The sequence below is a fragment of the Onychomys torridus genome, chromosome 22 (assembly GCF_903995425.1).
Source record: "Onychomys torridus chromosome 22, mOncTor1.1, whole genome shotgun sequence".
Lineage (NCBI taxonomy): Eukaryota > Metazoa > Chordata > Mammalia > Rodentia > Cricetidae > Onychomys > Onychomys torridus.
Window position 1 is genome coordinate 11,097,087 of NC_050464.1, and position 62,795 is coordinate 11,159,881.

Consider the following 62,795-nt stretch of genomic DNA (forward strand, 5'->3'; position numbering starts at 1 on the left):
GTCTCTGCCTCCTGAGTGCTGGGATTAAAGGTGTGAATCAAGACACTTTTCATATACGCCAGAAGAAACGTCAGGCAGGCAGGCAGTCATAGCAAATCAAAGAGATCTCTGCTGGTTAGGGAAGCTAGGTGTCTTTGTACATTCCAGAGGATTTACCTAATAGTTAGGAGGATGTCAGGCCCAACAGCTGAAGACTGCTCAAGATAAACTGTAATTAGGCTCTGGACCTACAACATCCCAACTTTCCTACAATCACTAACACACACTCACACACATACAAAAGACACAAGAGACATGGTTATTCTGAGTGTGTGTGTAAAGGTGAATAAGACGAACATTTGAATGGAGAAACTAAGGCTGCAGCTGGGATTGGTGCTACACGCCTGTCACCCCAGCAGTCAGGATGCTGAGGCAGGAGGATCACAAGTTAGTGAAACCCTGTCTCAAAAAAAAAAAAAAAAAAAAAATGCATATTGCCCTGAACCAATGCACTGGACCTCCTCCATCCAGTCCAGGCCAGAATACAACATTAACTTCAACCAAAAAAATTTAAAAAGGCCCAACAGGTTTTTGAAGAAATTGACGTATTTTTAAAAATTTACTCTGAAATGCAAACAATGATGTTACAAAGGTCAAAGCAAGACAGCCTGCTCTCCAAGTGTCTGTCTCCAAGCCGGGGCACAGTTGAGCCTGCACTTCTTGGCCTTTATAATCACGTGACTCAATCCTAATACCAACTTTAATCTCATCCTAGCCCAGCTCTCGCATTCTCTGTCTCCTTATCTCTTTCCCCCAGTTCCCTTGTAGGGCTGGGGATAGAACCCAGAGCTTTGCGATGCTAGAAAAAGCACACTACCACTTAGCCACACCCAGCCCCTCACTGGGGGATTCTAGGCAGGGGCTCTACCACTGAGCCATACCCAGCCCCTCACTGGGGGATTTTAGGCAGGGGCTCTACCACTGAGGCACACCCCAGCCCCTCACTGGGGGATTCTAGGCAGGGGCCCTACCACTGAGCCACACCCCAGCCCCTCATTGGAGGATTCTAGGCAGGGGCTCTACCACTGAGCCACACCCCAGCCCTCACTGGGGGATTCTAGGCCAGGGCCCTACCACTGAGGCACACCCCAGCCCCTCACTGGGGGATTCTAGGCAGGGGCTCTACCACTGAGCACACCCCAGCTCCTCACTGGGGGATTCTAGGCAGGGGCCCTACCACTGAGGCACACCCCAGCCCCTCACTGGGGGATTCTAGGCAGGGGCTCTACCGCTGAGCCACACCCCAGCCCCTCACTGGGGGATTCTAGGCAGGGGCTCTACCGCTGAGCCATACCCAGCCCCTCACTGGGGGATTCTAGGCAGGGGCCCTACCACTGAGCCACACCCCAGCCCCTCACTGGGGGATTCTAGGCAGGGGCTCTACCACTGAGCCACACCCAGCCCCTCACTGGGGGATTCTAGGCAGTGATCTACCACTGAGCCACACCCAGCCCCTCACTGGGGGATTCTAGGCAGTGATCTACCACTGAGCCACACCCTAGCCCCTCACTGGGGGATTCTAGGCAGGGGCTCTACCACTGAGCCACACCCCAGCTCCTCACTGGGGGATTCTAGGCAGGGGCCCTACCACTGAGCCACACCCCAGCCCCTCACTGGGGGATTCTAGGCAGGGGCTCTACCACTGAGCCACACCCCAGCTCCTCACTGGGGGATTCTAGGCAGGGGCTCTACCACTGAGCCACACCCCAGCTCCTCACTGGGGGATTCTAGGCAAGGGCCCTACCACTGAGGCACACCCCAGCCCCTCACTGGGGGATTCTAGGCAGGGGCTCTACCACTGAGCCACACCCCAGCTCCTCACTGGGGGATTCTAGGCAGTGATCTACCACTGAGCCACATCCCAGCCCCTCACGGAGGATTCTAGGCAGGGGCTCTACCACTGAGCCACACCCCAGCTCCTCACTGGGGGATTCTAGGCAGGGGCCCTACCACTGAGCCACACCCCAGCCCCTCACTGGGGGATTCTAGGCAGGGACCCTACCACTGAGCCACACCCCAGCCCCTCACTGGGGGATTCTAGGCAGGGACCCTACCACTGAGCCACACCCCAGCCCCTCACTGGGGGATTCTAGGCAGGGGCTCTACCACTGAGCCACACCCCAGCCCCTCACTGGGGGATTCTAGGCAGTGATCTACCACTGAGCCACACCCCAGCCCCTCACTGGGGGATTCTAGGCAGGGGCTCTACCACTGAGCCACACCCCAGTTCCTCACTGGGGGATTCTAGGCAGAGGCTCTACCACTGAGCCACACCTCCAGCCCCTGAGATCTCCCCCTCTTTTTCCTTTCCATTTTGATACAAGGTCTCATAAATTGCCAGGACTGGCTCTGGACTCACTATGTAGCCAGGCAGTGTGGAATTTGCCATCCTCTTGCTTCAACCTCTCAACTACCTGAGATCACCTGCATGAGTCACCAGGCTGGGCTTATACTAGCCAATGTCTTCACACTCAGTCTCCTTGTGCACACACTGCGGCACTGCTGTCCCTCTGCAGAACCTGCCTACTACCACTGTTTCCTCTGTCCCCTAGACTGCGCATTATTTCTCTGTGTCATCATACAATCTGAATCCTGTCAGTGAGACATGCACAGGAAGTGTGAGTGGCGGAAAGCAATGCACTTGGCTGGGAGGGAGGGAAGCAGAGGCCAGCTACTCTCTGACACAGGTATGTCAGGGGACAGCCCAATTCCAGAATCCCAGGGGCGCCAGATCCTCCGCAGGGAAGGCATTCCTTCCCAGCTGAGTCACTCTGGACTGAGCTTTCTTGAACAGGCTTATTGAGGAATGACTGACATGGACTAAAACTCCCTCTTCTTGTTTAATGTGTAGTTTAATATTCCACTGACTGAATTTTGGCATATGTATACTACAATTAATATTTCCAGCCAAGTGTGGTGCTACACACCCGTCATCCAGCGCTCTGGAGGTGGGGGCGGGAGGAAGGAGTCCAAGGACAGCATGCATTACACGAGACCCTGTCTTTAAAAATAAATAAGATTTGCCCAGTGGTGGTGGTGCACGCCTTTAATCCCAGCACGTGGGAGGCAGAGGCAGGTGGATCTCTGTGAGTTCGAGGTCAGCCTGGTCTACAGAGCAAGATACAGGACAGGTACCAAAACTACACAGAGAAACCCTGTCTCGAAAAATCAATCAATCAATCAATCAAATGCACCAGGTGGTGGCGGTGCATGCCTTTCTTTAATCCCAGCACTCAGGAGGCAGAGGCAGGTAGATCTCTGAGTTCTAGACCAACCTGGTCTACAGAGTGAGTTCTAGGACAGCCAGGGCTACAGAGAGAAACCCTGTCTTGAAAAACAAAAAACAAACAAATTTAAAAAAGCAAATAAATAAAATGAAAATAAATAAATCAGTAAAATTAAAATAAATAAGACGCTGCCCACACTGACCCTCTACACTCATCCACAACAATCTCCACTGGTGTTTAGAAGGTGAAAAGAACCACACAAACAGAGGTTTTCCTCAGCATAATGCTCCTGAGGTTCACCCAGACCATCACTTAGGCCAGGAGAATGTTCCTTTTGTTACTGCTGGGTAGAATTTCACAGCACTGGGCCAGTGAGAGGGCTCAGTAGGTAAAGGCACTTGCCTCCAAGCCAGACAACCTGAGTTTGAGCCCTGGTACCCACACAGTGGAAGGACAGAACTAAATCCCATAGGCTCTCCTCTGACTAAGACATACATGTGTATGCACACACATGCACAAATAAGTGTAATAATTTATTGGAATATAGGTCCATGATAAAGTACTTGTCTATAGTCCCCCAGTGAGGGGCTGGAGTGTGGCTCAGTGGTAGAGCCCTACCTAGAATCCCCCAGTGAGGGGCTGGTATGTGGCTCAGTGGTAGAGCACCTGCCTAGAATCCCCCAGTGAAGGACTGGGGTGTGGCTCAGTGGTAGAGCCCCTGCCTAGAATCCCCCAGTGAGGGGCTGGGGTGTGGCTCAGTGGTAGAGCCCTTGCCTAGTATCCCCCAGTGAGGGGCTGGGGTGTGGCTCAGTGGTAGGGTCCCTGCCTAGAATCCCCCAGTGAGGGGCTGGGGTGTGGCTCAGTGGTAGAGCACCTGCCTAGAATCCCCCAGTGAGATAGCTCAACAGTAAATACATTTGCTATACAAGCCTGGTGGCCTGAGTTTGATCCTCAGAACACACATAAAGGTGACAGGAAAGAACTGACCCCACAAAGTTGTTCTCTGACCCCCACATACATCATGGCAAACACACCCATACACAATACGAATAAATGGAAATTTTAAATTAAAAAATGAAATAGGGGCTGGAGAGATGTCTTAGTGGTTCAGAGCACCAGCTGCTCTTACAGAGGACCCAGGTTCAAATCCCACATGGTCTCAGTAACCCCAGTCCTAGGATATCTAATGTCCTCTTCTGACTTCTGATGGTACTGCACACATGTGGTGCTCACGATCATGCAGACAAAACATTCGTACACATGAAATAAAAATAAAGGAAAAAAATGAATATAATTGAGTAAAAATAAAGGCTGCAATGCAGCTTTACCACGGAGCCATGCCCAGCGAGTCATGCCGAATATTTGGGTGACAAGCGCTGGTGAGACACCCCGTGAAATAGCATACAAGCACTTTCTTTTCTCTTGGCCTTTGAAAGAGACTTATTTATTTAGTGTGCATGTGTGTGCCTGCATGTGTACCACATGCATGCAGGAACCTTTGGAAGCCAGAAGAGGACACTAGATCCCCTGGAACTGGAGTTACAGATGGTTGTGAGCCACCATGTGGGTACTGGGAACTGAACCCGAGTCCCCAGCAAGAGCAGCAAGTGCTCTTAACCACGGAGCCACCTCTCCAGCCGCTTGGGGAGTTTTTATTAATGGCATTGGCATTGACTCTCTGCAGGCAGCAAGCAGTTCATTCCTGCTATTAACACTGTGGCTGTACTGAAAGCCCCGCCATGCGATGAGTCCCCCAGAACCAGCAGGACTTGGGGCCATCGTTTCATCAAAGTCCCTTATTTAGGGAAATGGCTCAACGGCTCAGCGGGTCTAGTATTTGCCACACAAACACGAGGACCTGAGTAGAACCCATACAGAGCCAGACACGGTAGCGCAGGTCTCCAATCCCAGCACTCCTAGAGGTGAACAGGAGGTAAACAAGTCACCAGAAGGTCAAAGCCACCTGCTACGGGGAATGCAATGATGAGACCCTATTAAAACAGGTGGAAGGTTGGGGCTGGAGAGAGCTCAGTGGATGCTCTTGCTAGAGGACCCAGGTTCAGCTCCCAGAACCCACATGGCATCTCACAACCATCTGTAAAGTTTCTCTGGTCCCACCCGGCCCCGAGATCCCATAGCCACTTATAAAATAATCACTCAGAGGCTTATATTAATTATCAACTGTATGGCCTATGGCAGGCTTTTTGCTGGCTAGCTCTTTCATTTTAAATTAATCCATTTCTATTCATCTATGTATTGCCACGTGCTCCGTGGCTTTCCCTGCGTCCCATTACATGTTGCTCCTTGGATGGCGGTTTGGCGTCTCCTCCTTCTCTCCTTTCTCCTCTCATTGGCTCTCTTGGATTTTCCCGCCTGGCTCCATCCTGCGCTGCCATAGGTCAATGCAGCTTTATTTACTAACCAATGGGCACGGCATATATTCACAGCGTACAGAAAGACATCCCACAGCAGAGTAAAGCACCCTCTTCTGGTCTCCATGGGAACTGCATGCATGTGGTGCACAGACATGCATACAGGCAAGACATCCATTCACACACAAAAATATTTTTTTTGTAATGTCTTTAAGGTGAAAGGAAAGGAATGATATCCAAAGTTGTCTTCTAATCTTCACATGAGTGCTGTGGTACGCACACTGTACTCACATGAATTCATATGAACACACAGACACACACAGACACACACAGACACACACACACACACACCCTTCATTGATTTTCAGTTAACTCCATACACCACGACAGCATGTGCAAATAAAATTACACAACGAACAGTCACACTGATATTAATTTTGCCAAATGAAAATTGAGAGCTAATTGGGCCTGGTGGTGATACCCGTACTCCCAGCACTCAGAGGGCTGAGGCAGGAGCATCAGGAGTTCAAAGACAGGCTAGGCTGCGGAGTGAGACTCTGCCTCAAAAGAGGGGGGACTGTGGAAAAGCCTCTGTCCGTGAAGTCCCTGTGCAAGCACGGAGACTCCAGTTTGAACATCTCTGTAAAAGCTGGGTGTGGTGGTGAAGTGCTGTAACCCCAGCCCTGGTGAGCGGACACCGAGGACTTGCAGCTCTTCGGCAGCCTGCCTATCTGAGCCCACACACCCCCAGGCCAGTGAGAAAGAAATGACCTGGTGGACAGCTCCTGAGGCCTGACACCTGAGGTTGTCATTTGGATGTTACACACACACACACACACACACACACACACACACACACACACACTTGTGCATGTGTGCACATGCATGTATGCACACATGGGGTAGCATGTAAATCAAGATCGAATTTGGTCTTTGACCTCCAATGACTTCTGTAGAGCTGGGCCTCAGGCACAGAGGCTATCAGATCATGTTATCTCTCTCTCTCTCTCTCTCTCTCTCTCTCTCTCTCTCTCTCTCTCTCGTTATCTTTCCCCTCCCCCCCCCCCCACCCTCATTAGTCTCTGAGTCCTCAGACTGCAGCTTTCAAGCCCACAGGACATCAGTACAGCCTACCAGGCCAACAGCTCCAAAGCAGGTTGGGAGTTCTCCAAAGATAAGGATCATAGCTAATAGATCTTCACCATTCCACATAATACTCATTTGCATTGCCTGATCTGAAAGGTAACTCATTTACAAGAGCTAAATCAACTCAAACACACGTCAACAGTATTTCCAGCACCACTGGACGAGTCACCAGGATCGGTTTAAGACATGTCTGGGTCCAGTCCTGACACCAGCTGCCATCCCAGCTACTCAGGAGGCTGAGGCAAAAGAATTTCAAGTACAAAGGCAGCCTGGTCTACATAACAAGTTCCAGGACAGCCAAGGTCACATAGTAAGACCATGTCTCGGGGAAAAAAAAAAGAGGGCAGGAGATGTAGCTTAGTAGAGCCTCTGTCTAGAATTCCCCAGTGAGGGGCTGGGGTGTGGCTCAGTGGTAGAGCCCCTGCCTAGAATCCCCAGTGAGGGGCTGGGGTGTGGCTCAGTGGTAGAGCCCCTGCCTAGAATCCCCCAGTGAGGGGCTGGGGTGTGGCTCAGTGGTAGAGCCCCTGCCTAGAATCCCCCAGTAAGGGGCTGGGGTGTGGCTCAGTGGTAGAGCACCTGCCTAGAATCCCCCAGTGAGGGGCTGGGGTGTGGCTCAGTGGTAGAGCCCCTGCCTAGAATCCTCCAGTAAGGGGCTGGGGTGTGGCTCAGTGGTAGGGCACCTGCCTAGAATCCCCCAATGAGGGGCTGGGGTGTGGCTCAGTGGTAGAGCACCTGCCTAGAATCCTCCAGTAAGGGGCTGGGGTGTGGTTCAGTGGTAGAGCACCTGCCTAGAATCCTCCAGTAAGGGGCTGGGGTGTGGCTCAGTGGTAGGGCACCTGCCTAGAATCCCCCAATGAGGGGCTGGGGTGTGGCTCAGTGGTAGAGCCCCTGCCTAGAATCCCCAGTGAGGGGCTGGGGTGTGGCTCAGTGGTAGAGCACCTGCCTAGAATCCCCAGTGAGGGGCTGGGGTGTGGCTCAGTGGTAGAGCACCTGCCTAGAATCCCCCAGTGAGGGGCTGGGGTGTGGCTTAGTGGTAGAGCCCCTGCCTAGAATCCCCCAGTGAGGGGCTGGGGTGTGGCTCAGTGGTAGAGCCCCTGCCTAGAATTCCCCAGTGAGGGGCTGGGGTGTGGCTCAGTGGTAGAACACCTGTCTAGAATCCCCCAGTGAGGGGCTGGGGTGTGGCTCAGTGGTAGAGCCCCTGCCTAGAATCCCCCAGTGAGGGGCTGGGGTGTGGCTTAGTGGTAGAGCCCCTGCCTAGAATCCCCCAGTGAGGGGCTGGGGTGTGGCTCAGTGGTAGAGCACCTGCCTAGAATTCTCCAGTAAGGGGGTGCCATCGTGGCTCCATGGTAGAGTAAGTGTGAGAGCCAAGGTTCTGTCCCCAGAACAGTAAACATTAGACCATGCTTGACTTGACTTGTGAAGTCTATTCATATCCCCTCCCTGTCTAGGCTCTTGACCCACCCAAGCCTCTCACGGCTCTCACTTACATGCTCCAGTGCCCCGCCCCTCTCCCTGCTTCCAACCTACCTTCCTGCCACACTGCCATGGTGAAAGCCCATTAGGACACATCTCTGTCCCCAGCCCCCCAGCCTCCGATCCTGGTGTCCCTGGGTTCTCACTTCCAGCCCTCTCCACAGTGGTGACCAGGTCCATTCACCTTCCTTCTTGGTCACTCCGGTATAGCCACAGAGGCTCCTTGTCATCCATCAGTGGCCTGGTAGGACAGGCTCTTGCTACACCCATGTCCCTCTGCTGGGCCCATCATGCCTTGGGGCACTTCAAAGCTCACCCTGTTCCAAGGCCTTCCTGGCCATGCCTCAGAAAGTAGGTCCCAGGCCCCACAGCACCACAGCTGCGGGCCCCCAACTCCGTCACCACCTACCATGGAGCCACTGGCCATGTCCCATCTCTTTCCCACAGCACCCGTCACACCTCAGTTCTATCACTGTGTGGAGACTGTCGCCACTTCCACCAAGCAGCTCTTGGAGGGAGGACCCATCTTATTTGCCAAGCACATCCTCATGCTCAGGGCACTGGGGCTCACGTGAGATGAGCGTCAGGAGGACTGGCATTCTCTGCCAGCCTAATTCTGAAAGTGGGCGGCAAGTGAGGAAGAGACACCAGCATTCTCCCCGCTTGTAAATACGTTTAAAAATTCCAATACAGGAGCCGAGATGGTTCAGTGAGTAAGAGTGCTTGCTGCATAAGAATGAGGTCATGAACTTGAATCCTCACACCCATGTAAAAGGCTGGACACGTCCCCACATGCACCTGTAATCCCAGCACTGTGGGTGGGTGGCAGGCAGGAGGGTCCTTAGGCCTCGCTGGCTCGCCAAGTCCAAACAGCAAGCTCCGGGTTCAGGGAGAGCTGGCTCAGCATTCACATCAAACAGGTCACAACTGCCTGTAGCTCCAGGCTCAGGAGATCCAACACCCTCTTCTGGCTTCTGTGAGCACTTGGACACAAGTGGGTACGCAGACATGCACGCACGAATAAAAATACATCTTAATAGAAACGAAAAGGGACGGAGATGGCTAAGGGCAGCATAGTGTCTTTGACAAACGACCAGAGCGGAGACAGGGCACAGAGAACAATGCGAATAATGAGGGGGAAATGCATACAGGAAAGCCCCACCAGCGAGTAAGGGAAGTCTCTTGCTCCAAGACAGCTGTGTCTGGCTGAAACTGTTGCAGTGTGTTGTGATGGAGCCCAGCAAGTTCCTTAGCAACCAGTATCCCTTCCCTCTTTCCCTACCTTCACAGCCGCTTCTCTGATTCTCCTTTCTCTCTCTCTAAGGTCTCATGATACAGCCTAGGCTGGCTTCGAACTCAGAAACCCACCCAGTTCTGCCTCCCGAGTGCTGGCATGTGTGCCCAGCACTGATTGCCGGTCCCTGGCTTTAGGTCTGACTTTCTTGATCACAGCAGGTGACATCCCAGTGTGTCCCCTCCTCTACAGCTCCCCCCAGGCATGTCCTGACTCCAATTAGAGCAGCAGCCCGTGTTTACACACACTGCCACAGCTATGGGGAGACTGTTCACAGCTGGGACTGTCGGGACACCGTAATTATTTTTTTTTTCCCTCCCGCACGACAGTTTATTTTTCTGGGAACTAATAACAGTCTTGTGTTTTCGTTTGCTTTGTTTTCTGTGTTCTTAGGACTAATCCAGACTCAACGCTGCCAACTGTGTCAGTACCCTGCAGCTGTTCCAGGGTAGAGTCTGAGGAGTCTGTCTCCAAACCCGTCCCCTCCCATCGCCCCGTGAGCTGCTGGGGTCGGAGCATCTGTGCCCATGGCCCCCTGCTGCCCCCCCCATCAGCTCTTCTCACCCTTCTCCAGGGAACACACTGTACCTCCAACTGTCTTTTTCTGTCTAGGCTCAATACCTTATACAGGGAGAGACACAAGTGGCCAGTCACCCTCACGTTCAGGAGAGACAAGTTTGGACAGTATATAGACTATGCTCTCTTGCCTGAGGATGGAGATGAAGCAGGACAAAGTTTTCCCTCAGGAGTTTTCTATTTCCTGACTTATTTTTGTTAGTCATGTATATGTGCACATGCATGGGGAGGCTGGGTGGGGTTGATATTTGGGTGTTTTCCTCAATCACTCTCCACTTTATTTTTTTGAGACAGAATTTCTCACTGAACCTGGAATCCATGGATTCTGACAGACTGACTGACCAGTGAGCCCCAGGGACCCTCCTGTCTCCACGCCCCTTCTCTGCCAGCACCGAGCCTGTGGGTATACATGGGCACACTTGGCTTTTATGTGGGTACATGTGATCCAAACTCAAGTCCTCATGCTTGCACTGAGATAGTGCCTACTAAAATCTTTTGTAAGGTTTTTTTTGTTTGTTTGTTTTTTGTTTTTTGTTTTTGTTTTTTTTTTTGAGACAGATTCTCATGCAGTTCAGGCTACTCCCAAACTGCTTGATCTGATATGCAGGGGATGACCCTGAACTTCTTTTTTTTTTTTTCGAGACAGGATTTCCCTGTGTAGCTTTGCGCCTTTCCTGGAACTCACTTGGTAGCCCAGGCTGGCCTCGAACTCACAGAGATCCACCTGCCTCTGCCTCCTGAGTGCTGGGATTACAGGCATGCGCCACCACTGCCCGGCTGACCCTGAACTTCTGATCCCGCTATGTTCATATGCTCACCCCTTCTCCACTTACCCCCAATCAGCCTCCCAAGTGCTGGGATTGTATGTGTGAGCATGTGTGAGCCACCAGGCCCATTCTAATTTGGGCTTTTTGAGACAGGATCTCATATGTAACACAGGCTGGTTCCTCGCCTCCTGCCTCAGCCTCCCAAGCCCTAGGAAGTCAGCATGTGCCACCAGGCCTCCACCTCATCCTGTAAAGTGTTATTAATTATTTATGAGTTTTTCTTCCCCCCTTTTTTGTTTCAAGACAGGGTTTTACTATGTAGCCCTGGCTATCCAGGAACTCACTCTGTAGCCCAGGCTGGCCTTGAACTCACAGAGATCCACCTGCTTCTGCCTCCCGAGTGCTGGGATCAAAGGTGTGCACCACTACCGCCCAGCCCATTTATGAGTTTCTTTAGAAACCAAAGGAGTGTTTGAACCGGGGACTGGCCATTGGTCTTTTCTCTGGCTACTCCATCCATCCTCCGGCTAAAGGGAAAGGCTGGTGGTCTGGGCAGGTGGGCTGGTCCAGCCTGGGAGCTAACTGCTCTCGGCTGCTGCTCCCGCTGTGCTCTGAGGGTAGCCCTTCCCCCACTTGCCACCGGGTCTGCTGTTTCCCATTTGGAAAGTTTCAGAGTTTCTAAATAGTTTTAGAAACCTCACTGGCTAACAGCAGGAAGTATTATGTGAGAGGGCAGGCTATTTCCAGCCACATCTGTGGGCCAGCGACAACCATCAGCTGGGGTTGCATACACTAAAGGGGTGTGAAACTCACAGCTACCTCCTCCAGCTCTGGCCCCTCCTCAGCTCCTCCACTCTACCCCATTCTCCTCTATCTCCTCCACCTCTCCAATGCAGGGATTACAGGCTTTCTTGCTACTTGAAAGACAAACTTTTTTTTTTTTTTTTTTGGAGAGGGAAAGGGTAGTGTTCCAAGGCAGGGTTTCTTTGTACAGCCTTGGATGTCCTGGAACTAGCTCTGTGGATCAGGCTAGACTCGAACTCAGAGATCTACCTGCCTCTGCCTCCCTAGTTCTGGGATTAATGGTGTTTGCCACCACCACCTGGCTGAGATACAAACTTTTCAAAACTGGACAGTGAGGATGTAAGCTGTTTTAAAATGATAGTCCAGGGCTGGGGTTTGGCTCGGTTGGTAGAGTGCTCACGAGCATGCACAGAGCCCTGGGTTCTACCTCTAGCTCTGCAGAAACCAGGTGTAGTGGCTCATGCCAGTAACCCCAGCACTGGGAGGTGAAGGAGTAAGATTAGGAGTTCTGGAGCTGGTGGTGGCACTTGCCTTTAATCCCAGCATCGGGAGGCAGAGCCAGGCGGTTCTCTGTGTTCAAGGCCAGCCTGGTCTCCAAAGCGAGTTCTAGGACAGCCTGAACTTCAGAGAGAAACCCTGTCTTGAAAAACAATAAACGGAAAGAATGGTACACGTACACACACACACACACACACACACACACACACACACATACACACACACTCCCCCCTCCCCACGCCCCGATTGATTTCAGTATTGAGTAGCCAGGCTATTTTCACCCATGGCACCTTCTGACCTGGCCTTCCTAGAAGAGAGTCATCGCCCCATCCAGTCCTGGTAATGACCATAAACCACTAAGTGTACAGCCACTCCAAGCATGCTCTCCTCTTCTGCCTGCAGCTCTTTCCTCAGGTTCTCCCTGAGATTCCAAGCACCTCATGTGGAGGCCCGAAATGCCGCACCTTCTTAGGATCTAAAGATCACACACTGTCTCATGCCTCCTCCAGCACCCAGCCTGGTGGAGTGGCTGCCCATTCTAGAACTTGCAACACTTCTGTCCTCTGCCCAGTTCCTACCACATCTGACGCAGAGCCTCACTGCCCAGAGAAGCCCTTGGAGACTTCAGGCTCCTCACCCTCTCCCTAGTCACTGTAGCCACTATACCCACGACCCATGACGACACCCACTGCATGTCCCTAGACCCCAAATTCACCTGCCCTTCTCTCTAGGATCATCTGCCTCTAACAGACTTGGTCCTAACTCATGCCGAACCCCAACTGCAATGTCCAGCAACAGAACTTGGGCTCCAGCACGACAGCCAGGCCCTTCTCAGACAAAAACAGGTCCTTTCGAGGCCAGGAGGATGGCGGAGTTAGTAGAGTGCTTCCCATGCAAGCACAAGGACCTCCGTTCAGATCCCTAGAACCCACAGAGTAAAAATGCCTGGCATGGTGCTGCGTGCCTATAACTCCAGCACTGGGGAGGCAGAGACAGGAGGGCATCCCTGGGGCTCACTGGCCGGCCAGCCGTGCCAAAGTGGTGAATTCCAGACCAGTCTGTCTCAGATGGATGGCATTCCTGAGCATGACACCATAAGTTGTCCTCTGGCTTCAAAAATGCACAAAACACCCTCCCTCCAAGAAACTGGTCTTCCTCACCCAAGTCCTACCCTCTAGGAGCCCAGCAGCTCTATGGCTCCTGTGATTAGCTGTCTCTTCACATTTAGGATTCCTTTGGTTTGATTACTTTCTTAGAGACAGGGTTTCACATAGCCCAGGCTAGCCTTCAGCTGCAGACCCCCCTGCCTCCACTTCTTGAGCCCCAGGGTTTATATTACAAATGTCCTTCATACAGTGGCACTTGAACTGGATCACCGAATCAGGCGGACCTGAGCCAGGCGGGCCTGAGCTACCCAGGGCCCATGGTTTCCAGTTGGGTGGCTTGCCCATAAAACAGGAAACTGAGGATGCAGGCCCACATACACAAAATGACAGTAAATAGTTACTGCCGGCCTGAAAACTAGCCTCAAATCCTAGCAACTCATCTGTAAGGAAATTAAACATGAGGATTCCAGGCAGACGCTTCTGTGTTTTTTGAGACAGTCTCATCCTGTAGCTGGTCTGGACCTCACCATGCAGGCCAGGTTGTCCTCAAAACTCAAGGCAATCCCCTTGCCTCAGCTCAAAAGTGCTGGCACAACACTCTGCACTATCATACCCTGCACGCAGCAGTTACCCAACAATCTTTTTCCTCTCCTTCACAAGCAGACACGGGGGCCCTAACTCATGTTACCGAGCCTGGAGCCGCACTGTAGATCCCCAGCAACCCAAGGCTCAGGGCACCCCTCCACCCCAAGGTTCATATTCTCATTCAACCTGGGGCTCCCATCGCAAAGTGTGGGATTATAAAATAAATAATTTAAGAAGGGTGCAAACATTACAGCTCTCTGTGCAACAGCCAGGCGGATGTGCAGAGCCTGGGGTCTGCCAGCGATGTCTTCAGATGTCTTCGTGGCCAGAAGCCCAAAGAGAAGATAGGTCCTACTGTTAGCCACTAATGTTCAGCTTCCTGTGGCCCACCAGGCATGAGGCTGCTGCTGGGGGCAACCGCAGCAATGCTCAGCCCCATCTGTGAGCTGGGGTCTGCAGGCTGTCTGTGGCCAGCCAAGTTCAGGGGCAGGAGGATGCTCAACTGACTGGGGTAAGATGTGAGGCCAGTGCTTGCTCTGAGCAAAAACTGGCTTCACAGACAGCCTCCTCCTACAAGGTCCTCCCGGGACACTGCATCACGACAGTCTCTAAACAACTGCTTTCTTGCCTGGCCACCCAAATAGCCAAAGACAAAACTGATAAGGTGTCCACTTCCCCGCCCCACCCCCCCGCCCACCCACCCCCGCCCCTCGGAGAGCCGAGCGCTTCTACTGCAAAGGAGATCGGCCAAGCGACCACACCCTCTTCCACGCATTCTGCAGGGCTTCACAAGAAGATGGCTCAGAGAAGGTGCGCGCTGGGCCAAGGTCACAAAGCCAGCTGGCCAGAGCTGGGATTCGAACCCGGGACCACGAGGGAGCTGCCAAAGCCGGGCAGAATGGGGTACGGATCTGCGTCGCCCACCCGTGGACCCTCGCCCCACCCCGGACCCGGGAGTCCCTCGCACACCTCACTCCACTCGAGCCTGGGCTCCTCACCCAGTGCCCGCTATTGCCGCCGGCGCCGCCGCCGCTGCTGCTGCTGCCGCCGCTTCTGCAGGCGAAGTCGCCTCCTCCCGCTAGCCGCCCCTCCCGAGGCGCGGCCCCGCCCCCCCAGCCCGCCCCCTCCTCCATCTTCTCGCGAGAACTACCTAGCGGGACTACGCCCGTCCTTGATGCGCCTGCGCACTCCTCCCCGCCCCCGCCCCCTCCAGCCAGTGCCATGTGGCGCCTTATTTACGGCCAGAGATTGGTCCCACCCACCATCCATTGGGAGTCCCGCCCCTTCCACAGCAACCAATCCGAGGTGGGGGCGTGGCTGGCCCCACGGGGCGGGGCCTGTCTCGCAGTTCGAACTTGCTGCGTGGGCAAAACTGGCTGACAATCCTGTCAAAGAGTTTATGGGGCTTAAGAGAGAGCGTGCGGGTAAAGCTCTTAGCGAGAGCCAGGCATGGTGGTTCAGGCCTGTCTCCCCAGCTACTTGCGGGGGATGAGGTGGTAGGAAGTTCCAGGCTAGCCTTACTTAATGGGATCCTTTCTCAAAAACCAAGCAAGGTCTGGAGAGAGAGGGCTCAATGGGTAGCTTGCCTCACCAGTGGGAGAGCCTGTGTTCGGTCGGATCCCTTTAGCCCACGCTCCGCGGTGCCTGCCTGTATTGCCCCCAATGCCAAGATGGGCAGACACAGAGCGATCCCTGGAGTTTCCTGGCTGCTTGGCCCACTCTATATGGTGAAGGTTTCAGACCAATGAGAGGCTCTGTCTCAAACAAAAGTTGGAAGGTGCCTGAGGTTGTCCTGTGCCCTCCACACACCCCATGGGACGTGCACACATGCACCCGCACTCCCAAACCTCCACAAAGTGAAGCAAGCATGGTGATGCACTCTTGGAATCCTAGCACTGAGCAGCCTTCTCAAAGCAGGGCACGCTTTCCATGCCAACAGACTCTCCTGGACCCCAGGATAGAGGCCTCTTTCTGTAGCGATCTGACACAGGATGGCAGAGGGCAGAACCTAGCAGGATTAATTATATTTCAGTGGTGGATGATCCCAACTTACTACCAGGATTCAAACTGACAGCTCACTCCTGTGTTGCCCAGTGTGCACATGACCACCCAGGCATCTGTGACTATAACATAGACGCAGCCTTGACTGCAGACAGCTCTTGTTCCCGGAGTTCTGGAGGCCAGGCACAGGAATTGAGGTAACAGGCAGGCTGGTTCTCACAGAGAGCTTGCAGCGAGGATCTTCCAGCCCTTCCGTGTGCCTCTGCAGACAGGATTAGGACCACCCCATGACCTCATTTCATTACCATAAATAAACTGACCCAGTCTCCAAATAAGGTCACTTTGGAGGCACTGGGAGCTGGAGATCAACATCTCTTTCTTTTAGGGGGTGGAAGACAGGACACAGTAAGTTTTAGGACTTGGGTGTGGCTCAGTGGGTGGAGTGCTTGCCCAGCCCTGGATTCCATCCCTATTAATGCATACACGAGGCATGGTGGTACACATCTGCAACTCCAGCACATTCAGGAGTTGGAGGTAGGAGGATCAAGATCATCTTTGGATACACAGTGAGCTTGAAGGTAGCCTGGGCTACATGAGACAGTGTTTCCAAAACAAAGTATAAGAAGTTCCTTTTTTGTTTGTTTTTGAGACAGGGTTGCTCTATGTAGCTCTACCTGTCCTTGAACCAGGCTGGCCTAGAATACACAGAGGTCCACCTGCCTCCCGAGTCCTAGGATTAAAGGCATGCATCACTATGCCTGGCCCATAAGCCCTATTGCATTTTATTTAGGCAGGTGGTGTGGCACTCACCTGTAATCCCAACGCTTGGGTGATGGAGGCCAGATTGCAAGTCTGAGGTCAGCCTGGGTTATGTAAATGCTATTTTCTACTATGTATCAGCTGGAATGGCTTATGCCAATGTAAATACTGACAACTCCAAATCCATGCGAGGCTGCAAAGCGACTGGGTGGCTCCCATTGCAGGTGGAAGTGCAGCATTGTGCTGCGTCTTTGAGAAACTGTCTGGCAGTGCCATAAAAAAAGCATGACCTTTTCCGGGGCTGGGCAGATGGCCCAGTGGAGAAGAGTAGCGCTTGCTGAGAAAGCATTCAGGATCTGGGTTTGAACCCCAGCAACCATGTAAAAGGCTAGGCCTGGCCCGTGCATGCCTATACCCTCTGTGCTGAGGAGAGAGGCGGAGGCCTGATGGAGCTTGCTGGCCAGTCTAGCTCCAGGTTCAAAGGGAGTCCCCACTCCCAGGGGAGGCACTCCAGGCCTTTACCTCTGTGTGCACGGGCACATGTACCTGCACATGCACCTGCACACGCACAGGCGCTGTTCTAGCTTGCAAAAGCAATTTGGCAGGGTTGGGGGTGGGGTTATTTCAGCCTCCAGGTTACATTCCATCACCCAGGGAAGTCAAGGCAGGAGCTTGAAGGCAGGAACTGAAGCAGATCAATGAGAAACTGGCTTGCTTCCCCTGGCTTGCTCAGCTTACTTTCTGGTAAGACCCAGGCCCACTGGCCCAGTGGTGACACTACCCACATCCAGCTGGGCCCTCCCATATCAATGAGCAGTCAAGACAAATCCCTCACAGACATGCCCACAGGCCAATCAGATGGAGGGAATTTCTTAACGAAGGTTCCCTCCAGGTGTGTCTAAATGTGTGTCAAAAACAATGTCAGGCACATGCAACACACACACACACACACACACACACACACACACACACACACACCTTCCTGATTACCCCACAAACCTTGTAGGTATCTGTCTAAGGAAAGTCTGTAAATGAACATCTTCATGCTTTTGTTCATGGATTACCCAAAGCCAGTTTCCACAGTCTAGAGATGATCATGCTTGCCTAACACATAGGTGACTCAAACTTGAGACAACCAGAATTTCCTGTTTCTTTTAAATCTGTTACTGTGTGTGTGTGTGTGTGTGTGTGTGTGTGTGTGTGTGTGTGCATATTGAAGTCAGAGGACAATGTGTTGGATTGGTTTTGCCACTGTGTAGGTTCTGGCATCGAGCTGAGGCCTTCAGGCTTGGCAGCAAGTGCCTTTGACCCTAAGCCATCTCAGCAGCTCCTGAAATGGTTAATTTATATTCTTTTCATTTCTCCTCTATTTCTAAACCCACTTCCTGTAGAACAATATCCTTCAGAAACATTCTGACTCTGTGAAATGGCCACATAGTACCCATAGTGTCCAGCCTTTACAAGCAAAGAGAAGTACAAAGAATTTGACCAACCAGCTGAAGGCACACAGTCCTGAAAGTGACAGAATTGGACCCCATTCCAAATTTTGGGCTCCAGAGCATGAGCTACACAATTGTCCATTGGCTTCTGGGTAGGGAATTCACCTACCAGTAGAGGTCAACAGGGGCTGGCTGTGGCCTGGAGGTTCCATGATACAGACTCCTTTTTTGCAGGGAGCAGAAGTTGTTTTGTTTCAGTGCTGCAGATGGATTCTGGGCTAAGACATAGCTAGTAAATGCTTCCTACTGAGCCACACCTCAGCCCCTCACTGGGGGATTCTAGGCAGGGGCTCTACCACTGAGTCCCCCCAGCCTTTCACTGGGGGATTCTAGGCAGGGGCTCTACCACTGAGCCACACCCCAGCCTCTCACTGGGGAATTCTAGGCAGGTGCCCTACCACTGAGTCACACCCCAGCCCCTCACTGGGGGATTCTAGGCAGGTGCTCTACCACTGAGTCACACCCCAACCCCTCACTGGGGGGTCCCAGGTAGGTGCTCTACCACCAAGTCATGTCCCCAGTCCCATGTCATGGTATTTTTGTAGACTCCAAGCTCCTTTATGTAGTGGGCCTCCCAAGCTATTCTTCTGCTGTGAGCTACCTGGGGACCCAAGTATGTCTTAGAGGACATGTGCCCAACTGGTTTCATAACCAGGGTTGCGACAGAGGAAAAGCATAAATAACTGTGTAGATCTCGTAAGAATGAACCAGAAAATATCTATTGGTAGTGAAGGGGCCACTGGGAGGTTCTCACACACCCTGGCCCTGGGTTGCTATGAGGACCCAGAGGATAAGAAAATGAACCACTGCTGTGGATGATTCATTGGTAAATAAAACACTGATTGGTCACTAGCCAGGCAGGAAGTACAGGTGGGACTAAGAGAGGAGCATAGAGAGAACAGGAGATTCAGAGTCCCATGCTCTGGCCGGGCAGTGGTGGCGCATGCCTTTAATCCCAACACTCGGGAGGTAGAGCCAGGCGGATCTCTGTGAGTTTGAGGCCAGCCTGGGCTACCAAGTGAGTTCCAGGAAAGGCGCAAAGCTACACAGAGAAACCTTGTCTCGAAAAACCAAAAACCAAAACAAAACAACAACAACAAAAAAAAGTGTCTCATGCTCTACCGACTGAGCTAGCCAGGCATATTGATTAAAAAAAGAAAGAAAGAAAGAAAGAAAGAAAGAAAGAGAGAGAGAGAGAGAGAGAGAGAGAGAGAGAGAGAGAGAGAAAGAAAGAAAGAAAGAAAGAAAGAAAGAAAGAAAGAAAGAAAGAAAGGAAAAAGGTTAAGAGATTCTTATGTCCCAAATCAGAAGAGCCTCTGGTGTGGGACAGAGAAAAAAAAACAATATTTTTATTTATATCAGGTTAATTATAAATGCGATCTCTTTCTAAAGAAAAAAAAGGGAATATGATATAGATATGATAGGATGAAAGGGTAGATTAATGAACTTACTTTTAAAGAGCAACAACTTGTTTAAAATGTTTTACATTGGTATAGATTTTAGTCTATTGATACAAACTTAAAGTTAATTTTGTTATACTGTGTGTATATTTCTACACTGTTTAAGGTCTTATGTTTGTACAGCTCATTTAAAATTGTAATGGATAATTAAAAAATACATTAATAATTAGTCATCTATGATAATCATACTTGTAGCCATGTTAGTTAACTCTTCTAGGTATACATAGATATATTTCAGATAGACAGGTAATCTTCAAACACTTCAAAGATCTACAGAATATGGCATTTAAAATATTTTTTAAAATGTAAACTTTCTGGACAGTGAGACATGTCTGCTCCTGGCAGCACCGATTTACTTCAGAGAGGAGGATGGGCACTGAAGACACTCTTATATGGAGTTTATCTTCACCTTGACAAAAATAGCCATTTGGGCAAGAAACTGTTCTTGCCTGGACTGCTAGATCGACTGGACATGCAGGACCCATAGGAAGGTGACCACTAAACTTTGCTTGACAAAATGGTCCTTTAGATACCTGCTTAACAGAAGAAACTGCCAGACATTCTACAGGACACTAAAACAGTGATCGAGAGACTCTAGCCCTGTGGGCTAAGGACAGATGCCCCAACTTTACAAAGGAACATTAGTGACTATCCAGGCTGCCAGCTGTCTCTGTCTACCCTGAAAGTTGCTTGCATCCTTCTCCCAGTTCTCAGGTAATATTATATCCTTCTGAGGTCTTTGATATAGTTGAAGCTAGACAGTTACAATTTTCCTTAGTTGTAATAAAAGATAAGCTAGATATAAAACCTTAGACTCACAAATATAGGATAGATAGGATATCTTCCTTAATATTGTAATTGTAATTCTTGCTTGATAATTGTTTTGTTATATGTAGTTTTACTATGTTAAAGTTAAAACCTTTTTGGAAAAAAAAGAAAAAGGGGAAGTGCTGTAGATGATTCATTGGTAAATAAAACACTGATTGGTCAGTAGCCAGGCAGGAAGTATAGGTGGGACCAAGAGAGAGGAGAATAGAGAGAACAGGAAGGCAGGAGGGAACACTGCAGCGGCCGCTAGGACAAGGAAGATGTAAGGTACCAGTAAGCCACGAGCCATGTGGCAAAGTATAGATTAATAGAAATGGGCTGAATATAAGAGTAAGAGCTAGACAATGGTAGGCCTGAGCTAATGGCCAAGCAGTTTAAATAATATAAATGTCTATATGTTTATTTTATAAGCGGGCTGTCAGAATAACAGGGCTTGGCAGGAGCTGGAGAGAAGATCTCCAGCTACAAACCACCAATGGATGGGACCACATGAAATGCAAGTTTCTTCATGGCTAAAGAAACAGCAGAGCACATAGATACCCACAGAACGGGAGATCTGGAACCACACCTCAGACAGGGGATTGATACTCAAAACCTACAGATAGCAATACTTAAAGAAAATACAACTGCCTATTAAGAAACGGGCTAATGAACAGGCAATGTTCAAAAGAAAGACATAAATGATTAATAACCATTTTAAAAAGGTTTCAGCATTAACATTATTCTGAGATACCACCTTACCCTAGCCAGAATGGCTCTCAGTAAGAAATCTGAGCTGGCCGGGGGCGGCTGTGGCACACGCCTTTAATCCCAGCACTTGGGAGGCAGAGCCAGGCAGATCTCTGTAAAATTCAAGGCCAGCCTGGTTTACAAAGCAAGATCCAGGACAAGCACCAAAACTACACAGAGAAACCCTGTCTCAAAAAAACAAACAAAACAGCAGCAACAACAACAAAAAAGACAAATCTGAACTGAGGTCAGGTAGGTAGCTCACACCTTTAATCCTAGCACTCAGGAGTCAGAAGCAAGGCAGATTTCCATGAGTTTGAGGCCAGCCTGGTCTACAGAGCAAGTTCCAGGACAGCCAGGACTACACAAAGAAACCGGATCTCAAAAAGAAGAGGAGGAGGAGGGGGAGAGGGAGGAAGGGAAAAAGGAGAAGGAGGAGGAGAGGAAGAGGAGGAGGAGGAGGAGGAGGAGGAGGAGGAGGAGGAGGAGGAGGAGGAGGAAGCTGATAACATGCTCTTGCAGAAGACCCAAGTTTCCCAGAACCCACATTGCAGCTTACACCCATCTTAACTCCAGTTCCTGGGGATCTGAAACCTTTGCCTGGACTCTGTGGGCACCAACACTCACATGGTCCACAGGCAAAACATTCGTGAACTATTTTTGGAACTTTCATTATTATTTTTTTAAAATTTTTATATGTGTGTATTTGGCCCACATGTATGCCTGTGCACCATGTGCATGCAATGCCCTTAGAGGCCATTAGATGGCACTGGACCCCTAGGACTGGAGTTATAGACGGTTGTGAGCCACCACGTGTGTGCTAGGAATTGATCCCAGGTCCTCTGGAAGAACAGCCAGTGCTCTTAACCACCGAGCCAACTCTAGCTACAATGCTCATAAAATAAAAATTAAATATTAAATAATTTAAAAAGAACTAGCAACAAATGCTGGAGAGGAGTGGGGAGAGAGGAGCCCTCATTCACTGCTCCGGGAGGTGCTGAGGTCATGAGGGTGGAGTCCTTGTGAATGGGGTCTCAGTGCCCTCTCACAAACTCCTTCCACCACAAAAGCCCTCAACGGTCTGCAACCCAGACACAGGCCTCCCCAGAGCCCATCTGCATCTCGGCCCCCACCTGTACTCTGCAGCCTCCGGAACTAAAAGAAGTCATGGTTGCTGTTGTGTCTTGTTCTAGAAGCTGATGGACTCAGACACGCGTCTGTGCAAGAGCCTAGGCAGCACAGGCCAGTCTAGGGTGAGCCTCAAGCTTCCTGGTGCAGTGGCTTGTCCTCAGGAATGCGTCAGAGAGGTCCGTAGCCATCTGCCACCTAATGCTCAGGCCACCAGTGTGCCTCTTAGCCCATGGATTCATCTCCTTTCACAACCCCCCAAATCAAGAGCCCACTTTTCAATGAATAGCCCATCGGCCAAACAAATGTCATCTCTCTCCTATCCAGGAGACTCTACTGGCCGCTTCCTCCCTTCCTCCTGTCCTTCCTCCATTTCATCGTCCTCCTCTATGATTAACTACTATTATTATTATCACCATTATTATTTGGAGATGCTTGGAGATGGACCCAGAGCCTCATGTATGCACTCTTCCAACTGAGCCAACATCCCCCACACCATTTATCTATCTATCTACCTACCTATCTATCTATCTATCTATCTATCTATCTATCTATCTATCTATTGGTACAGGGTTTCTCTGTGTAGCCTTGACTGTCCCAAAACCTGCTATCTATAGACCAGGCTGGCCTCGAACTCACCAAGATCCACCTGCCTCTGCTTCCCAAGTGCTGGGATTAAAGGCATGTGCCACCACAGCCAGCTATTTTTTTTTTAACTTCTTGTGTGCCATGGCATGTATGGAGGTCAAGGACAACCTCCAGGGTCAGTCCTTGTCTTTCACTCTGTGTGAGGCATTCTGTATATGCCCCTCAACTGGCTTACAAATCTCCAGAAATTCTGTCTCTCCCTTGTAGCCCACCCTCCCACAAATGGGGCACTGAGATCACAGACGTACATTGTCTCATGTTACCAGCATTTCCATGGGCTCTGAGGATCTGAACTCAGGTCCTCACAATTGCAACGGCAAGCACTTTACCCACTCAGCCATCTTTCCACCACTTTCCTTTTGAGTTCAGGCATGACTGACAAGCTCAAGCCTCCAGTGGGACTAGTGACATACTTCCTAATAAACATTGTGAAACATCTTCACAATTAAAAAGTTTGTGCAGGTGGATCTCTGAGTTCGAGGCCAGCCTGGTCTACAGAGTTGAGTTCCAGGACAGCCAGGGCTACCCAGAAAACACTGTCTGAAAAACAAACAAACAAAAAATGTTTGCTTGTGACTATAAATAAAGTCTTACAAGTAACCTTACACCCCATCTAAAGGTTCATAGTGTGGGGCTTGGGGCCCACTGCACCTGATCCTGAGGGGCCTGAGATACCGGCTGGTACACCCTCAACTGACTCACCACAGCTGAGGTGGGTATCAACAAGGCTCACAGAGGTCCCAGCAAAGCCCCCACATATAGAAGCCCCCTCCCCAAGCAGCTTGGAAAATCCAAATGGGTGATGGCTTCAAGGAAGCCCTAAGCCATCTTCCCTGGCAGGTGTCACAGCAGGAGAGAGGGATGACCCCAGCATCCAGCTGTGGCATTTGTTCGACATTTCTGGGCCAGGTAGGTACACTCATGTTTAGAACCTACTTCCTAGTCAGTGAAGGGGCTGCCACCTGCCTCCACCTTCCAACCTAAGGAGGTAAAGCCCCCGTCCCCTCTGTCTTGGTCATAAAGGGCAGCGTCCTAGTCTGCTGTTCGTTGCCGTGATAAACGCCATGCCAATTGCAGCTTGGGGAGGAGAGGGTTTATTTCAGCTTGTAGCTGTCAGCCATCATGGAGGGAAGCTGGGGCAGGGACTCAAGCAAGAGCAGGAGCAGAGGCAGAGGCAGGAACCACAGAAGAAAGCTACTGACTGCCTTGTTCTCCTGGCCTGTTCAGCCTGATCACCCCGCCCTGTCCACACCTCAAAAATCAAACCTAAAAACCAGACAAGGCAATGTCTTGTCAATGTGGAACTCAATTTTGTGTCTTCTTTTTCCCACAAGTTTTTAATTTTATTATTTATTTATTTATTTATTTATTTATTCATTCATTCATTCATTCATTCATTTATTTATTTATTTTAAGACAGAAAGCCTTGGGAATGTGGCAGTTTGTAGGGTGTGTACTTGCCTAACACACATAGGGTCCTGGGTTCCATCCCCAGCAACACATAAACCAGGTGTGATGGCCCATGCTTATAATCTCAAAAGTTGAGAGAGGAAGGCGGGACAATCAAGAGTTTAGGGTCATCCTCAGCTACATTGCAAGTTCAAGGCCAGCCTGAGCTACATGAGACCCTGTCTCAAATAAAACGTATCAATAGACCCAAACTCCTAAGCCTCTTAGGTCCTCCCCATGCAGATCCCCAGTAAAAGCAAAGCATACAGATCTCACTAGGCCTGGCCGTTCCTTCCTGTCTCACCCCCATCATCAGCTCCCCTGTCAGCATGGCTGAGAGCTTGGGGAGCTTGTGGGAGCTTGGAGGTAGAACCAGGTAGCAGGAAAAAAGCCATCCTGTCTTCCCTGGTGCTGGCACCCCCAGAACTACCTGCAGACTGCTCAGTGGTGGTGATGGGAACATATTCTTCCATCCCATCTGAGGGTGCTCAGCCCTCCCCAGGGACCCCTACAGCCTGAGTGTGAGCCATGGGCTGTCAGTCATCAGAATCCTGGGCTATCCCAGGGGGCATTGTAGTGGGTAGCCATCCCAGCATTGGCCTGAAGTTCCAACTCCCACTGAGGCTTCGGTAATGGTCACGCCCACAAGGCGGGGCAGAGGAGGCGGAAGACCCAGGATCGGGAGGAGGGCTCTCTCTTGGTTCTGGGACGCTGGGCGCAGGTAGACCGAGCAGAGTTCTCCAGAGAACACCGCCAGACTGCGCCAAACCTTTGCCAGACCCTACAACCTATCCCTTCACTTGTAAGTTACCCCACAAAATAAACCTCCCTTTTAACTACGTGGAGTGGCCATAATAATTACACCAATATGGCATCCTCAGCAACTATAATGATCCAAGAAAGGCCCAAAGACAAAATGGGGGTCTTGGACAGGTCCTTTGCCATGGGAGGTGACCCCTGTGTTCTGTACCACTCTCCATCTCTGGTCCAGTGTTGATGTCCCCTGGATTCTCAGCCTTCCAGGGCACCTGCTGCCATCTACTTAGGACGCCTTGGTCTCTTGGCACTGCCACCCTGGAGCTTGGGAGGATTGTTGGGTGGCAGTGGGCTATGACGCCGGCCTCTGCTGTCTGTAGACCCTGGAGTCAGGGGATAGGAAACTTTAGTTTGTAGCCAGATCAACAAAAGAGAAGCCAACACTCACCAGACATTGAGACTTTAGCCCCATCTGTGGCCACACACAACTCAATACTCACAGGGCCTGGAAAACACACACACACACACACACACACACACACACACACACACACACACACACTCACACACTAGCAGCTGACTTCATTAACACCAGAGTCCTCTTCCAGGTATCATGTGTGACCTCCAAGGCTTTTCCTCCTCAACCTTCAGCTGATGTGGCCTCCCTGCTCCCAGGTCACTCAGGGCCTTCTCTTTGATAACATGCCCAGCAGCTCTGGCCAAAGGTAACAAGGATGGGGGCCTATGTGGACCCTTCCCTATCCTCCACACTCAAAGTTACAAAATACAGGTTCCATCATTCGGCATGCTTGGCTAACCAGTCAGCACCTGGAAGACCTCTTCCTCCAGAGCCCTTTAATCTTTTCTTCTTCCAAAGAGCAGCATGGGGGAGGGTAGGATGCAGCAGCAGGAGAGGAGGTCAGACAGCAGGTAGGACCTCCCACTTGCCCCTATCCCTCACAATCCTGGTAGTCCAATATCCCAGGGATGTTTGACTTCATCCAAGGCTTGGTTGTCAGGTGGTCCAGGGGGTGATAAGATGGTACTAAGAATGCCATTTGAGATGAAGATGACATGAACGTGGACACTAATGTGGCCAACCTCACAGCTGGGGTCCAGTAAAGCATGGGGTGAGTCAGAGTCATTCTTGGTTCAAGTTTAAAAAAAAAAAATTAGGGCCAGGTGGTGGTGGCACAGGCCTTTAATCCCAGCACTCGGGAGGCAGAGGCAGGTGGATCTCTGTGAGTTGGAGGCCAGCCTGGTCTACAGAGTGAGTTCCAGGACAGGCTCCAAAGCTACAGAGAAACCCTGTCTCAAAAAAACCAAAAAAAGAAAAAAATGAGAGGATGTCATTTGGAGAGAAAGAGGGACGAGGCTGTGGCCCTCAGGACTGACACCTAGACTGAGTCTCCTGCAGAATGGGTGCTTCCTGTCCTGGAGGGCCTCAGCTGGGATCTCTCTCAGTTAAGCAAACCAGCACTGTCACCCTAACCCTCAGGAAATGAGGGAGGAGGATTGTGACTTTCAGGCCAGCCAGGACTACGTCATGACTATATACATGGTTGGGGAAGGCGCTATCCTAGATCCTAAATTAGGGCTCTTGTGTGTGTGATGTGTGTGCAGGTGTGTGCGATGTGTCTACAGGACAATAAACATTTGTATAGAGGGCAGAGTACTCTCCCAGATGTCATTCCTTGGGCCCTAGGCTGGCTGGCTAGTGAAATTCAGGGATCTCCCCACCTCTGCCTCCTCAGATTATAAACACACACCCTCATTGGGCTTTTGTTGTATGGATTTCAGTGATCTACTTCTGGTCCTCACACTTGCAAGGCAAACACGTAGAGTTAATTATACCCCCAGCCCCAATGAGAATACTTTTAAAAGAACTTGGAGGATCCACATGCAGTGGGTAGGGAATGGACTCACCTGGGTGCCCATCTGCCCACTAGACACCAAATCCCTGGCTTGAGTCCCCTGGTGCCACCTCCCCAGGATATAGCCCTGAGACACGCCCCCCCCCCATTCTCCTCCTCCTGACCCTCACCCAGCTCATTTCTACCCACTGACTCCACTGAGGAGGGTACCTGTTCTATTAGCATCCTATTTCCAGCTACGTTGTGTCCTACAACCTTGAAGCCCGCCAACCCTACCCCCCTGCATCCGGCCCTCTCCTGCCCACTTGACCCTTGACCCTCAGCTTCCAGCCATTCACTCTGGACCAGACATCTCATTCAAAGTTAAGGGAAATGTATGAGAGGGGGGTGAAGAGCTCCATCAGGGATGCTAGGAAATTTCTGCTGGGACAAGGTCAGCTTCGAAAGCCACCTGGTCCCCACTGTCTCCTCTGAGTTATCAGAACAAGCTGGGCAAGGGAGACAGAGGCCTCAACTTCAAGTCCAGGCTGTCCACTCGCTGCCCAGGTCATCCCCCAACCCTGTCTTCTGAGAGCATTGCTGTCCTCCAAATAGTTCACAAGCCTGGAGAGTGGAAGGCTTTAGTATGGGAGGCTGCTACCCCTCTACCAATTCTCCCACAGATGGGACATGAGTGTCCAAGATGCCAGTGGGGTAGGGATGGGGGGGCACAGGTTTGGAGGTACAGCCACTGACCTCGGATGTCACGTGGCAGGAGGGGAGGCCGGCTTGGGGCTGCGTTGCTCTGCCACATGGCGCTGGGGAAGGTGAAGCTGACCTCCGGCATGTGAAGCGTGTTTTCATCTGAAGGAGACATGAGCATTGGCAAGCGTTATCTGCAGGGACCAGGCCTAGAGATCAGACTACGGAGGGGGAAAGAGATGAGTCTGCTTCCTCGGGACCCCAGCTCCACAGGAGGCTGGGAGAGGATGGGGGTGAGTGGGGGGTGTGGGGAACAGGGAGGGGCAGGAAGAGCAGCAGGAGTGAGGAAGAGGAGGGAGAGAAGAAGAAGAGAGAGATTGGGAGAAATTATTTTCCTGGGTGGTCTGGGTTGGCTTCAAACTCAATCCCTCTGCCTCATTCTTCCAGGAGTTGGCGGTACAGGCATGCATCACCTCACCGGCCACAGCTTGCTGTGGAGACAGGGTCTCAGTATGAAGCCCAGGCTAGCCTGCTACTCATGATCCCTCTGTGTAAGATTCCTGAGGGTTGGATCACAGGATTAGAGTATAACTCTTGAAGGGCCACCTGGGGCTGATGTTTCCTGTCATGTGTGTGCATGTGCGTTTTTGCATGGCCGAGGAGGTCAGAGGTCAACATTGGGCGCCTCCCACCATCTCTCTTCACCCTTTGCTTGCTGTTTGTTTTGAGACCCGGCCTCACTGTGTAGCTCTTACTGGCTTGAAGCTCACGGTGTAGACCAGGCTGGGCTCTGAACTCACAGGGATATGCTGGCCTCTGCCTGGGATTACAGGTGTGCACCACCATGCACAGCCTTCTACTTTGTTTTTTGAGACAGGGTCTCTCACTTAACCCAGAGCTCATTGCTTGGGCTAGGAGCTTTGTGTCTGCACCCAGGATGGAGGCTGCGGATGTGCACTGCAGCGCTGGGCTTTTCCTTGGTTGCTCTAGCTTTTGTGACACTTCATGGACTAATTGTCTCTGTGATCAAAGAAATCCACGTCTATACACAGAACAGCGATGCCTGCAATCCCAGTCCTTGGGAAGCTGAGGCAGGAGGATGGCAGTCTTAAGCCAGTCTGGGCTACACTGAAAAACCTTTATCAAAGCAAATTTTTTTTAAAAAGTTCCTCTGTTTTATTTGAATCAGGGTCTCATATAGCCCAGGCTAGCCTAAAATTCACTATGTAGCCAAGGATGGCCTTGAGTTTCGAAGTCTCCTGCTTCCACTTCCCAAGTTCTGGGATTGCAGGCGTGCACCACCACACCCATCCATGGTGCTGGGAATGGGCTCCACACATGCTAGGCAAACACTCACCAGTTCAAATCCATCCCAACTGGCTTATATCTAGACAGAAGTAAACTCTGCGTCCAGATCTGAAAGGCTGGAGCTAACTTTCCAGGTCACTGCCACATCCACCCGACAATCAATTCATCAAACTAAGAAAAACAAAAGCCAAAAAGCACGGACAGCAGGTGACAGCCACACTGTCCCCTGTCTTTGGCTTGTATGACAAGATACAGAAGCCATTTTCTTTCTTTACCCCATATGTTGTGGAACATTTGTTTAATGATGCAAAGATGTGTTGTATTCTTTGATGGTGCAGTTGTTGAACTCTGTGAAGCTGTGTTACTGCGCCTGTCTAATAAAGAGCTGAATGGCCAATAGCAAGGCGGGAGAAAGGACAGGCGGGGCTGCCAGGCAGAGAATAAATGGGAGGAGAAATCTGGGCTTGATTAAAGAAGAGGGGCTGGGGATTTAGCTCAGTGGTTAGCGCTTGCCTAGCAAGCACAAGGCCCTGGGTTCGGTCCTCAGCTCCAAACAAACAAAAACAAAAATAACAACAAAAGAAGAATGAGGAGCAAGAAAAGGAGGAGAGGAGGATGCCAGGGGCCAGCTATGGAGTACAAAGGAAAGAAAGATATATCGAATAAAAAAAAGTTAAAAAAAAACCCAGAGACAAAACACAGTTAAAGAGAAACTGGATAATTTAAGTTAGAAAAGCTGGCTAGAAACAAGCCAAGCTAAGGCCTGGCATTCATAAGTTAAGAATCAGTCTCTATGCATTTATTTGGGAGCTAGGTGGTGGGCCCCCACAGAGTTTAAAAAACAAAACAAAACAAAAAACCCCAACTACACCCATACCTGTGTGAAAACTGAGGCTGGGTTTCATCTTGGAGGCCACAGGGACAGCAGGGAAAAAGCTCTTCCCTGGTGGCTTTGGTGGCTGGAGGTGTGCTGGGGACAGTTGGCTCTCGGATGGATGTTCCGTACAGGGTTGATGTTTCTCTGTTGTCTGCAGTTTGGAAAAGGTACATGGAAGGAAGCGCAGAGTGTAAGGATGCCGAGGGCATTTTCATTAAACACCTACTGTGTGCCAGAGTAGCAGAACCAGCCCCAAGTAAATGAGCAAAGGATAGATGAGTCTGACTCCTCCCCTTCCCCTTACGGAGGGCTTTCAGGGCTGTGTGACACATAGGTCAGCAGATGCAGTACAGCCCCTCCCTGCTGGGTGGGCATCATCCAATCCAGTAAAGGCCTGAGTGGAACAGGAAAGCAGACACTCCCAAGTAACAGAGCCCTCCTGTCTTCCAAGTGAGACACTGGGTTCTTCCTGCCTTCGTGACTAAGAGCAGAAGTTTGATCCTTCCTTCTCTCTCTCCCTCTCTCTCTCTCTCTCTCTCTCTCTCTCTCTCTCTCTCTCTCTCTCTCTCTCTCTCTCTCTCTCTCCTATTTCTGCTACTTCCCTTCTTTTATATTGAACATATCAGCTGCTTGCTTGCTTTTTGTCTTTCTTAATTTTTTTGGTTTTAGAGTTTTGGACACAGGGTCCCAATATGTTGCCCAGGCTGGCCTTGAACTCACAACCCTCCAGCCTCAGCCTTCTAAATGCTAGGATTAGAAGCCTACATTACAATGCTCAATCCTCACATCACTCTCAAGTCAGTAAATACCCTGAGTCTAGCAGAGGTTAGGGCTTTGATCACCAAAGGCAGGATGTAGGTTGGCCAGATCCTTGGTCACTAACCAATACCAAACACTGGAAGCACAGAAATGGGCGGTAGTGGTAGACCCAGGGATTGACTCTGACATGCCACTAATCAGATTTCTTCTAAAGCAACCAGTGACCCTTTCCTTAAATTAAAATACAAGTACTGGCTGAGGCCATAGGCCGGTGGTAGAGCCCCTGCCTAGAATCCCCCAGTGAGGGGCTGGGGTGTGGCTCAGTGGTGGAGCACCTGCCTAGAATCCCCCAGTGAGGGGCTGGGGTGTGGCTCAGTGGTAGAGCACCTGCCTAGAATCCCCCAGTGAGGGGCTGGGATGTGGCTCAGTGGTAGAGCACCTGCCTAGAATCCCCCAGTGAGGGGCTGGGGTGTGGCTCAGTGGTAGAGCACCTGCCTAGAATCCCCCAGTGAGGGGCTGGGGGTGTGGCTCTGAAGTTGAGTTCTTGTCTAATGTGTACAAGGGCCTGGGTTCTATCCCTAGTACCATGGAAGGAAGGAAAGAAGGAAGGAAGGAAGGAAGGAAGGAGGGAGGGAGGGAGGGAGGGAGGGAGGGAGGGAGGAAGGAAGGGAAGTATTTAATGCTGAATTGGCACATGAAAATTCTCAGGTCACAGGGCTGCATTTCTAGGGTTATAACTGCACAAAACATAAGCGGACACTGTTTTCGGGTCATGCAGTGGGCTCAGGCACTGTGAACGATAAAGGTGTCGTGTAGACATTCTTTCCTTCTACTTCAAGTGCAGGGGTCCCGACCATGTGTGGCAGTGTGAGTGCCCTTCTATCCTCCCAGGCATATCCAGCAACCAGACAGACACCTACGTACTTGTTGCAGGCTCCAGGTGAACGAGGGTGACCTTTTCCTCCCTGCCTTCCTCTCCAAAGAGCGGTCCCTGCTGGGGCTGGCATGGGGCCACCTCCAGTCTGCAGGGCTGGGGTCCCTGGAGTCCAGGCAGCTGCCCTCTTTGTCATATGCTTTGCAGCGACGGCTGGCCGCTATGAGGGCGATGCTCTTGGTGCCCAGGGCCATCTCTTTGAGGGCCTGGACACTCAGAGGGGAGCTGCTCATCTCTCCTGCTGGCTGTGGGGTTCTCAGCTCCAAGCCAGCTGTGGGCTGCAGTCTGGAGACCAGGCTCTTTGCTCCTAGAGCATTAGGCTTCTGTGAAAGAAAAGCACAGGCCACCCTCAGTCACTGTAGTCATAGCCTGGGACCCCAGAGGCAGTCCCTCCCCATGCAGTCTAACTGGGAAGGGGCCTCCCTCTAGCTAGCACCCCACATACCAACCTCAAGCATGGGGGGTGTCAGCAGGATGCGGAGGGCTGGAGGAGGAAGAAGAGAGTCCTGCTTTCCAAGCCTCCACAATGGAGTGTTCTTTGAAGACCTGTTCCCGTCACTGCGGATGAAATAGGAGACACTCTGGAGCCCCTGTGTCCTTTGTCACAGCCTGGGCAGCTACGATCCAGCCTCAGCTGCTGCTCTAGCCCAGAGCACTATGGTCCATGCATCAGGCAAGATGCTGGCCTCAGCTAAGCTGCTGTGGCTGGGACCATGCTGACTCAGCCATGCTGGTCACCTACTGTGAGTATCCAGGGGGAAGCACAGGTTTGTAGTGGGTCATGTGCTGTCCTCAAGGGTAGTGATGCAGAGCTGTGATGTTCAGTCTTGGTTTGTCAAGTTTATAGGATATAGACTCACCATGCAGATGAATCTCTAGGGATGTCTGAGAAGGGTTATCTAGGTAGGAAGAACCACCCTAAATCTGAGTGGGCCGGGGTACGGACTAAATAAAGAGAGAAAGTGAGCTGAGCGTCAGCGTTCATCTCTCTGCTTCCTGACTGTGGAAGTCATGTCTTCTCCACCATAATGGAGTGTACCCTCAAACTGGCTTGGCAAGAGCACCTGCCTAGAATCCCCCAGTGAGGGGCTGGGGTGTGGCTCAGTGGTAGAACACCTGCCTAGAATCCCCCAGTGAGGGGCTGGGGTGTGGCTCAGTGGTAGAACACCTGCCTAGAATCCCCCAGTGAGGGGCTAGGGTGTGGCTCAGTGGTGGAGCACCTGCCTAGAATCCCCCAGTGAGGGGCTGGGGTGTGGCTCAGTGGTAGAGCACCTGCCTAGAATCCCCCAGTGAGGGACTAGGATCATGGATCAGTGGTAGAGCACTTGTCTAGAGTCTCCAGTGAAATGCTAGGGCCTGGCTAGATTCAGTTCCTGGTTACTGCAAGTGGGAAAAGGCTGGGGCTGTTGGTCACATGGTACAGTGCTTGCCTTGAATGCACAAAGGCCTGGGCTCCATCTGCAGATACTGGGTATGCCTATAATCCTAGCACTGGGGAGGTGGAGGCAGGAGGATTACAAGTTCAAGATTATCCTCAGCCACATAGTGAGCTTAAGGTCAGCCTGAAGGCTACATAAGACCCTGTCTCAGAAAAAAAAATCAGTAAAGAAAACAAAATTTAAAAAAGATATTGAAATCACCTCTGTGCTCCCCCCCCCCTTTCCTGCCTCATTATGTAAGGACAGCGAGAAGGCAGCCATCTTCCAGCCAGGAAGAGGCCCTCGCCAGGCTCCCTCACACCTCGGGCAGGCTAAGCTTGCCAGCTTCCATAACTGTGAGACAAATCATGTTGCCCAGATATGGTGTTTTGTTAAGGCAGTCTGAGCACCAAGACAGTCACATAGACTGGTCAGATGCGAACTCTTCCACTAGCAGATGGCACCTAGGGGCATCTAACTTACTGGTGTGGGTTTTCATCCTGGGAAGTGCTGCAGAAAAAGAGAACAGAGGAGGACAGGGAGGAAGGCCTTGGGGGCAGGGCTAAGTGGCACCGAACACATTCAGGACAGAAACACCCAGGAATCGAAAAGGCCATTTCCAGCCTCAGACTCTTCAAATACCTCAGCTCACCACTGTTCCCTGTAGCCAGTACCTCCTGTAGTGAGTTTACTATTTTTTAAGTGTGTGCATGTATGTATGGGTGCATATGTCTGTGCAGATGCATGAGGAGAAGGGCTATACACACGTGTGTTCTCTGGCGCGTGAAGAACAGAGGACATTATCAACTGGCATTCTCTAGCCACTGTTCATCTTGCTTTTGTGAAATGGAGCCTGGAACTCGCCAAGCAGGTGAGGCTGGCTGGGCCAGTGAACCCCAAGGTGGCTGCCTGTCTCCACCTCCTCAACACAGAAATGGTACTATATGTGTGCCATCCTGCCCGGTTATTTTATATAGATTCTAGGGATTGAATTCAGGTCACTGGGCTTGCAATGCAAACCCTTTCCCCACTGAGCTATCTCCTCAGCACCTCGTTTATTTAAGAAGAGCACAGGAGGAGGATATGAGAAGGGCCTCTGGAGGACGGGACATGGGTTCTGAGGTGAGCTTGGCTGTGTCAGCAGATCCCCTGAGAACCACAGCCTTAGCCCCACTCAGGACCTGGTACCTTCACTCATGCCCAGGCTCTGTGCCCACCTGTCTCTCTCCAGGAGCATCTGGGGCAGCTCAAATGTTGCTCCCCATGGGAGGTCCCGCCTGTCACCTGGAGGCTCTCCACTGGTCTCTTCAGGTGGTGGGGGTGATACGTTCATAATGGGACCATCCTGGAAGCAGAGGAGAAGAGTCAGGACATCAGGGGCATAGGAGGATGTCATCAAACTGAAAGTGTCATCCCTCTGGCAGACCATGGGAAAGCTGGTGTACTCCCTCCATCAGGGCTCAAAGGAAGCCATAAGCCAGGGCACCAGCCAGGGCTCCTTAACCTGTGTCCATCATGGGCACAGGGGAAGCTCCATCCTCACTCACAGGAGGTTCCTAGGACAGTCCCTCTGCAGACCACAGTGTGGCAGTGTCCTGGGGACTAGGGAGGGGAGAGGAGCTAGTGTTGAGTAAGTGGGGAATTTTGGTTTGGGAAAAAGAGAAGGTTCTAGAAGATGGAAATGGTTTCACAGTGGCTTCACAGGTGTGGATTTGTTTAATGCCATGGAAGTCATGGTGACACGCACCTTTAATCCCAGCACTCGGGAGGCAGAGCCAGGGGCATCTCTGTGAGTTCAAGGCCAGCCTGGTCTACACAGTGAGTTCCAGGCAAAGCCAGGGCTACATACATAGTGAGACCTTGTCTCAAACAGACAAAAATAAATAAAATACACACAGTTAGAATGGTTGTAGAACACTTGCCTAGAATATGCAAGGTCCCGAGTTCACCCCTCAGCACCGCCCCTGTCTTAGGATTTCTATGGCTCTGATGAAACACCATGACCAAAAAGCAAGTTCGGGAGGAAAGGGTTTATCTGTCTTACACTTCAGCATCACTGTTCATCACTGAAGGAAGTCAGGACAGGAACTCAAACAGGGCAGGAACCTGGAGGCAGGAGCTGATGCAGAGGCCACGGAGGGTGATGCTTACTGGCTTGCTTCCCATGGCTTGCTCAGAGAGCCCATGGTGGGATGGTACCACCCACCATGGCCTGGGCCCTCCCCCATTGATCATTAAAAGAAAAAAGATGCCTCACAGCTGGATCTCGTCGATGTATTTCCTCAGCTGAGGCTCCTTCCTCTCTGATGACTCCAGCTTGTGTCCACTGAGATGGCTCAGTGGATAAAGCTTTTGCCGTGCAGGCATGAGGACCTGAGGATGGCCTGCATAAAGGCCAGGTCAACATGATACCCCATCTATAACCCCAGGGTTCAGGAGGCAGAGACAGGAGATGCCCAGAGCACACCGGCTACCTACACGACTTCTATTGTCAAGCTGTAGGTTCAGGCGAGAGGTTGTCCCAATAAATAAGGTATAGAACACTCAAGAAAGACACACTATGTCAACCTGTGGCCTTCACATGTGAATGCACACACCTGTGCCTGTGCACCTGTACATACATGTGGTGCCCACTCACATGGGAACACACAAACACACATGCATGCATATCACACACATGTACACATGAAAAAAGAGGAGGGAAAAGAAAAAAAGTGCCAGGCAGGGTGGCTCACACTTGTAATCCCAGCTCGGGGGTGTGGGTTGGGGTGGAAACAGGTGGGATGCCTGGGGCTCATTGAGAGACTATCTCCAAAAAAACAATACAGCAGTCAGCACCCGAGGAACCATGTCCATGAGGCTGTCCTCTGACATTCACACCCCTTATGCACTTGCACACATATGCTCATGTGCAGAAACAAATACACACACACACACACACACGCATGCATGTACATGCACACATATTATACACACCAAAAAAGGAAGAACTTGTAGTGATATTGTGTCCCCCAATATATTGTACACCTTAGTAAACTTATCTGGGGTCAGAGAACAGAACATCTGCTAGACAGACATAGACAGACATAGGTAGCACACACGCCTTTAATCCTAGAATTCTAGACGCAGAGATCCATCTGGATCTCTGTGAGTTCAAAGCCACTCTGGAAACAGCTAGGCATGGTTGACACACGCCCTTAATCCCAGGAAGTGATGGCAGGAAGCAGAAAGGTATATAAGGCATGAGGACCAGCAACAAGAGCCCTTTTAAGCTTTAAGGCTGTTAGCAGCAGGTCAGCTGAGATCCATTTGGGTGAGGACTCACTCAGAAGCTTTCTATCTTTCAGCGTTCACCACAATACCTGGCTCCAGGTTTGTTTTTATTAATAAGACCATTTGAAATTCGTGTTACAAGAACTCTGCAGGTGCAGCAGGTGGCTTAGTAAGGCTTGTCCATGAGCCTTGAGAAATCCAGGAGGTATGGCCCGACATCTCCAGATACACCCGCCACTAGCAAAGGTCAAAACATGATGACACCAGAGAGTAGGGCTAAAGGCTCACTGTGGTATGTATGCCAAATTGTCTCCCCACACTGGTCCACTTAGCCACGCTGCTGAGAACACCAGAGGCTGCTTCTGCACCCTGAGCATCTGCTTGAAGAAGTTGATGCTAGAGATGCCCAGATGTGGGTGAGGGGATGCCCTGTGCTGTGAGAAGACACTGCATGCTGAGAACCAGAGCCCAGTGTGCTGAGCAAAGAATTTCATAGAAGCCAAATGCTTGTGTGGTTTCTCTGTGCCAAAGATGGTCCTTTCAAAAGAACAGTAGGGCTGGGGGCAGGGCTCAGGGATAGAGTCACCCACAGGGCTCTGAGTGGCATCCCCAGCATCCTGAGTGTCTCACACACTCACACTTATGGAGAAAGAGTGGCAAATACCACCTGCCTCAACCTGGAAGTCCTGGCTAATAAGACACACTCTGTGCCTCAGGCTGCGTCCTCTCTGCCCATGTGTGTGAACCTTACAAACAGCTCATCAAGCTGATCATCAGGAGATGCCAGTCCAGCCCCAAGTAAGGGACATTCTGCAGAGCAGCCCAGCAGCACCCTCAAGTGTCAGGCATGGGAGGCAGGGAAGCTAAGGACTCTGCCAGATCGAGAAGATAAAGGAGACACAATGTCTCAAGGAAACACAGATCCCATGCTGGACTGCAGACTGGAAAAAGTCATGGCACAAAACTCAGATGTGTGGCCTGGGAGGTGGGGGCAGCATAGCTGGAGAGATGGTTCGTGGGTTAAAAGCACTTGCTGCTCTTACAGAGGACCAAGTCTTGTTCCCAGGATCCATGTCTGGCAGTTCACAATAGCCCATAACTCTAATGTCAGGGATACACACACACTAATCTAAACAACAAAAACCACAGGGGATTAGATCCATGACAAAGTGTCTGTCTAAATCCCCCAATGAAGGGCTGGAGGCATGGTTCAGTGGTAGAGCACCTGCCTAGAGTCCCCCAGTGAGGGGCTGAGTGTGTGGCTCAGTGGTAGAGCACCTGCCTAGAATCCCCCAGTGAGGGGCTGGGGTGTGGCTCAGTGGTAGAGCCCCTGCCTAGAATCCCCCAGTGAGGGGCTGGAGTGTGGCTCAGTGGTAGAGTGCTTGCCTAGCTTTCACAGGCCTTGGGTTCCATCTCCAGCATCAGAAAGAACAAGCACCACAAATGGTCCCTGAGTTCAGAACCAGTGGAGAGGGATGAAAACCAGCAGAGCGTCAGATGTTTTGGGCAGTTATGCTGCCTGGTGTGGTCCTACCAAGGCCATATTTGTTTTACCTGTTGGTGCAAACCCACAGAATTAGGAATCAAGAGTGAAATGAAATGTCAACTATGCCCTGAGGGGACAATGATGGACTGATAGCAACTACCAGACCCTCTCTGGAGAGAGATTTCATGACGGGGGAGTTGCTGACTGGGGTGGGGTCGAGGGGAACTCTAACAGGACATGAACCCAGAACTGCTAAACATTAGAGCCAGGTACAGTGGTCACACCTGTGGTCCTAACACTTGGGGCTGAGGCCAGAGGACTGCAAGTTTCTGGCCAGCCTGTGTTGTGTAACTAGACCCTGTCTCAATCAATTCTCCCCAACATACTCTCACAAGTCAGGTGGTAGCTCTTGCCTTTAATCCCAGCATTCAGGAGGCAGAGGCAGATGGATCTCAGTGAGTTCGAGGCCAGCCTGGTTTACAGAGTGAGTTCCAGAACAGCCAGGGCTACACAGAGAAACCCAATCTCAAAAAACCAAGAGAAGAGAGAGAGAGAGAGAGAGAGAGAGAGAGAGAGAATGAATTTGAACCCACTCCTCCCAAGAGGAGCCTGCAAGAACCCAGAGGAGGGGCAGAACATTCACGTCACCTCTCTGAGTTCCCCAGAGGATGCATCCCAGAGTCACTGGGACAGGAAGGCGAGGCTCAGGATTCCCTCCCACCAGCTTGACCCACTTCAGATTCTTCAGGAACAGCCAAGGACTAGAGGCATGACCAGAGAAAGAACACTGTGGCCTGACCCCAGGGAACAGCACCCAGAGCCACCTAGTCCTCCAGGAGACCCTGTTCTACTGCTCACCAGACAGGCTGTGCTAGTTAGACCTGCTGACCTCCCCTGTGGACATGTGTGCACTATGAATTTGTATGTGTATATACATGTTTGTATGTGTGTGCACATGTGGGGGAACAGTGCATCATGTAGAAGGCAGAGGTAGACTGTGGGTGTTCTCCTCAATCATCCTCCTTTTTTTTTCTTCTTGTGACAGGGTCTCTTGCTGTACCTGGGGCTCATCGACTCAGCAGGAATGTCTGCACACTGAGCTCCAGGGAACCACCTAATTCTGTCTCCCCAGCACCGGGGTGACAGGCTTTTCTTAGTGTGTCCAGGGCCTTAGGTCCTTATCTTTGCACAGTAGGCACTGACTGAGCCGTCTCTCTAGCTCATCCTCTGGTGCTGGTCCCCGTCCCTACCCAGCCTGTGGCTCAGCACATGCTCCACCTGGAACTGACCCTGGGCACCTGGTACATGGATGACTTTTGGTTAACTTCCCCATTTCCTTGGTGTCCAGCACAGCACAGCAGAGGTTGGCCTAGTGCAAAGAATCATGGGATGTCGTTGATGGAGGCCTTAGTCAGAGATGGGGGAAGTGAGACTCACTTGGATAGAGCTGGACATCACTGAGAGCTGCAGCAGCAGGCGGTCCAATGTGCCCTCGCCCAGTTCCCTGAGGTACAGTCGGTACTGCTGCTCCAGAGGTTCCGGGGCTGAAAGGCCACTGTCTGAGGAATCAAAGAGAGCGGCCATCAGAATGTGGTACAATACCCCAGCTCAGGCTAGGTGAAAACCACTATCACGTGCCCAAAAGGGCAACACCCTTCCTGGAATGTTTGAAGGGAAGGAGCTTCTGGGACGGAGTTTTTCTTCTCCAGTATACTGTCTTTTATTTTTATTTTTTAAAGTATTTATTTGTTTTTATTTCATTTGCATTGGTGTTTTGTCTGCAAGTATGTCTGAGGCATCTGATCCCCTGGAACTGAAGTTACAGACAGTTGTGAGCTGGGAGTTGAACCTAGGTCCTTTGGAAGAGCAGTTGGAGCTCTTAACCACTGAGCTGTCTCTCCAGCCCCTATACTGTCTTTTATATTCCCATCTGTTTTAATTTATTTTTTTGAGATAGAATTTCATGTTGCCCAGGCCGGCCTTGCACTCACTAAGTAGCTGTGGATAACCTTGAACCTCTGATCATCCTGCCTGTACCTGCCAAGTGCTGGATTACAGGTGTCAGCCACCATACTTGGTTTATACAGCGCTGGGAACGGGACCCAGAGCCTCATGAATGCTAGGCAAGCATTCCACCAACTAGGCGCCATCCCCAGCTAGACTTGAATTTTTTTGATGATTTTTGTGTGTGTGGTAATGAAGATGGAGTCCAGGGTCTTTGGTGGGTCATGGGGTAGCTGGGTCTCACTGTGTAGCCTGGGCTGGCTCAGAACTCACTATGTAGACCAGGGTAGCCTTGAATTTACAGAGATTTATGGGCCTCTGCCTCCTGAGTGCTGGGATTAAAAGTGTACACCATTACACTTGGTAAATCCTGTGTGTCAAACATGCTAAGCAAACACTCTACCATTGAGCTACACCACAGTTGAACTTTAAAATTATTTTTCTGTCTAGGCAGTGGTGGCACACACCTTTAACCCCAGCACTTGGGAGGCAGAGGCAAGCAAATCTCTGAGTTTGAGGACAGCCTGGTCTATGGAGTGAGTTCCAGGACAGCCAGGGCTCCACAGAGAAACCCTGTCTTGAAAACAAACAAACAAATAAACAAATAAGCAAATCTTTTTCTGTTGTGCTGACATGTTGTTCCTTTCAATCATAAAATAACAGTATTGGGCTGGACATGTAGTTCAGTGGTAGTGTGCTTGCCTGGCATCTCCAGAATTGCCAAAACAGGAAAGGGGAGGAAAGAGAGAGAAAAGACTGATAATGGTCCCAAAGTATAAATAAAAGTTTAGCTGAAAGTTAAAGGCCGGCTCCTGGTACATATTCCCCAAAGAACTAAAAGAAGTGTAATGCAGAAAATTGAACATGGCAGGGTGGTGGTGGCACTCCAGAGGGAGAGGCAAGTGGATGGATCTCTGAGTTCAAGGCCAGCCTGGTCTACAGAGTGAGTTCTAGGGAAGCCAGGGCTACACAGAGAAGCCCTGTCTCTATAAATCAAAAAAGGAAGGAAGGAAGGAAGGAAGGAAGGAAGGAAGGAAGGAAGGAAGGAAGGAAGGAAGGAAGGGGAAGGGAAGGGAAAAAGGAAAAAGGAAAAAGGAAAAAGGAAAAGGAAAAGGAAAAGGAAAAAGGAAAAGGAAAAGGAAAAGGAAAAGGAAAGGAAAGGAAAGGAAAGAGGAAAGAAAAGATAAGAAAACTGAACACGAATGTTCTAATAGCCATAGATGGGGACACCACCAACAGATGAGCTTCTAGACACGGGCTGTCCATGTAGTAGAATATGACTCAGCCACAAAAATAACGACATTATGGTGTCTACTACAACATGAATGAGTCTAAGAAATGCTGTGCTAAGTGAAAGACACCAGACACTGAAGATCATACAGTGTATGACTGAATTCACAGGAAATATCCCCAATAGGTAAAACCACAGAGCCAGGAAAATGATCAGGGTCCCTGCTCTTGAGAGAGGTCTGTGGCAGGAGGATTATGTATTAATGGACGGCCTGAGTTACACAATGAGATCCAGTCTTGGAGAGAAGGAAAGGGCTGGAGAGATGGTTGTGTGGGGAATGTGTTTGCTGCTCAAGCATGAGGACCTGAGTTGGGTTCATAGTATCCACATAAAAGAGTATGACCTGGCGGTGTGTGACTTTAACTCCAGCAATGGGCAGACAGAGACAGGAAGACCCCTGGGGCTTGTTGGCCAGCTAAGCTCGCCTACTTAATGAGCTCCAGGTTCAGTATGAGACTCTGACTCAAAAAACTAAGGTGGTATGTGGTACAAGAAGATACCTGGATGTTGGCCTCTGATCTCCACACATGCACCCATATGTACATGTGCACACATACACACACACACACACACACACACACACACACACACACTGCAAAATAAATCAAATATTTTTAAAAAAAATGAAGACAAGGCTGAGCATTCTTTAATCCTGGCACTCAGGAGAAAAATCAGGCAGTTCTCTGTGACTTTCAAGCCACTCTGGTCTACATAGCAAGCTCCAGGCCAGCTAGAGCTACATGTGAGACTCTATCTCAAAATAAACAAACAAAAAAGCTGGGGCTGGACACTAGGGTAGCTAAGAAGGCAGGAGAATTATGAGTTTGAAGACAGACCAAGTTAAGTAATGTAACCCTGGGGAAGAAGGGAAGAAGAGATGGAGGAAAAAGAAAGGAGTGAGGAGCATGGGAGGGATGGAGCAGGTACAGGGAGCCAGCCACAGCAAGCAGGATGGTGGCAGGATAGTGTCTGTGCTACACTCTTGGGGACTGTCCTGTGTTTTCAGACAAAGCGTTTGTTTATCTGTGGTGCTGGGAATCAAACTCAGGGCTTTAGGCTTTTTAGGTAAGCATTCTACCAATGAGCTATGTCCTCGAGCCCTTCCATCTTGTATGTGTGTGTATGCATGTGCATGTGCATGTGTGTCTGTGTGTGTGCGTGTGTGTGCATGCGTGCGAATGCCTGTGTGCATGTAGAGGTCAGAGGACAGCCTTAGGTGTTATTCCTCGGCACCGTCCACCTTTTGTTAAGAACAAGGTCTCCCATTAGCCTGGAACTTTGCCAACTAGGCTAAGCTAGCTAGTCAGCCAGCTCCAGGGATCAACCTGTCCCCATTTCCCATCTGGCCATCAATGGGATTACAAGCATGCGCCACCACACTCAGCTCTTTTTTTTAAACTGGAGCTGAGGACCGAACCCAGGACCTTGCACTTGCTAGGCAAGTGCTCTACCACTGAGCTAAATCCCCAACCCAAGTCACACTCAGCTTTTTAATGAGTTCTGAGGCTCAAACTCGAGTCCCCACACTTGTATAGTAAACACTTTACTGACTGATCCATCTCCCGGCCCTCGTCCTGTGGTTTCTTTCTGGAATGCGGTATCACACACCGAGCTGGCCTCACCCTGCATCAGCTGCCGCTGCCCCTGGATGACCTGCTCGCATAGCATCCGGTGCTGGTGATAGCGCTGGATCACGAAGTCCTTCTGGCACAGCAGGTTCTTACGGCACAGGTTGTCAGCCTGCAGCTCTGTGTTCTCCACCTCCAGCTCGTGGGCCCTGCACAGCAGCTGCAGCACCTCCCGCTGGTCCTCACTGGTCACCTGCCTGGGCAGCAGCTTCTCCATCTGTGAGGCCTTCTGCTTGGCATGGGCCAGGCGCTGCTCTAGTCCAGCCTATACGAGACAGACAGCTCAGGGCAAGCACTGATGCCAGTTAGTCAACCTCATGAGACATGTGGCCATCAGCCCTAACGATAAGCCACTGTGAGAGCTAATAATGATGAGGTCCGTTTGACAGGACCTGGAATTACCTAGAAGACACACGTGAACGTTGATGAAAACTAGGTAGGCTCTGGCCATGCCAACCAGGGATTATGTTGATTAGGGTGTTCAAGGAGGAAAACCCACCTTAGACATAGGACACACCATTCCCTGGACTGGGGTCCTGGACTGAATAAGAAGGAGAAAGTGAGCTGAGCCCCAGCACCCATCTCTCCGCTTTCTGACTGTGGATGCCACGTGACCAGCTGCCCCCTGCTCCTGCCGCCATGCCTTCCCACCATGATGGACTGGGCCCTTGAACTATGACCCAAGTGTGTAGGAATTCTGTAGCCTCAGAGCCATATAATGCAGGAGATTTGGGGATGGCCAGATGGCTCAGTGGTTAAGAGCACATACTGCTCTGGCAGAGGATGTAAGTTCTGTACCCATTGCCCATACCGGGTGACTTACAACTACCTGAAATGCTAACTCTAGGGGATCCGATGCCCTCTTCTGGTCTCCTCAGAAACCTGCTCTCATGTGCACACACTGTCACACACGTATAGACACATAAATAAAAATAAAAAATAAATATTTTCTAAAGAAAAAATGGGAGATTGGTAGGTTGGGTGCTGGCAACGTTGCAGAAAATGCATCCATTCTTCCAGCACATTGCCCCCTGAGGACCCCTACCAAACTCATTTCATCCCTCAAGCAGAACTTGGACAAGTCTTTCTCCTCTTCCTCCTCCTCTCCCCTCCCCTTCTTTTTTTTTTTTTTTTTTTTTTGCCAAAGTCACACAGCCCAGGCTGGCCTCAAACTCACTAAGGAGCTGAGGATGACCTTGAACTCCTGATTCTCCCGCCTCCAGAGTGCTAGGATTACAGGTGTGCACCACTAGGAGTCCAGTTTCTGCAGTGCTGGGGATGGAACCTGGGGCTCTGCAGACAAGGCAAGAGCTCTACCAACTAACTAAGCCACATTCCCAGCCCTTGAGTGAGTCATGGGCTGTTAGTGCTGCCCCAGTTTGGGGCAACTGTTCGCTTCATATCTCCCCAGAAACGCAAGCTTATCTACCCACCCCATCTGCTCCTTCCTGGGCACCGGTTCTACCCATTTCCTTATCTCCTGAACCTCTCCAGCATTTCTGCATGGGGCCCATGTGTGGTGTGGAATGGCAGACCCCTCCTCCTGGGAACTGGAGGTGGCAAACTTGCCTTTTCAGTACCAGGAAACAGAGCCACCCACCTCACGCTGTGACATGCCGCCAGGGTTTCCCATATCACTCTAGGTCCTGATTCTCTTCATCGGCATGTAAGGGGACACAGGGAGAGCTCTGGCCCAGCCTGTCTACTGTGGGCCTGCTGACCTGCTCACCCTGTAGAAAATGAGCTGGAAGCCCTTGAGACCCACCGATAGCCTGTAGCCCACTTCTGCACACCTACCAGGCAAGGCCCCAGCTCTCTGTCCATAGCTGTGGAAATACGCTTGTTTCCGTACGTGTCTGTACATGAGTGTATCCCTTCATGCTGGAGTCTGCTCACGTGCCTCAGCAAAGAAACCACTCAACTGACTCCACATGGCCCCCAGAGAGTCTCGTGGGGCTCAGGCTGCCTTGCATGCCCAGAGTCTTGGTCCCCGAGGGATGGGTAGATAAGAGGTGTGGAAGATGTGCTCTCACACCGTCCTTCTGCTCTGGGATTGATTTCACTCCCTTCCACCCAAGTCCTTCCCAAGAAGGCTCCCCTCAGTCCTCCTCCACTCCATCCGGACTCCCTGGAAGCCCTCCTGGGTTCCCCTCAACTCCTTAGCTAAAAGCCAGCCCCACCTCTGCCCACTCCCGCCTGTCACAGTGACGGTTGATGTGCTGACAAGTCATTCCTGTGTCTCTTCCCCTCAGACCTAAGCTCAGGGCACAGGACTGCCTAGTTTTCCTTGAAGCCCAGGGCTGGGCTTCAAGCTAGACACTTAAAACTTTGCCTTTGCTTATTTGTTCTTTTATTGATTGACAGGCTCACCACTGCAGACTGCTGACCGACACCACTGCAGGATCCTGACTGACACTCACCACTGCAGACCGCTGACTGACACTCACCACTGCAGACCGCTGACTGACACTCACCACTGCAGACTCCTGACTGACACTCACCACTGCAGACTCCTGACTGACACTCACCACTGCAGGGTCCTGACTGACACTCACCACTGCAGGCTCCTGACTGACACTCACCACTGCAGACCCCTGACTGACACTCACCACTGCAGACTTCTGACTGACACTCACCACTGCAGACCCTGACTGACAGTTACCACTGCAGACCGCTGACTGACACTCACCACTGCAGACTGCTCACTGACAGTTACCACTGCAAGGCTCTATCACTTGCTGATATCTGAATTTGCCCTTGAGGCTCAGGGCATGGAGGTGAGGCACATTACTGGCCTAGACAAGTGGCATCTATCATTCTCATTTATAAAAGCTGTACAGAATCTAATCATCCATCTGAAATGTAGTAGCAGGGTCGACACTGCAGCGGGCAGGTGTAATGACATGAAGGTCACATAGCTTTTAAGAGAATTAGATGATGCTGGCTTTTAACAATCTGACCTCACTGGACACTTTTCTGGGTTTCTGAGGACACACCTGTCAGCCTTGAGCTAATGAGCCACCCAGCTCTGGCATCACTGGCCTTCCCCCAAAGCTTCCTCAAGCAAGACATTTCTAATTTTCCTAAACCTAGTTTACTCACTAGCCAGCTATTACATTAACAGCTCATATTTAAAAAGCTCTATGTTGTTGTTGTTGTTTTTTGAGACAGGTTTTTCTGTGTATCACTGCCTGTCCTGGAACTTGCTTTGTAGACCAGGCTGGCCTCCAACTCAGAGATCTGCCTGCCTCTGCCTCCCAAGTGCTGGGATTAAAGGCATGCACCACCACTGCCTAGCTTTTTTTCCCCCAAAGACAATGTCTCATGCATTGATGCTGACCAAGGATGACCTTGAACTTCTGATCCTCCTGCCTCTACTCCCTGAGTGCCATGATTACAGGTGTCTAGCACCACACTTGTTGCTGGGGATGGAACCCCAGGCTTTGTGCTTGCTAAGCAAACCTTCACTAACTGAGCTCCGTCCCAGCTCTAGACAATGTCTCTGAGTCTGAGACTCAGGTGACTGGAACCACGTAGCTAGCTGTGTTTCATGGGATGAGCAGGTGTTCTCGAGGGTTGCCAGGCTCAGATACTAAGCACCATTCCCGTGACTGAACATCCCTCCCCCTCACCTTGAGGGCTGCCGTTTTCCGCTGTTCAGCCAAGAGCAGGTTCACCTCCTCTCTAGCCAGAGCCACCTCTGGGGGCTCGGAAGCCTCAACCTCCTCTCCATCAGCATCCCCAGGCTCCTCCTCCTTCTCACCATTGTCCATGTTTGCTTGGTGATGGGTCTTCTCTCGCTCCCAGCTGCAGCCAGGACACAGGTATCAGGGCCAGTCATGCCTGAACTGAGGGTTCTACATCTCACACCCAGAGCTCTCCAGGCCTGCTAGTCTCCTCACAGACATGGGAAAACAATGGAGAGCAATCAGGTCTCCCTCATGATCTTCTCCACATATGTATCTACCCCTGACCCCACAGAGCCAAACTCTTATGGAAACATGCCTCTCTGATCCTTGCTGGCCTCAGGGGACAGCTGTGTGACCAGGGACACTAGGAGAGTGGCTGGGCTCTGCCAGCAAGGGTAACACATCGAGCCTAAACAGGACCCATGGAAACACGCCAGAAAAGGAAGGAAGAGGAAGCCTTGGCAAGCCGATGCCTGGCCAGGGGCAAGACCCTGGGACTGCATTGGTTTTTGGTTTTGGTTTTGGTTTTGGTTTTGGTTTTCTGAGACAGAGTTTATCCATGTAGCCCTGACTGTCCTGAAACTCACTATGTAGAGCAGGCTGGCCTCGATCCTGGAGATCCACCTGCCTCTGCCTCCCTGAGTGCTGGGACTAAAGGCATGCACCACCAGAGCACGGCTGTGATCACATTGTTAGAGTTTAGAATCACTTCACCGTAAGCACTGTGCTGTTCGTGTAATTGAGGGGGGAGGAGGAAGGTGAGGATGAGGATGGCGATGACCACAACAAAGGGAGGTGACGTACAGTTGTCACTCCAGCACCCGGGAGATGGAAGCAGGAAGGTCACAAGTTCCAGGCCAGCCTGAGTTCCACAGCAAGACCCTATTCCAAACAAGGAGGGTGAAGGGAAGGAGGAAGGAAGAGGAAGGGAGGGAGGGGAAGGGAGGAGAAGACGGGAATTATGGGGAGCAGCAGGAGCAGAGATTGAAAAGAAGCAACAGGTTTGAGTGTGACAGGGCTGTTTGAAATCACCCGCGTGGGTGGCCATGTGTCCAGGTTGTGACAGGGCTGTTTGAAATCACCCGCGTGGGTGGCCATGTGTCCAGGTTTCTACAGGGCAGTTGGAGGGGCACTCACTGTCCCAGTGTATGATTACCCAAGTCCCTTTCACCTCAAGACGCCTGGTGTGGATAGTGGGCATCCCAGCTAGTCTCCGCACAGGGTCACTCTGCCTTCAGATCAGGGGCACATGGGTAAGTGGACCATGGGAGAGAGACGTTAATATTCACTGACCCTCTGGGTCAGCTCTTGACCCCAGCCATAAGAGGTCCAAGAGATCTAGTAGTGTCTCCTGCTTGGCCCAGCTTACCAATAAGGTCATAGTAGGAGAGGAACAGAGACAGGGCCTGCTTTCTTGGGGACCTGTGGATGGTAGCAACCAGCAGACCCCTCTGTTTCTTGGCTTCCCTTCCCTTAGGGGATGTGCTATGCCCAGCAGCAGGGCACTCACTCTGCAATGGTCAGTAGGTGGCGAGACATGTCTATGTGCAGCTCAATGTTAGTATTCTCCAGCTCCACCAGGCTGCGCCGCATCTCCATCTGCTCCTTGAAAGCCCCGATAAGCTGTGCCCGGATCTTGTTCATCTGTAGACGACTGTCCTCCTCTGCATCATGGGGGATGGTGACTGCAAGAGGGAAGAGAGCTGGCCGGGATGAACTCTATATGCTCACTCACTATAATAAGCCATGGTCCATGAACAGGTGGATGAATGGAGGATGGGTGGGTGTGTGGGTGAGAGGATGTGTAGATGCGTGGGTGGATGAATGAGTAGGTAATTGATGGTGCATAAATTGATAAAGGGATGGCTTGTTGGTGTGGACAAATGGATGTGTAGATGGATGAATGGATGAGTAGGTAGGTGAGTAGCTAAGTAGATAGGTGTATGAATGTATGTATGCATGGATGGATGGACAGATGGATAGATATGTGGATGAATGGATGCATGGATAGATAAGAGGAGAGGGATGAATGAATGAGGGATGGGTAGGTAGATGAATGTGTATTTGGGTGGACAGATGGATGGGGAGATAGGTGGGTGGATAGAGGGATGTGTGAGTAGATAGATGAATAGATGGAGGGATATATATGAGGGTGGATGTATGTATGGAGAGATGGGTGGGTGGATGGATAGATGGGGAGATAAGTGGGTGAACGGACAGATGGGGAGATGAGTGGGTGGATGAACATGTATTTGGGTGGACAGATGGATGGGGAGATGGGTAAGTGGATGAACATGTATTTGGGTGGACAGATGGATGGGGAGATGGGTGGTGGATGGATAGATGGGGAGATGGATGGGTGGATGGGTAGATGAGTGGGTGGATGGGTAGATGGGGAGATGGGTGGTGGATGGATAGATGGGGAGATGGATGGGTGGATGGGTAGATGGGGAGATGAGGAGATGGGTGGATGGATAGATGGGGAGATGGATGGGTGGATGGGTAGATGGGGAGATGGGTGGATGGGTGGATGGGGAGATGGGTGGTGGATGGGTAGATGGGGAGATGGGTGGATGGATAGATGGGGAGATGGGTGGGTGGATGGGTAGATGGGGAGATGGGTGGATGGGTGGATAGATGGGAGATGGGTGGATGGATGGATGGATAGATGGGGAGATGGGTGGGTGGATGGGTAGATGGGGAGATGGGTGGATGGGTGGATGGGGAGATGGGTGGTGGATGGGGAGATGGGGAGATGGGTGAAGGGAGGGATGGATGAATAGAGAAAAGGCGTGTGAATGGGTAGTTGGCTGGGTGGCACATAGACGGATCGGTGGAAGCATGATAGATGAGTATATATCATGGTCTCACTTCTCTTTGAAAACCTTAATTTTTGTCTAATTGACATATTACCCACTCAATACATATTTCACATTCCCCAACTAGCCCAAGAAGTGAAAGCTACACCTGTTTCCTAAAGTATTTGAGACTTTTACTGCTGCTAAGAACTGCATTGGCTGGCAAGATGGCTCAGTGGGTAAGGGTGCTTGCAGCCAAGCCTAACAATGTAATTTCAATCCCCAGGACCCACATGGTAGAAGAAGTGAGCCAATTCCTGCAAGTTGTCCTCTGACCTACACACACACACACACACACACACACACACACACACACACAAACATACACACACACACACACACAAACATACACACAAACATACACACACACACACACACACACACACAAACATACACACACACACACACACATACACACACACAAACATACACATACACTAAAATAAAAATAAAAGTAATTCTTCTGTGAATTGTCTATTAAATGTCTTGCCCCTCTTAATCATTGGGCTGCTTGCTTGTTTTTATTGATTTTAGAAGTCCTCTGGAAATTACAGCAAAACTTATCTTTATAAACCTCTTGTGTGTGGTATGTGTGCATATGTCTAACGGACTTGACTTTGGTACATATGTCCTTTTGGGGGTGGAGGGTCATACGTGTATGTGCTGTGTACATGTGGATGTGGGTCTGTGTGTGCATGTATGCAGTCACACGTGCCCATGCCAGGCTAGAGAGGTCAATGTTGGGTGTCTTTTGGAGTCTCTCCCTACCTTATGCTTTGATACAGCGTCTCTCACTTATCCCACAGCTCATTAACTGGCTAGACTAGACGGCCATCGAGCTCCAGGAATCCTCCAGACCCTTCCCTTTCCCAGTGCTGGGGTTGGAGACACCTGGTGCTGCCTGGCTTTTTGTTTTGCTTTGTTTTATGAGACAGGGTTTCTCTGTGTAGCAGCCCTGGTTGTCCTGGAACTCACCTTGTAGGCTAGGCTGTATTCTAACTCACAGAGATCCACCTGCCTCTGCCTCCCAAGTGCTGGGATTAAAGGTGTGCACCACACCCCAGCCTGCTGCACCTGGCTTTCCTGTGAGTGCTGAGGATTCTAACAGGTCCTGATGCTTGCATGGCAATCACTGACTGGATCACCTCCCAGCTCCACACAGCATCCTTAGAATCTGTTTTTGCAAGTTTTTCAGGTTTTATCATTCTTTCTTTCTTTCTTCCTTTTTTTTTTTGAGAGACAGAGAGAGATAGAGATAGATAGATAGAGAGACTCTCTTGTCTCCCTGGCTGGCCTCAAGTTCTCTATAACCTGAATTCAGTCCCCAAAGCCAGGTGTGTAGTGCCCATTTATAACACTAGTGCTGAAGAATGGGAGAGGCAAAGAAAAGTGGATCCCTAGGGCACACTGGCCAGCCAGCATAGCCCAGTTTCTAAGTCCCAAGTCCAGAGAGAGACCCTGTCTCAAAAAATAGTATCAAGGCTTGAGAGATGTCTCAGCATTTAAGAGCACTGGCTATTCTTTAGGGGACCCAGGTTTGACTCCCAGCCCCCATGTGGTGGCTGGCAACTATCTGTAACTACACCCTCTTCTGGCCTCCTTGGGCACTGCATACATGTGGGGCACAGACATACATGCAGATAAAACACCCATACACATAAAATAAATAAAAAGTTTAAAGCCAATTTAAAAATAAGAGCCAGATGCAGAGGGCAGGGCACACTCCTTTAATTCTATCACTCAGGAGGCAGAGGCAGGAGGATTTCTGTGAGTTCAAAGCTAGCCTGGTCTACACAGTGAGTTCCAGGACAGCCAAGGCTACATAGAGAGACCTTGTCTTAAAAAAAAAAAAAGAAGCAAAAATCAAAAGAAGGCAGTCCCTACAAGCCACTCTGAGGTTCTGCTGGGTCCACCTGCTGTTCTGAGTCCTGACTCGATGGGGTCTAACTGCTCTTTCTCTCCTTCTGTCTTTTCTTTTGGAGGCTGGTCAGAGCCTGAGATGCCCTTTCTGGGGCTCTAGCTTCCTTATTATTTCTTGGAAGGTCCCCTCCCACATTTACCAGGCATCTGAATGTCAGCCACATGGCTAACCACCCAGCCTAAATCTCAAGCTCCTACCTATGAATCTATAATAGTTTTCTCCCTAAACTCAAAAAAAAAAAAAAAGTAGAGAGTGAGGAAGATACTTAACACTGACCTTTGACCTCCACATGCAGAAGCATACAGGTATGCCTGCACACACACACCAAAAAAGAAACGAACAAACAAATACACACAAGCCAAATATATTGGTGCATGCCTTTAATCCCAGCACTTGGGATATGGAAGCAAGCAGATCGTTGTGAGTTCAAGGCCAGCCTGGTCTACAGAGTAAGTTCTAGAACAGCCAGAGCTACACAATGAGACCCTGTCTCAAACAAACAAACAAACAAACAAACAAAAAACTATAAAATAGTCTAGTCCCCATATCTTGTAGGCTAGAAACTAGAACTAGCCTGAGGCTCCCAGGGAAGCAAGAACAATAGCCCTTGACAGGATCAGCTGGTCACTGTGAGTGTAGATAATCAGAATGGCCACGGCCCAGCACTTGAGCCAGGAGAAGCAATGGGCCCATGGAACCTGGATGTTGGGCACAGAGCACCAGCAGGGAGAGGGTACTGAGCCATCAGGGCTCGCTGGAGACACAGGCCTGCACTTGGCACTACCTTGTATATCCAGGACGTTGGGGTCACTTTTCTTCTCTTTATCCTGCTTCTCAATCTTCGACTTGAGGTGCTCAATTTCCCTGCGCAGGTCAGAGATGACGTCGGTGTACTGTGCGATGCGGTAGGAGACATTCAGCAGATTGCGCTTGACCTGATGGTGGAGACAAGGGCCCAAGGTCAGGCATGGTGAGAAGTGTCCTGAAGGACAGGCTTGAGAGATGACATGGTGGGTGTGGTGACCGGCTTTGTCAACTGGACACAACTTGCAATCACCCTGGGAAGAGACTCTCAAAGAGGGATTGTCTACATTGGCTGGGTTATGGGCATGTCTGAGGGGGATTGTCTTAAAAGTGAATTGATGGTACCCACATGGGCAGCACCATTCCCTACGTATGTGGGGGGCGGGTAGGTAGTCCTGAACTACATGAGAATGGAGAAACGGAGCAGAGCATAAGCAAGCAAGCATTAGCTTCTCTCTTTGCCTCAATGCTCCCCCAGTGGTGAATTGGAGTTATGAGTCATTTCTCATTTTGGGATTGCTTGTGTCTGGGTATCTTATCAGAGCAACAGGAATGGAATGAGAACACAGGGATGGGGGGACTCAATGTCATGGCTACATCATGCTGTCTATGAATGTGTTGGGCCACATGCTGGGATGTGTGTGGCCCGTGGCGGGGCAGGTTGGACACACATCAGTGCTATTCACCCTCAGAAGGGGAAAGGGTCTCCTGACGCTGGCTACAGCACAGAGGAGCGTTGAGAACACTGGACTCGGGGGCTGGAGACATGGCTCAGTGGTTAAGAGCACTGGCTGTTCTTCCAGAGGTCCTGAGTTCAATTCCCCAGCAACCACATGGTGGCTCACAACCATCTGTAATGAGATCTGGTGCCCTCTTCTGGCCTGAAGGCATGTTTACAGAGAACGCTGGACTCAGTGCATTCAGCCAGACACAGAACAGACTCCCGTGGGACTGGTTTCCATGTGGCCTCCAGAGCATCAGATTCTAGGAAAGCAGAATGGGAGAGCCAGGGAGGGGGAGGGGCTGGGAGTCTTGAACGGAGCGTATTTAATGGAGACTGAGTTGAGGTTTGCTGAGGTGTGTCAGTTCTAAAGGGAGACAATAGCTCTGGTAGCACCACAGGGTGCCTTGGACTGTGGGTGGCCACAGGGGTGATTCAGTGGGTAAAGGTGATGGCCACCAAGCCTGTCGGCCCAGAACCTACATGGTGGAAGAAGAGCCGGCTCCCACAAGTTGTTCTCTGACAGCCATACGCTTGCATGACAAGCACATGTGCACACACTCGTATGTACACACCAAATAAAAACGGAATAAAGAAATTACTAAATGAAGCCTGGCGGCAGTGGTGCGCACCTTTAATCCCAACACTTGGGAGGCAGAGACAGTCAGATCTCTGAGTTCGAGGGCAGCCTGGTCTATAGAACAAGTTCCAGGACAGCCAAGGTTACAGAGAGAAACCCTGTCTCAAAAAAACTGAAATGAAAATATTTGTTCCATGTATATCTTACCATAAAAATATTTTTTTCAAATAATCAGGATTTTTTTTTTTTTTTAGAAATCTCCCCACCAGTAACTATTGCTACCACTGATTGTGTGTGTGTGAGTGTTGTGGGGATCCATGTTCATGTGGCTGTACATGTGTGTGCTCATGTGTGTACAGGTCAGAAATCAATTTCAGGTGTCCTTCTTCAGTTTTATATTTAATTAGTTAATTAATTTTGAGTTTCACCGTGTATCCCTGGCTGGCCTGAGTCTTCCTAATGTAGATCAGGCTGGCCTTGAACTAACAGTAATCCACTTGCCTCCTGAATGCTGACATTAAAGGCCTGCAGTATGATGCCCAGCTCACCTTGTTCTTTTGAGGTAGGGGGTCTCTCGATGGACTGGAGCTTAACAAAAAGGCTAGGTTGGCTGGCCAGCCAGCCACAGAGATCTGTCTGTGTCCTTTCCAGCACAAGAATTATAGATGCATGTTGCCACATCTGGCTGGGGGGGGGCGCAGTTTCGAGACAGGGTTTCTCAGTGTAGCTTTGTGCCTTTCCTGGATCTCGCTTTGTAGACCAGGCTGGCCTCGAACTCATAGAGATCCGCCTGGCTCTGCCTCCTTAGTGCTGGGATTAAAGGTGTGCACCACCACTGCCCAGCTCTGGCTTTTTTTTTTTTTTTTTTTTTTTTATGGGTCTAGGGACTGAAGTCGGCCATCCTTCCTACTCACTTACCCTTGTCTTGATATTCTTTGCCCTGTAGGCATAGAGCAGTGTGGTTCTTGACTCCTCAAAACTCGTGCTGGCCGGGCTGATGTGAGCAATCATTACTGTGCGGCTGTTGCCTCCCAGGGCATCCTGCTCAGTGAGAACCACAGAATTGGGTTGATGGGAGCCATGGGATCCCTGCCTCACCAGTGGCCCCAGCCCTCCCCCAGGACCATCAGAGCGAGAAAGACAGCTTATGCTGGGACCAGAGAGAGGCTAGTGCCTGGAAAGGAGATTCACGGGATAAGTGGGGCCTCCTCCAGGACCCCCCCCCCCATCTGACTGTTGCTTTGATGAGAGCAGATTAGACCAAGAGGGCAGATGTGGGGACATTTATTTCCTGCTTGCTTATTTATTTATCTAGGCAGCATCAAGCTCAGTATAAAGAAAAGTTTTCACAGGTTACAGCTACCCATGATGGGATTGGTGCCTTGGGAAGTAGTGAACTCCCTGTTACTAGGGGCATGTGAGCCAGGATAGACCACACTCAGGAGGGTGATGGGAAGTCAGGCAGTGGCCACATACTCAGACTTCTACAGAGTGACGTCTTCAGGGCTCTCAGCCTCTGTGCCGGCAGTTAATTCCTGGAAGATACTGTCAGCTGTGGTGGCCCTTCCCGACCCCCAGCTGGGGCAGCACCTACCTTCAGCAGGCGCGTGAGCTTGCTGTCGCGGAAGTTCACATACTGAGCGCGGCTGCCACCCTTCTCGCTAAGTGCATTGATGCAGTTGCCCAGTGCCAGCAGGGAGCGGTTGATGTGTGCACCCTCCTTCATTCTCTTGCCTCGGTTCTGAGTCTGAGCAGAGAGGCCAGGCTGAACACGGACTGAGTCCCTTCCTACTGGTGTCTTCCCATCCCCATTCCCAGGGAGGGGACCCAAGTCCAGGGGTATGGGGAACCGCCCTGCCTGCTCTGCTACCGAGGGTCATAAGTCTGAAGGACTGGAGACCCTTGGACAGAAGATCACTAGTAGAGTATTAAGCATCTATTCTCAGGAGATATAGAGCTGATTGACATAGGAAAGCTAACTGAAATCAACAGACTGGAGCCTAGATAACACTGCTTATAACAAACTGCAAGTGAGTGGGTTTTGTCTAGAAAGTACTCCACCTCCAACCCTTATACTATATCCCACAGGTCCCCTGCTGACTCTCTGAGAGTCCACAGCTCTAGCACCGGATCTTCCCAACACAGCCCCACTTATTTCCTCTAACGCACAGACTCTGTAGCAGTCACCTGCCTCCACACACGATCAGGGTTGTTTCCGTCTGCTGCCCCATAGGATGCAAGCTCTGGGAAGTCACACCTGTCCCTGTGGGCCATGTGTCTGGACACCTGCAGGCAGCTGGCCATAGTGAGTGTTCAATAGCATGAGCTACATGAGCAGGCGAAGATGTGTGCAGAAGCCAGCAAACACATCTGAGCTGAGCCCAGCATCCACAGGGTGGCTCACAACCATCTGCCACTCTAGTTCCAGAGAATCAAGACACCCTCTTCTGGTCTTCACGATACCAGGACACAAGTGGTGCATGGACATACAGATTGGGTTTAATGTTGTTGGCCTTGAACTCACTATGTAGCTGAGGATGGCCTTGAACTTCTGATTCTCCTGCGTCCATCTCTGGATTATATACCTACTTTCTACTGTGTGCTGGGGCTGTATACTTGCACGACCATACATGTTTTACACAGTGCTGAGGATGGAACCTGGGGCTTCATGTGTGCTAGGCAAGCACTCCACCAACTGAGTTACATCCCTAGCCCCTTCTTTTTGAGTTCAGACAGTCTTGCTATATCATCCGGGCTAGCCTGAAACTCATGGTCCTCCTCCCTCAGCCTCTCAAGCGCTGGGATGACAGGCATGCACCACTGTGGCCACCTCCAAGTCTGCATTGTAAAGCAGGGACAGTGCCAAGCTTGAACTTGGCCAGGGAGGGCTATGGCTATGAGGATTACAAACATCATTGCCTGGTGTGTGTACTAGAGGGGCAGGGGAATGCTGCTTGCTGGTAACACTGGCTCTGCAAAAGCCTAAATCAACTCTTCTTCTAGCCCAGCCCTGAGCTGGGTCCCTGACCTGAAGGAATGCCTGGGCCACAGGGTAGCGTCCAGGAAGCATATCAGCAAAACCAAGGGACCCACAAGCTGGAAAGGGGCTGTGGCAACGCAGCCTTTTCTTCCATTGTCCCTGTGCGCCTACCTATCTGCCCACCGTGTGGAACTCCAAATGCTTTTCCTTGTACTCTAACCCAACTCCTCAGGACATGTCTGGGCTCAGCCCTAAGATTCCTGCCAAGGGCTCTCCCTGGATATTGCTGTCTGATTACATGTGTCGCCCTAACACGTGGAGTTCCCTAGGCCCAGGATGAGACCATGCAGCAAATGGGACACCTTCAGTAGGTGCAGGATGTGCTAGCTGCCTGCCACAGGGGAAACCCTCTGAAAGCATTGGCTCCCTGCCTTCCTTACTACATGTTTGCAGGATTCATTACCTAAGACTCAGCCTCCTCTTCTGGGCCCAACACTGTTCTGGGTACCAAAGCCCATCTAAACAAGGACATCAAGACTGAGGATGCCAGACCGCAAGCTGAAAGACAGTAATGACATCTGAAAGTGGGTGTGCCTCAGAGGGGCAGTACCTGGGCTGCACGCTCCGCGCCTGCTAGGTCCACCATGAAGAGCCTCCCGAGGCGCACTTCCTCCGCCAGGTCGCCACCTCGGCTTTTCTGGTGCACAGTGACCTGCAGTACGGCATGGGAGCGGGATGAAGTCTTGTTGGTAGCTGTGGGCTCCTGGGTACGCTGCCGGTTGCCTTTGGTGAGCAGCTGCATGATCTGAGGGCAGAGGGAGAAAAAGGCGAGTCACAGACCTGAGTGGCCACATATTCACTCTAGAACGACCCAAGAAAAAGGGAAAGGGTGGCTCTGGGGCTGGGACTCTTTTAGCAGCAATTTCTGGTTCGTGGCATGAAGTGATTAGTTAGCTAAATCAACTAGTGGAATTGAAGATTCTTGATGTGCACCCAATCTGCCCTTTCTCTACCAATAACAGACATTACTAATGGATTACCTATCTCTTTTTTTCCTTTTTTTTTTTCAGAGCTGAGGACCAAACCCAGGGCCTTGCGCTTGCTAGGCAAACGCTCTACCACTGAGCTAAATCCCCAACCCCTTTTCCTTCTTTTTTAAGACAAAAATCTGACTGTGGTGGCTAGTCTTATGTCAACTTGACATAAGCTAGCATTATCTGAAAATATCTGAGAAAATGCTTCCATAAGTTACAGCTGTAGGGGTCGGGGATTTAGCTCAGTGGTAGAGTGCTTGCCTAGCAAGCACAAGGCCCTGGTCCTCAGCTCTGGCAAAAAAGAAAAAAAAAAAAGATACAGCTGTAAGGCATTTTTGTAATTAGTGATTGATGGGGAAGGGCCCACTCAGCCCGTGGTGAGTGGTGCCATCCCCAGGCTGGAGGTCTTAGGTACTATAAGAAAGCAGGCTGGGCCGGGCAATGGTAGTGCATGCCTTTAATCCCAGCCTTTGGGAGGCAGAGCCAGTTTGAGGCCAGCCTGGTCTACAGAGTGAGATCCAGGACTGGCACCAAAACTACACAGAGAAACCCTCTCTCAAAAAACCAAAAAAAAAAAAAAAAAAAAAAAAGCAAGTAGGCTAAGCAAGCCATGAAGAGCAAACCAATAAGCAGAACCCTTCCCTGGCCTCTGCATCAGCTCCTGCTTCCAGGTCCCTGCCCTGTTAAGAGTTCCAGTTCTGACTTCCTTCAATGACAAACAGTGATGTGGAACCATAGGTCAAACAAGCCCTTACCTTTCCAACTTGTCTTTTGGTCATGGGGCCTCATCACAGCCATAGAAACCCTAACTAAGACACATCACCTGGGTTAACACAAACTCACTATGTAACCAGGGATGACCTTGAATTTCTTTCTTTTTATTTTATTTTATTTTATTTTATTTTTTGGTTTTTCGAGACAGGGTTTCCCTGTGTAGCTTTGCACCTTTCCCGGAACTCGCTTTGGAGACCAGGCTGGCGTCGAACTCACAGAGATCCACCTGCCTCTGCCTTCTGAGTGCTGGGATTAAAGGCGTGTGCCACCACCGCCCAGCAACCTTGAATTTCTGATCCTCCTGCCTCCAACTCCCGAATGCTGGGATTGCAAACGTGTGCCTCCATGCCCCGCTTATACAGTACTGGGGATGGAACTCACAAACTCAGTCATGCAAGGCAAGCACTCCACCAACTGAGCTCTATCCCCAGCCCGACTCACCCCTTCTCCAGGGAGCCTCGAGCAGCCCTGACCTTTTCAAGTTACAACTCCTGGCAGCTGAGGAGCTGTTGGGTTGGCAATGGGAGTGAACCCCTCTGCCACACCAGCAGCTAGAGAGCTGGGGCAGCCACCCTCTGTTGAGCCCTGCTGTGGTAGGACCAGGGCTAGGACTGCAGTGTATGGAGCAAGAGTGTGTGGGTGGGTGGGTGGGGGAGGCTGAGATGCTCACCGTCATTCAGACCACAGTAGCTTATATCTGTCATCCTAACATTTGAGAGGTGGAGGCAGGAGGACTGCTGTAAGTGTAAGCCAAGCCTGGGCTGCGTAGTGAATCCCAGGCTATAGGCTACAGTGTGAAATCATGTCTCAAAAACAAAATCCAGGGCTAAAGAGACGGCTCTGTCAGTAAAGGGATTGCTGCACGAACTGAGTTTGATCCCGGAATCTATAAAAAAAAAAAAAAAGCTAAACATAGTAGCATGTGTTTGTAATCCCAGTGCTGGAAAGAGCAGGACGACCAGGGCAGCCAGTATACTATTTATTAGTAAGTTCTAGACCAAAAAGACTGTTTCAAAAAACAAAACAAAAACAAACAAGATGGAGGACTGGAGAGATGGCTCAGCAGTTAAGAGCACTGGATGCTCCTCCAGAGACCAGAGTTCAATTCCCAGCATCTACATGGCAGCTCACGTCTATCTATAGCTCCATCTATCTATAGCTCAAGTTCCATTGCCCTCTTCTGGGCTCTGTAGGCCATGCACGTGGTGCATAGACATACATAAGAAAAAACTCATACACATAAAATAAAAATAAATCTTTTTACAGAAGTTGTCCTCTAAGCCACGTGGTGGTGGTGCCCACCTTTAATCCCAGGACTCAGGAGGCAGAGGCAGGTGGATTTCTGAGTTTGAGGCTAGTCTGGTCTACAGAGCGAGTTCCAGGACAGCCAGGGCTCCACAGAGAAACCCTGTCTCAATAAACAAACAAACAAACAAACAATTTTTAAAAGAAATGGAAAAAGAGAGAGGTGCGGTGGTGAACCCCATTAATCCCAGCACTCAGGAGGCAGAGGCAGATGGGCCAGCCTGGTCTAATAGCAAGTTCCAAGCCAGCCACAACTACATAGAAAGACCCTGTCTTTAAAAAAAAAAAAAGAAACACAGACAGGGAGAAGGAACGGAAGTGGGGGAGGGGGTGAGGGAGGGAGACAAGGGGAGCCGGTGCAGGAAAATTTGCTGATAGGATCGATAGGTGATGTCTGCCTGGAGCACCAGCAAGGAGGCATAGCTGACTGCAGAGATCTGAGATCTCAGATCAAGTCCAGATACCTGGAAACAGCTCAGCTTGGACCAGCCTTCTGGTCACTGCTCAGCAAACTTGAACAAGGAGAACTTTATGGGCTGGGCTATGACCCTCACCTCTTGAGCATTTGAGGTGGATACTTCTGTGATGCCTGCAATTTGGATGCTGCCTCTAGAATCTTCTCTCAGCTCCAGAAACCCAGAAGATGGATTCAGGAGGTCACGGATGACTTCATTATAAATCTGGAGCAGAACAGAAAGGTTGGAACAAAGCAGCAAAGAATCATAAAGACGGGCTAGAGAAATGACTCAGGGCTGGAGAGCACTGGATGCTCTTGCAGAGGACTGGGGTTCAAGTCCCAGAACGCACATAGTGGATTTCAACCATCTGTAACTCGGGAACCCATGGCTGATGTGTAAAATTAAAACACAAATATAATAAATAAAAAAGGAGAAAAAAAGAAAAAAACAAAAAAAAAAAAAAAGAAAGAAAAGAAAAGAAAAGAGTCTATGTAGCTCTGGCTGTCCTAGAACTCACTATGTAGACCAGGCTGGCCTCGGACTCACAGAGATAACGCCTGCCTCTGCCTCCCAAGTGCTGGTCCCTGTGTCTTCTAAGCAATAGGTCCCCTGACTCTTTTTCTTCTTGTCTGTCCACAGGAAGCTGTTTACCATGCCACCATCCAGCATTTAGTGGAAGGCGTCATCTCTGGATACAATGCAACAGTTTTTGCCTATGGCCCCTCAGGTACTGGGTTGGGCATTGTTTCCTGGAGGGTATGGGCATGGTGCCCCCAGAGGTCCCTACCCCTTTCTAGGGATAAAGTCTCAGGTAGACCAGGCTGAACTTAAACTCACTATATAGCCAAGGATGTTCTTGAACTCCCAATCTTCCTGCCTCTATCTCCCAAGTTCTGGAATTATAAGTGTGTGTCGCCATGCCTGGCTTATGCCATGCTGGAGATGGGATCCAGGGTTATGTGTATTCTAGGTGAGTACTCTACCAATTGAGTCACATCCCCAGCCCATACACACACACACACACACACACACACACACACACACACGCATACATACATACACACACATACATACATACACACACACATATATATACAAACATACACACATACATACACACACATATATATATACATACACACATATATATACATATACACACATATATACATACATATATACATACACACATACATACACACATATACATACATACACACATATTTATACATACACACATACATACATACACACATACTTACATACACACACAAATATATATATATACATACACACATACATATATACACACACATACATGCACACACACACATATACACACACACACATACATATATACACACATACACACACATGCATGCATGCACATATTTGATAGTACCAGGGATTGAACCCAGGGCCTCAGGCATCCTTGGCTAGTACTCCAGCACTGAGCCTCATTACAGGCACCAGGGACCTGTGCTCTGGGCTTTGCTGTCCACACCTCTGAGAGGTGAGTCAGGAAATAAGATAGTTGTCCCAGAGCACATAGCCACTGGGGTGGACCTTTCCAAAGGCTGATGCTACATTCAACCCCGGCCTGTGTTTTTCTGCTCAGGAGGACCATGAATTTCTTCTCTGAGGTTATGAGTGAAGTTCATTCAGTGTTCGCAAACAGGTGACATAGGCCTGTCATCCCAGTTCTTGGAGAGACTAAGGCAGGAAGCTCACAAGTTTCAGGCCAGCCTGGGCTCTGTAATGAGACCTTGTCTCAAATAAATTAGAAAACGGGAGGAAAAAGAAAGGGCCAAAAATATAGTAATAAGTGCTTGACTGCCCCGGGGTCTACAGAAGGAAGTCAGTTCTCTTCTCCCTGGGTGAGGACTGGAACCCTGTCTGTGTAGGTGGGAACCTGACTACTTCATTCATTCACCAATCAGTGATGTGCGGCTTTAAGGGGAAGGACAACACCAGGTTGTCTTTCTTGGAGGCAGTTGGGGAGGGGCCAGTGATGTCCCCTTCTAGAGAACACCCCCTGAAACCATGCAGGGCTTCTTACTGCACAGCACATTTGAGCCCCGCCCTCCTGCAGGTGCTGGGAAGACCCACACCATGCTGGGCATGGATGCGGAGCCTGGCATCTACCTGCAGACACTCACTGACCTCTTCCAGGCCATCGAGGAGACCCAGGACAACATGGAATATAGTGTGTCTATGTCTTACCTGGAGGTGAGCCAGCTCTCCTGCCTCAGTTGGATCAACTGCAGAATGAGTACAATACCGACTGTCTGTGCAGAACTCATCCTCAGGGTGTGAGCTCTCCAGCAGCTCAGCTTCCAATTAGTTCTTTTAAAAATATTTTAGGGGGCTAGAGAGATGGCTCAGCAGGTAGGAGCACCAGCTGCTTCTCCAGAGGACTTGGGTTCAGTTCCCAGCACCCACATGACAGCTCACAACTGTCTGTAACTCCAGTTCTAGGTGATCCAACATCCTCTTCTGGCCTCTCAGGGCATTGCATGCAAGTGTTGCCCAGATATAGATGCTGGCACCCATACTAATAAAATAATTAAAAAATAATTTAAGCTGGACATAGAGATGCATGCCTTTAATGTCAGCACTAAGGAGGCAGAATAAGTTTGAGGCCAATCTGGTCCACAGAGTGAATTCCAGGACAGCTAGGACTATATAGAGAAACACTGTCTCAAAAGAACCTAGGGTTGGAGATTTAGCTCAGTGGTAGAGTGCTTGCCTAGCAAGCGCAAGACCCTGGGTTTGGTCCTCAGCTCTGGAAAAAAAAAAAAAAAAAAAGAGCCCAAAAAATAAATATCTTTTTAAAATTTATTTTATGTGTATCGATGTGTTTAGCCGTGTGTGTGTGTGTGTGTGTGTGTGTGTGTGTGTGTGTGTGTGTGTGTATGTGTGTGTGTGTGTACACCATGTGCTTTCCTGGTAGCCACAGAGGCCAAAAGGGGGTGTCAGATTCTCTAGAACTTG

General features: G+C 50.4%; 2 protein-coding genes across 2 annotated transcripts in view; both read right to left on the bottom strand.

Moving 5' to 3' along the window:
* Positions 1-14,985, bottom strand: part of Chst12 (carbohydrate sulfotransferase 12) — a 22,726-nt gene extending 7,741 nt beyond the window's left edge. Inside the window, exon 1 of the mRNA XM_036171997.1 lies at positions 14,857-14,985. The gene's annotated coding sequence lies outside the window, so the exon portion shown is untranslated. The remainder of the gene's footprint in view (positions 1-14,856) is intronic.
* Positions 14,986-25,426: 10,441 nt separating this feature from the next.
* LOC118572611 (kinesin-like protein KIF19) lies at positions 25,427-60,455 on the bottom strand. The gene is made up of 16 exons (XM_036172338.1): positions 60,416-60,455; positions 59,898-60,076; positions 56,841-57,035; positions 54,845-54,997; positions 54,169-54,291; positions 51,930-52,080; positions 47,877-48,051; positions 46,310-46,484; positions 42,672-42,942; positions 39,192-39,313; positions 34,213-34,340; positions 32,027-32,135; positions 31,568-31,900; positions 29,885-30,035; positions 27,754-27,861; positions 25,427-25,527 (listed from the first exon to the last, which is right to left on the bottom strand). Exons 1-16 carry the CDS (start codon positions 60,453-60,455, stop codon positions 25,427-25,429), a joined length of 2,514 nt encoding a protein of 837 aa, XP_036028231.1.
* Positions 60,456-62,795: the final 2,340 nt, after the last annotated feature.

Coding starts and splice junctions, on each gene's coding strand:
- LOC118572611 (XM_036172338.1), bottom strand. CDS start 60,455: ATGGTAAACAGCTTCCTGTGGACAGACAAGAAGAAAAAGA. Junction 54,292..54,844: donor AGCTCACGCGCCTGCTGAAG/GTAGGTGCTGCC, acceptor CTCACTGAGCAG/GATGCCCTGGGAGGCAACAG. Junction 30,036..31,567: donor TCACCTGGAGCCTGCAACAA/GTACGTAGGTGT, acceptor TCCAAACTGCAG/ACAACAGAGAAACATCAACC.